This window comes from Orcinus orca, chromosome 13 (genome assembly GCF_937001465.1).
Source record: "Orcinus orca chromosome 13, mOrcOrc1.1, whole genome shotgun sequence".
In the NCBI taxonomy this organism is placed as follows: domain Eukaryota; kingdom Metazoa; phylum Chordata; class Mammalia; order Artiodactyla; family Delphinidae; genus Orcinus; species Orcinus orca.
Window position 1 is genome coordinate 75,884,978 of NC_064571.1, and position 60,948 is coordinate 75,945,925.

At 37.9% G+C, this 60,948-nt stretch overlaps 1 protein-coding gene and 1 long non-coding RNA gene across 2 annotated transcripts; both read right to left on the reverse strand.

The window, feature by feature from the left end:
- Window positions 1-647: 647 nt before the first annotated feature.
- On the reverse strand, window positions 648-6,904 carry TDRD15 (tudor domain containing 15). Its single transcript, XM_049695813.1, is given in 16 exon segments — window positions 648-1,242; window positions 1,244-1,314; window positions 1,316-1,518; window positions 1,521-1,716; window positions 1,718-2,313; window positions 2,316-2,384; window positions 2,387-2,542; window positions 2,545-2,589; window positions 2,592-4,186; window positions 4,412-4,539; window positions 4,542-4,844; window positions 4,846-4,994; window positions 4,997-5,788; window positions 5,791-5,938; window positions 5,940-6,233; window positions 6,236-6,904. Coding segments are annotated over 16 exon segments (6,009 nt in total).
- A 20,267-nt stretch (window positions 6,905-27,171) lies between these two features.
- Window positions 27,172-59,973, reverse strand: LOC117203236 (uncharacterized). The gene is made up of 3 exons (XR_004485927.2): window positions 57,965-59,973; window positions 32,599-32,631; window positions 27,172-30,934 (listed from the first exon to the last, which is right to left on the reverse strand). It is a non-coding gene; the product is annotated as an uncharacterized LOC117203236 (long non-coding RNA).
- Between the last annotated feature and the right edge of the window lie 975 nt (window positions 59,974-60,948).

The window sequence follows — 60,948 nt, forward strand, 5'->3', positions numbered from 1 at the left end:
TCAACTGCATTATCATTATGCTGAGAATCACACTCAAAAAACCTGAAGATATATTTAATCTGATAAGAAACATAATAGAAAACTGATTCTTCAAAATGAGCCCAGGAAGCTCTCTAACAGTAGCAAGATCAACCTGAGATCTATGGACCTTCAGGAGTTTTGTGAAATCCCTGAAATGTGTAAAATGTCATGCATGTGTGCACGCATATGTGGTTCAAACCCTCTACTTTCATTACATTATCAAGGGTCACCATTCAAAAAAGGTAAAAATAGCGAAGCATCATTTTATAATTCAAGTGATCACTTCTAGTTATCCATTTATTCAAATTTTTTAGTAAAATCTTGCAGGATATTTTCAACTTGAATAATTTTAGTAAATAACAAACTTCTAAAGAATCAAAAATCTACAAAAGTTACAGAAAATCTTTTTTTTTAAATGGCTACTTACCTTTCAAATGTTCTGATATATTTTTTTTTTTATTAACGTGCAATGCTTTTTCTGGTGTTCTCAAGTCCATTGTATTATTTTCCTGTACTCCACTTGGTAGTTTTTCAGAAATGTTTTCAATGCAATTGGTGTTATCATTCAAACCATTAGGTAGTTCCCAAAATGAAGCTGCTGCACATGTATCAAATGCAGTGGTACTTCAGGGATTATGTTTTCCACTACCAACCTTCTTCCTCAGTGTTAAATTTCTAGAATGTAATCTTTTACTAATATGGCTTTTCTTTAAGAGGTTCTTACAGACATCTTTCCTCTTTATAGTTTTCTGCCTTTTCAGCTTTTGCTTCTCAGTGCACATACAATTCATACTTTCTCTTTTGTAATAACTTTGATCTAACAATTGGCAAACAGGCTTACTCTTTGATTTATATTGGATTTTAGTAGATCCAGTAGCAGTAACTGCATTGAGATGATCTGAATCTTTAGAATAAATTGCAAGACCAGAGTCAACTAACATATCTGCCAAAGTATTTTTCTCATGAATGATATCTACCTTCAGTTTTGTTTCAAAACTGTATTCCCTAAACTAAAAAACTAAGCCTGGTTTACTCAGGAAATCTTGAAAAAAACTTTTGGCTTCTTCATTCCAATGCTTCCCTTTAGCAGGTAAGATACCATATAAGATGCAAGGATAACTTAGCCTCAGCAAATTCAGAAGTTCCTCAGGAACAACTTTAAGATTTTTTATATCTGAATAAAGTATGTAAACAGAAAATCCATAGTCAATCAATACAAGAAGACTGATCAGAGACTTAAGAAATTTCTACCCTATTCCACTGATCTTCCAATTCATATTTGAACAAACAACTTAGAACCTGGAATTACGTGCTCTTGAGGCACTGTTTCTAAGTCTTCTGGTAGATCAGAAAGCAACATAAAGAGAGATTTCATTATGTCAAAGAAATCTTCTAACTGAACAAAGAAGTCTGATGGATCAGAAACAGCAGTGGCAATACCAGAATATTGCCCACCATTTTGGAGTTCTGACCAAGTAAATGATCTTATTGTACATGTGATACAGGAGTCTTAGATTCGACGTTGAAAATAACTTCTGAAGATCTAAATTTGTTTTCTTCAACATGAACTGTATTTAAATTTAAATATTCCAAAAGTAACAGGCCATCTATCAAAATTTCTACTTCCCAGGCAGAGTCTAAATATTTCAGAAAAAGGATGTTTATTTCCAAATGAGCAACTAAGCACACAATGGACTCAAATGGCAATGTTCCTAAAATGTTCAAACCAAATTCATTTACAAGGCACAGCTTGTCTTGGAATATTTCTGCTTTCATTAATAAACACCTTGGTATTACATAAGGGCACTATTTCATACCTACCATGATCTACTAAAAAAACAAGCACTTTCTTATCAACACACTTTTTTCCTACTTTTGATTGATATCACTTCAAAGTTTTTTTAGATTTTACCAAGCATTCTAAGCCTTTTTCAATATTTTCCATTGATAAAAAAGAGGGGTTTTTTACTCCTTTAGTAATTAATACTGTTAAATCTGATAAAATCTTTTTATTTTTAGATAACTTCACATAAAATATCCCACATTTTGCAACATAAAGTATTTCAGCCTTTTCAAGTTGTCCAGGTTTTAACTCTTCAAAAGGAATATTAACCAGTTGTTGGTAGGATGGTTGAAGGATCATAGAACCTTCATACTCATTTGATGGTCCTTCCTTCCTTTCTTTATCAATAGGGCTCACCTTTTGAGAGACAACCTTAGGGATTTGCAATACTGTTTTCTGTAGTTTTGAACATGCTGTCCATTTCAGGAGTTCATTAATGACACATTTTCATCACAAATTATATTTACTTCCCATTTCTGTTCATGCTTTTTCAAAAACTCACAAGAAACTGTTTTATTACTCTTGAATCAAAATAATCCACAGTTTTGCTGTACCATATTTCATCAGGCTCATTCTACTTTACTCCACTAAGGAAAGAATGAACTCCTAGCTGAGGAATAGTTAAGAATTCCTTCTTAATTTCATAAATTTTTGATGTGTTTACTACTCCAATGTTACGTCAATAAATTCCACTTCAAAAGAATTTCCTAGTAAAATTTTCTTAAAATGGCATTGTCACCAGAGTATTCTGCAACTACAAGATCTCCCACCACAGGTTTGACTGATTTTCTCTCTTTCACTGTATTGGCTCTTCTTGCATTTAGAGCATCCGCTAGGCTCATGATTACATTTTCAGTCTTGGCAAGCTGAATATGGAAACTTGCTGGATTACTTATATTAGAAACATATTCTTTAACTTTGGCATTCAAGTAAATTTTGGGTTGAGGAAGGTCTTTAATCTGTGGTCTAGCATGATTATATGTGTTTTGTGAGGCTGCCTGATTTAATTCTCTGATAAAAGACTGTGATACAACCCTTACTGATTTCTGGTCCACATCACTTTCATCAAGAATATGTGCAGACCCAGGGGCAATTTTTACACCTTTATTTTTAAATCCATCATTCAAAGACTTCTTCACCTTGTTTTTTGACACAAGTTCAACTTTATAACAAACTGATGGTTTCAAACGCTTGCCATATATACTTTTGGGATTCATTAACTGATCTATTTTGCTTTCAGAATATGTTATTAGACTAGTTTTACTTATTGTACTATGGTGATAATTGTTTTCTATTTTGCCTTTCAAGGAAACAGCAAGTTTCTCATTTGTTTTAGGACGCTTTTCCACACATTGTGCTTGGTCACAATGTTTTTCTCCATAAGCATGAATCAACATTTTAATTTTCTGATTTATATGTTGATATCCATCACATAAGTCTACACCAAGCTGGCCATCTGGCTCCTTGGACAATATTATTGCCCTTAATGGTTTTCCCAAAAAATTATCTTCAAACCAGCTATTGATTTCTGCTGGAATATCTACATCTCTAAGATCTGACAAAAAACATTTAATAGCTAGCATAGGTGTAAACAGCAACTCTGATAACTCATCTGAAACATCCCTCAACATACTTTCTTCTACTAATTGCTTATTTCCAAAGTCCACAAAATATACCAGGAAGTCAGATAATGAACCTGTCGGCATCGCTAAAGCTCTATAAGGGAGACCATCCTCTACATACTTAGATATACACAATCTCATTTTACTAAAATCAGATTTGTGGCACTGACTGAGGTTACTAATCTCTGTGATTTTTGTTTCTGTCATCTCTAGGTCTTTATTATTTCTACTAAGTTGGCAATAAAACTTTTTGGGACTATATATGTGAGATATATATATTTCTTCCTCACTTCCAATTTTTATATTGAAGGAAGAATAACTGTAAAGACTAACTGAAGATGGAAATGGCTTTGATACTGTACTATACTGTGCAGAGCAATGATTAAGAAATTCTCTTGCACTAGCAAATGGAGATTGTAAATCCACCAAATTACATAAACAGTTTGGATATATAAGAACTAAGGCATAGATGACACAAGTCAATAACCCTCTAAATGAAGAAATAAAATTCCCAAGGTCTCTGCATGCTTCTCTCGTCCAATTGAATACTTTACAACTAATGGGTTCAACTAAATGGTTAAGACTGCATCTGAAGGCCTGACCTTCTAAAACAAGGAAACATGGTTTAAAAGCAGAAAAATCTTTAATTAAAACTCTTTCCTGGTAACCATAATCAACAAGTACCACATCAAATTCTTTTTTTTTTTTTTTTGCGGTATGCGGGCCTCTCACTGTTGTGGCCTCTCCCGTTGCGGAGCACAGGCTCCGGATGCGCAGGCTCAGCGGCCATGGCTCACGGGCCCAGCAACTCCGCGGCACGTGGGATCTTCCCAGACCGGGGCACGAACCCGTGTCCCCTGCATCGGCAGGCAGACTCCCAACCACTGCGCCACCCGGGAAGCCCCCAACATCAAATTCCTTTCTTGATACTTGAGTCAAAATAGCAGCTCTATACCACTTCCCAACTTTAGAATACTTAGCAACACAAGCAATCTGCCCAATCTGATAAAGATCAGAATGAACACTATAATAATCCTGAAGTTGTTCCAATAATTCAGTAATTTTAAGTCTTCTAACTTACATTGCAGCTGGCATGAGAAGTCACCTGGGCCATAATAGTAAGAACACTTAACTTCAAGGACTGTTCCTGGTTTAAATACATATTCTTTATAAGGCCATGGTGACTCACGTCTCACAGACAAGGTGAAAGGGTTTTTTAAATCTAGGAAGTTAACAGCTGGGGACTTTAACAAAGAAAAGTTACTTCCTTTTAGCTTATCTGAACGGTACTTTTCAGGTTTAGGTCCTTCAAGAAGGGCAGATATAACTTTCTTAATATTTACTTTGTTTTTAGATTTTTAAATTTAACACTGAATATTCACTTACAGATTTTGTACAACATTCTGGTTCTACTTCCCAATATTCTGCATATCCAGCTTGTAACATAAGAGAGACAACATCAGTATTTTCTGAGGCTTCAATATTCTGAATATTTACAGTATACTTCTTTGAAGCAAAATTGCTTTGTTCAAGACAATTTTTTAAAAATAATCAACTGCTACCTTCATCCATAAATCTTCAACGGGAAATATATATGCAAGTGAACAACACATGGCTAAGGCAGGCAACTCACACAACTCTGGAAGCAAAATGTTTACATCAAAAAATGGTATGGAATCAGTATTTCCGTAATCCAAGAAATAAACATTAATTTTATAACCATTAATTTCAGTAATGACAGCTCTATAAAAACGTCTGTCCTTGCTGTATCTAGCACAACAAAATAATCCAGGTTCTGGAATTTTTAGAATCAGTTCATCATTTTCACACAAATCATAAAATTTGTTTATATTTTTCATTATATCTTGAAATTCATTTTGATGTTCATTAGTACATATCCAGAAATTTGATGGGTTTAATACATATGCTACAAAAGCTATGTAGATAGCTTCTATCTCCATTTCTACAGTTTTAATAGGAAAATCTACTTTCAAAGTGTCTTTTTTATTTAGAGAATCTATTGATCATTCAGTATTTGCAATAAAACTCTCAACTGCAAAGCCATTTACATCTGAGGCACTAGTCTCCCTCAACATATTTGAGATTTTTGAATCAGACACTGGACGAAGTACTTGGATGCCTACGGTCTTTAGCAGACACTTAGAAGTAATTGTAGACTCTTGAGTTTGTAATGTTACATAATACAAATGCTCATCCTTACTGAACCAATCAAGGTGTGCATATACTATTTGTCCTAACAAGGCTTGTTTAAATACACTTAGCTGAAATTTTCTTGCATCTCTGGACTGTGTAAATATGTCAGAGAACACGGAAATGAAAATAATGGTACTAAAATAAAATCCTGTTTAAGTTTCTTTACGTGAATTGAGGGTATAGCCTCACTACTGCCATAATCCATAAACCAAATTTTCACTTGATTATTGGGCAAGAAGAATTGCTGAAGAATTGCGCAAGAAGAATTGCTGAAGAATTCCTCTATGCCACTGTCCATTTCTCCTTTTGGCAACACAAAGTACTCCAAAATTATCACATGTGGGACTACCTTCTTGACTGATAATATCATAATGCAAAGTCAAACACACTGTCAAGTTTTCTAACTCGGGAATCCATTTAATTAGTTGGCAATAAAATTTACTTGGGCTCACGGCAGATGATACTTTTACACTTTCAATGCTGCCTACTGACAAAGATGGTTGCAAATTATCCAGAACACGTTGAATATCAAGTAAGTATAAGTATTATTACTTAATGATAATTCAGGTCTTTTATGTTGTAATGAATCTGGCATTTGTTTGGGGAATTCTTTTACCATTTCCACAATAAGACAAAATGAATCTCCATCAGTAAGTCTCCCTAATTGTAATTCAAGAACCTGGGATATAATTTTTGGCACTTCAAGAAGAATCATCTGAAGAGGCAAAATAGCTCGTACACAACCTTTCACTTGTAGTCCTACCAATGACTTGAAGTAATTCAAAGCCTTAGGAGACCATTTTCCCCCAGTTGGTAATATGTTGGCAAAAATGCCAAACATTACCCATGGTGGTAGATCAAATAAGTTGCCACAGGCTGAAGCAACCTGCGTACTGTCAACTCTCAGTTCTTCTCCGCGATCTATGAGGAGCACAGTATACAGATCATTTTTCTTTTCCACAACTCTTCCTCTCTGCCATTCTCCTGATATTCTTTCTTCTACCAAACAAAATTCATCAATGTCCACATTATTTTTTACTTTTGGAATATGCTGTATTTCCCTCTGTAATATGTGGTAGTCAAACCCACATTCACTATTATTTCTGCCTTGAAATTTCACCAGAACGTCCTTGGGAAAACATTCTATATGTGATATTGTCAGATCCACATCTAAAAATGTTGGTAACAGAGATGTAGAATCCATTTTCTAAAAAGCAAATAATAAGTACCTATTAGCTTCTGGACAGACAGCTGTCAAAATTAAATGAAATTAGCCTTATATGTATATAAACACAAATCTTAAAAATAATTCTTTGCCTGCATTTACCAAACTGAACATGTTGGTAAAAGTTATATACACTGGACAAGATGAAGAGAAACAAAATGCATTTAACTGTTCACTGCCTTCCACACTTTCAAAAAATTCCATTGAAACAACCAAAAGAACATAAAAAATAGGGAGAATATATATAATCACTGGAAAACAGAAAAAAGCAATATTTTTCAGAGACTAACAAATTTCTACTAGATAATGGACTGATATGGTATAATAAAAGGAAGCCAAATAAAAACTACTGGAAAAACTCCTCCCCTCCTGTAAGAAAACTACTTTCCCTCATTCAGACCTCTTCCAACAACCCCTAATTCAAGGGGGTGAGTGCTAGAAGCAAGGTTGGATGGTGAACCAACAGGGGACACACTGTTCACACTCCCCACTGTGTCAATTAGCAATATTTGGGACCCTATCAGCATCATTATACAACTCCAGGATTCTTCTCTGAGGGCAACTGGCTGAGTCCCGGACACCAGTAAGGAAAGACAGGCATGGAAAGACCCTGAGGCAGGTTAAGTACATCCAGGCCTTGTCACTGACATGGGTACCCACAAAAAGTATGGAGGGAGGGGGAGAGGAAAAGAAATCTTTAGCACAGAGGCAAAGCTCTCTACTATAACTATGGCTCCAGCTAATTTTCTCTAGATTGCTGGGATCCTAAAAACTGTAATGCAAATATTCAAGAAGTATAAAATAGTCCCCAAATTCAGGTAAGAACCAACACAGTCCAACTCCCTCTAGACTCTGAGTTAATAGTTGACAATTTCTTTCTATGAGGATGAGAGAGAGAAAGTACTAGAGCTAAACAAATGAGGGAACCACTTAAAAGAAACCAAGGAAATGCTCCCCTCAGGAATAAATGTATTGAAGGAAACAGCAAAAAAAATTGTTTTTCAAAAGTCTGATTCCTGTTTTTAAAAAGCCCAAAAGAGAATAATGCATTTTTATATGACTAAGTAGTCATTAAGATGCAACAACCGAAATTAGGAAAAACTACACACACGTAAGATTCAAAACTGCAAAGGGGAAAGCCAACACAAAATAAAAATAAATAGACTACAAGAATATTTTGAGAGAATACCCAAAAACTCAGAAAAGGATAAAAAGATGGAAGAGAAGCATGAAGGACAGGAATATAAAACCTTATCAAAGTATAAATGTTGTTATCTCAGAGATAAAATAACAGAAGCCATTTCTAAGACTTAAGACCCAAGTCCACAAAGTGAAACAGGCCACTGGAAAGCTAGAGAAAAAGGTACGACTTAGGGTTTTCTGGGTACTGAGTATCGTTTTTATTTCCTCCTAGATAATTAATTTGGTGTGATAATCAGCATGGTTTGATCTATACAGATTCCAGACAATACTCACTTGACCCTGGAGTCCTTAAGAATAAAAATCAATGAGCGATATACACTAAAGATTCAGATCAGAATAAGCCGCCATTATTTAAAGTCACAGGTCTCTACTCAATTCCCAGACTTTAGTCAGTTTATAGACCTATAATACCTTACATGAAGGGAAGACCAAATACTGTTAAAAAAGGATCCTGTGCTTGAATGTACTTGAATATACCAAGAACATTCTTCCTGGCATTTACCCAAAGGGTCTTGTGACTATTCACCTGAGTAAACAGGAAAAAGAAAAAAATACATAAGTCTTTCAGGAACAATACACTCTTTAGGTATAAAAAGCAAATGTTGCCAAAAGGACTCCTTTATTAAATGAATAGGGTATTTACCAAATAAGCCAAAGAAAGCCCAAAGGAATACGCGTGGTCAGGTTACTCAAACTACCAGAAGCCTGCTCCTCCACACTGCTATCCCTCCCTCAAACAATATAAATGGCCTCATGGGGAGTTTCACAGAGGAAGGCGGTAAAAAAATCTGAGCCTGATTTGCACATGCTCTGGAAATCTGGAAGTTAGTGGCATTAACTTCCAGAAACAGACTGCTGAAGCACTGCATTCCAGGAAATATTCACAGTTGACAGGACTACCAATACATCTATTTTGCCTGAAAAAGAAACTGCTTCAGTTAAGAACTTATGCATATTAGTAGGCAATAATTAATAATTTCTGCAGGATGATTAGTAATTCTGAAGGAGCAAGACTGGAGGATTTGTTAACAAAACAAGTCTAAAGAAGAGGCATGTGGATTAGCCTCTCAGAATTGGCACATGAAGAAAATCTGTAGGTCTCATGTGATGCACACCAAAGGGCTCACTATGGAAAAGATTCTTAATCAGGTAGACAGAATAACCTATTCTGTGAATGTCAATCAGCTTTCTTCACCTGCCTCTCCAACGCTTGCTCAATAGAATCATGAAGAAGGTTCCCTGGGTCATGGATAAAGCTCCTCCCCTTGTGTATCTGAAGATCAAACTATAACAACTCAGAGAAAATTAGGGGAAAAAAATAAACAGGAAATTTAAAACCAAACCAATTATTTTATACAAGGGACAATTATTTAAAGATATAACTTAAATAAAGACGTTCTAGAGCCAAACTCTATTCAATATTATATTCCTTAAAATATTAACATATTCACAGAAAGTACTTACTCTGTGTACACAAGAGTAGGACATCAGAAAACTTGAGTTTTACTTAAGACTCAATTAATAGTATGAAATGTGGGGAACTGTTTTTGCTTAGAATCAGATTCTAAATCTGTAAAATGAGAGGGTTGAATTAATTTAGGGTTTTTCTAACCTTTTTCTTTTTTTTGCAATAGGAGAAATCCTTCTTAGCCTAACCTAAGGTGCAAAAAGTTAACAGAAAACATCTATAAATTAGATTCACAAGTGGTGTTCTAATAATTTCATAAATTTATACAATTTAATTACAAAGCCAGTAAATAGAATAATGAAACCATTCTGATGAACACAGTCCTATAGCAGCTCCATCAGATAATCTGCCTTAATATTGTGTTAGATAACAGTATTGGGGAAAAAATCAGGCTCAGACATATATAATAGTTCTACAATTATACATGATCAGATACAGATAAGTTCAAATATAGTAGAGCCACAACTTAACAAATTAATCTGATGGCACTAACTAGTGCTCATCGCTGCTTTTAAGTTTAGTATATATTTAAATGTTTTATTTCTTCTTAAAAAAGCATATTTTTAAAAGTTAAATTCAAAATTCACAAACTCATGAATTAAATTTACGTCAAAAATCCACAGCAACACAGTTCCCCTAAGGTTTGCAAAAATACAATCTATAAACACTATTAAAATTGATATGGAAAGCCCTTCCTATACTAAAATTCCCTGATTCTATAGAATACATATTATAGATGATGTCACTCTTACTGTTTTGGGATTTGTTTTCTATGAATTCACATCTAATAAGTCTAGACCAGTGGGGGGGAGGGGGGTGTCCAAGAGAAATATAGTTGAGCCATATAAATAATTTAAAATTTTAAATTTGTAAATTTTCTAAAAGGAATTTGGATTTCTTTCCTTATATTAAGAGCTCCTTATAATGCTTTACATTTTTTAAAAAGTTTCCAGTACATTAGTTTAACTGATCTTTTCAATAAGATTTTCATTTTTCAGATCAAAAAAGTGAAGATAAAGGAAATTTAGGAGTCTGAACTTATGTTTTCTGATTCAGTCCAGTTCTCCATGTACATGACTCCCACTGTTTCACACTGCTCTTTCAACTAACCCATGTAACCATGGACAAGAAATAAAAGGTGAAAGATACAAATCCAAAACCAAAAATACAAACAAAAACAGGTAAAGCACCCTTATGGGAAAGAATGAGCTTATTCTTCCTTTTTCAAAATTTAAGATAATTCTGGTCAAACTCTGACTAGTATTGTGGCAAGGTTACCATGTTCCAAAAGACTGGCTCAAGTTAAGCATCTGTGCCTTGGTTTTCCTCCTCCTATCTCCCCCATACATTCTAAATGGTTTCTAGATTCAGGTCTTTGATATTCTATCCTGAATATCAATATTCAGGATATTGATGCAGGAGAAATAAAACAGCATAGAGAACTTTTTAAATTATGTATTTCAAAATCAGGGCTTCAATTTTTTTAAAAAACATTCTTTATTGAAGTAGTTCCTTAACCAGGGACAATATTGTCCCACAGGGAATATTTGACGATGTCTGGAGATATATTCCCTTGTCATAACTGGGCCTGGGTCAGGGCAGGCGTTCCCACAGGTATATAGTAGGTATATGCCAGATATGTTGCTAAATATCCTACAATGCACAGAAGAACCTCCCACAAAAAAACAATTATCCACACCAAAGTGACAATATTGCAGAGGTTGAGAAAATGCTTAACCAAAAGCAAAAACAAATCCCAAACAGATAAAGAACTATTTTTTTAAAACCATCTAAGAGAATTAGTAGAAAATAATCTAATCTTACATTAAAGCTTTCTTCAAGAGACAAAACCTAGAGGCTACAAAAAAAATTAAAATTTTAGAAAATCACAGACAAAAAAACGAAGGTATAACAAAGTTGACATCAATTAAAAGTCAGTATCATCTACCACATTAAAAAGATTTGCTCAGGCCAAATATCTTCAATCACCCTTGACTCCACTTCTTTGCATCCCACACACAATCCATCAGGAAATCCTATTAGGTTCATCTTCACAGCACAGAAAAATTCTGACACTTTCTTCCATCTCTGCTGCTACAACCCTGGCCCAAACTACCTTCCTGTCATCTGTAATACTGCATTCCTAACCTGTCTTCCTGCTTCTATCCTTAACTCTACCCTACCCCCATTCATGACTATTCTCAACATTGTAACCAGAATGATCTTTTTTAAAATATAAGACCACAACATGCACTACTGGGCTCAAGAAATTCGGTAGCTCCTAAAAACTAAAACCATCACAATGGCTTATTAAGTCCTCTCCTTATGAGATCTAACGGCTATCGCCACCACCAGGACCTCCCATGTTTTCTCTTACCTTATTGCTATTACACTCATCACACTGCAGCTACAGTATCTTGCCAATCCTTGAACTTCTTGCCTCTGGGTTCTGAGCCTCTTGTTCCCAAAGCACAGCTTGCTCCCTCACCTCCTTCAAGTTTTTGGTCAGAAATGTTTCCTTCCAGGTGAAGCATTCCCTGACCACTATTTAAAACAGCAAGCTTCCTCTAATTTAGTTGTCTCTAGCCACCCCCCAACTCCTCTTTCTCTAGCACCAAAAAAAGTTCCATTAAACCAGTGGTTCTCAAATATTTGGCCTCAGGACCCTTTTATACACCTAAAAGTTAACGAGGACCCTGTTATGGACTGAGGTTGTGTGTCCTCTCTCCCCAAATTCATATGTTGAAACTCTATCTCCCAATGTGATGGGATAAGATGATGTTATGAGGATTGAGCCTTCGTGAATGTAATTAGTGTCCTTCACTAATTAGTGATTAGTGATAAGAGTCACAAGAGCTTGCTTCTCTCTGCTCTCTGTGTGAGCATACAATGAAAACACAGGCATCTATAAACTAGGAAGCAGGCTCTCACCAGACATCAGATCTGCTAGCTCCTTGATGCTGGACTTCCCAGCCTGCAGAACTGTGAGAAATAGGTTTCTCTTGTTCATAGGCCATTCAGTTTAAGGTATTTTGTTACAGCAACCCCAGCTAGGACATAACCCAAAGAGCATTTATCTGGCTTCTGTCAACATTCACCACATTAGAAATAACAGAAAATTTTAAAGTATTTAGGAACTTGGGCTTCCCTGGTGGCGCAGTGTTTGAGCATCTGCCTGCTAGTGCAGGGGACATGGGTTTGAGCCCTGGTCTGGGAGGATCCCACCTGTCGCGGAGCAACTGGGCCCGTGAGCCACAACTACTGAGCCTGCGCGTTTGGAGCCTGTGCTCCACAACAAGAGAGGCCACGGCAGTGGGAGGCCCGCGCACCACGATGAAGAGTGGCCCCCGCTTGCCACAACTAGAGAAAGCCCTTGCACAGAAACGAAGATCCAACACAGCCAAAAATAAAAATAAATAAATTAAAAGAAGGCTCAACATTTTAAAAATAAATAAATAAAATATTTAGGAACTCACTTTCAAATAACAATAAACCCATTAAATGTTAATATTTTCATGAAAGATTTTTTTCAGAACCAAAAAAATTTAACGAGTAATATGGCTTTACAATTTTTGAAAATCTCAATGTCTGCTTAATAGAAAGTAGCTGTATTCTCACAGGTGCTTCTGCATTCAGTATGTTGCAATGCATTCAGTATGTTGCAATAGGTTGCTCTGGGTAAAGTATGTGAATAAAAGCTGGCCACACACAGATAATGTATTGGGTTGGCCAAAAAGTTTGTTCGGGTTGTCATCTTACAGGAAAACCCAAACAAACTTTTCGGCCAACTCAAAGAAGGGAGGAACGCTTTAACAGCTTTTTTATATAACTGAGGATAGTCTTTTTTTTGATTTTCACAAAAACTCTATGAGTGGTCATTACTTAAAAATTATTTACAACATGGAATATTAAACCATATAAATAAACTTTTTGTACTGTTACCTTAAACTCCCTTAGTCTATCATGCATTTTGAATGGAATTTTTAAACATGAATGATTTTAAAAGATATTACATTGATTCATTTGAAAATACTGGTTCAGTTATACAGAACTTCCATATACTGACATAGCACATTACCCAACATCTTAAATCAAATTAATATCACCACCAACCTCATTAAAAAACTCAAATACTGGGAAGTCGTCAAAGCTTGCCATGACAGGCACAAGTTTTCCACCTTTCCAATTAGGGCTTTAAAGCCTGAATTTTATCATTGACAAACACCATCAGCTGTTTCCTTAAAGTGTCAAGCTCACTTTACTCATTTTCAAGAAAATGTCTGCAAAATATCCAAATCTGAATGACCAGTTTGTTCCTGAAGTAAAAATGGAACCATACGACTGTACACCACACAATGGAAACTAATCAGCAATAAAAAGGAACAAAGCATCGATACACACCACAACACAGATGGATCTCAAAAGTAATTATTCTGAGTGAAAGAAAGCTAAGGGAATATACACTGTATTCGATTTACCTAAAATTTCTAGAAAATGCAAACTAATCTATAGTGAGGGGGCAGAAGAAACTCTTGGGGGTGATGGATATATTTATTATCTCGATTATAATAGTTTCAGGGGCATATACATTTGTCATATGTCAAATTGTACACTTCACGTGCAGTTTGTTGTACCTCACTTATACTTCAGTAAAGCTGAACACAACCTGAAGTTTATTAATGATGGAAGAGTAAAATAAATTTTACTCACACACACAACCTAAAGTTTATTAATGGTGGAAGAGTAAAATAAATTACGGAGCATCTCATTCTTTGGGTTACTACTGAAAAGCGCTAAATTACATCTGTTTTTATTGGCTCTGATGAACAGGTCTTAGGAATCCTGTTAAGTTGCGGGGGGTGGGGCCTGAGTAAGGTTCAGAAAATAAAAATTATATCCTACATATGTACAGGAATATGTGTCTCTCTGCAAACAGATGAAGGGATGAAGGATAAATCACGAGTTGGAATTGGCAAAACGGGAGGTGGGGATGAACTTTACCTTCTGTTCAGCTGCTATACTGCAAAGGGCTGGCACGTTTTTCCCTAAATTCTAAAAGGTAGAAAGCTATTCTTGAATTGTATTAAAGTATTACATCAATCAAGTGACTCAGCAAAACTCAGTTTCTTCTGAAGAGCACCTCCACACTCTGACTTGATGCCTTTTGACCTCCACAGTAAAAGCGCCTGGGCAACACCATCAGCCATCACTGAGCCGACCCTGGGGGATACACCCTCTCTGAAAATGGCATTTTTCATGTCAACGATACCCGGCACCCACAGGGAGCCGACTAACAAACGCCGATATGAGACAGGGAGGTCGCGGAGCTGACAGGATCCCACAACAGACCGAGGGCTGAGGGCCGGCCGCCTCTCCTGAGGCCAAAGCCACGACGGCTCAAGGAACAAAGGGGCAGAGGGGCTACAGAGCGGACACCATCGAAAACAATACTGCCTACAGCAGGCTGACCATTAAAAAGTAAAGCATGGACTTACAGAGAGCGGCCAGCGCAGGTCACGCAGTTCTGTGCGCAGGTCACGCAGTTCTGTCCGCAGCACCCGGGAGACAGCCACAGCCCAAGATGGCGGCACATTTAAAGCGTGTTCTCGGCCCTCGTTCGCCGCGGGGCGCATGCGCAGGGCGTGAAGGCCGCGGGCACAGCGGGAGGCTCGCAGCTGCGCCTAGTTCCTCCAGCCCGAAGACAATAGCTGCCTGGGTCCCGGACAGGGCGGTTCCCAATCTGAGCTTCTAGCTCCAGGTGAGCATCGTCACAGCCTTGTCTCTCAGGGCCCGGCTAAGTCCTGGGTTAGAGCCTTGTGGAAGGTCTCTGGGCTGGGGGGAGGGGGTGTGTGTGTAAAGGGTGTAGATTGTCGCGTGGATGTGGCACGGGGCGGGACGGTCACCCCACTTCTCTGGTTGTGCGAAGACTGCAGAGCACGCAGACCTCCGCGGTGGCTGCGCAAGAAAGAAGCCCAGGAGCCCCCAGTGAATTTACGGACTGGTGAAAGTAACGGCCATTTATTGAGCACCTGTGAATCAGGTATTTATGTATGTTATTGCGTTTAGTTCTATTTCTCTATTTTGTAGAAACTGGAATTGGATCTATGAAATAGATAGTAGTCATTTATGATGTTAACTTCCTGATCTCAAAGGGTGTTTGAGGATTATGTAAGAAAAAGCCCTTGCTTGTAGAAAATAGATACTGAAGTACTGGGAGTGATTGGGTATGATGTCAGCAGTTTACTTTCAAATTTGGGGGGTTTGCGGGGGAGGGGTATGTTCTTTCTACTCTTGTATCTTTCCTGTATGTTTGAAGTTATTTCAAAAGAAAAAGAAAAATTAATTTAAAAAATTACACTAACCTAAAAAGAGCTGTGTGCTACAGTCACTGTTTTTCTGTATTAGGTAGAAATTTATATTACAAAGTAATTCACAGTTCCTTGAAAAAAAGAACAGCCACGAAGTCATCTAGGTGTGGGTGTTTTGGGGAAGACAAAAATCTGTGACTCCCATATAAATTCTTTCATGCCCACAGGTCTAGTGACGTTTTCTATTCCTCGAATGAATTTTGTCATCTTTTTTTCTCTATAAGTGTATCCATTTCCCCTAGGTTTTCAACTTTATTAATGTATGGTTTTAATAATACAAGCATATTATTTTAAAGTCTGTGCCTGACCATTTCCTCCTTTATTCTGTACTTTGTTCATTTATGTCTTCTCAGTTTTTTCTTGACAAATCTTATTAATTTTTTCGATTGGTTTTTCTTGTTCTAATTGTTGTTCTCTTTTGTATTTCTTTCCTTATTTGTATTCTTTCCTTTTTAAAAACATATTTTAGTTTATCCTACTAATTTTCAACTTCTTCTGTTGAGTGTTGACTGTCTTTATTTTTAACCTCTCCTTTCCTAAAAAGTGCAAGCTATTAATCTTCCTGTACTGCTTTAGATGTATCCTTTAGGTTTTTGTGGCATACTTTCATTATCATTCAGCTTTAAATTTTTCTAATTCCTATTGAGAGTTCTTTTGTAGTCTATGGGTCAAAGACAATTTTTCTTAATTTCCAGATATGTGGAAGCTTTTTGATATTCATCTATAACTTACTTGCATTAATTAACCACATTATGGTCAGAGAACTTGGTCTGTATAATATCAATCACTTAAAATGTCTTCAGATTTCCTTCATACCCTAGTATCTGATCATTTTGTAAACATTAGATCAAGTAGTTAATTGTGTTCAAGTGTTCTATATCCTTACTGATGTTTTTGTCAGCTGTATCAGGTAAAGAAAGTGATTTCTGTCAGCTTCTGCTAAGGCTGCCAATTTTCCCTTTCTATATTTAGAATCCATGTTTATAAAGCATGTAAAGGTTTAAAATTTCTTCCTGGTGATTTTCTCATTTTAACAATTTGTAATCACCTTTTTCAAGTCCAGAAAATTTTTGTCTTGAAGTCTGTTTTTCCTGGTATTGATTTAGCCATGCCAACTTTCATTTAGTTGGTATTTGCCTTGGCTTATCTTTCTCTATGTTTCACCTAGGAACCTCTGTGTCCTTATGTTTTAAGTGTGTTTCTTGTAAACAACATGTAGCTCAGGGTTTGCTTGCTTTTTGTGTGTTTATTTGATGTTTATTTATGCAGCATTAGAAGCATTTTTTTTGGTTCATTGACATTGATTGTGCTTTCTGGTATTTTGTGCTTCATTTCTACTACTTTAAGCTTTTGTTGCGTTTTCTAGGTTTCTCCATTGATGCTTTCTTTGAAGTTGAATTTTTACTGAACGTGTCCTTCCCTGCCTCACCCCCACTCCCACGTGCCATTTTCTTCTCTACTACGTGGGAAGTTACTCACTCTGGTACTATCTTTTGGTGGTCACCCTACAATTTATAACACATTTAATTGAACAAATTCTGAAGTTAATAAATATCTTTACCCTCCTCATGAACAATATAAGGACCTTGGGACATTTTAACTTCAATTATCACCTTACCCTTTCTAACTTATATGATTTTTCCGGAGATCTGCTGGGAGGAGTTTCTGTGAACATCTGATACACCATCTGCTCCCTGTACTTAATTTACTCCTACTCACCCTTCATTTCTCAGCTTAAATGACACCTCCTCTGAGAAGACTTTCCTAGGCTCTGGGTGAGCAGTCATCAAACTGGATTACCATATACTTAGAAATGCCCAAAGATTTCCCAAGGGGGCACAGGCATAATAGCTATAAAGGAGTTAATTTCCAGAGCCTCACCTTTTATGTGCACCCTTTCCTAATATTGAGAACCAAGCCACCCACAAGCCGAAGTAGGTGATTGATTCTCCTTTTCTCCTTCCCTTTCACTATTGCCCTGTTCTCACTTTGTAAAATAAAAGTATGTCTCTAGTACCTGTATTTATTATTATGCTTTCCCCTGGAGTGTAAATTCCTCTCGAAGACCAAACAAATAGGCGGCAGTTCAAAATATTAGTTTAGCATCAGTGAAACTTCCCTGTGTGTCTTTCCCTATATTATTCATATTTCTCTGACAGGCAAAGCATTAAAAATGGAGTATTTTGGTGCATGTTGGTTTGTTAATAGACATAATGTGAGTCAAACCGGTAGGGTTGCCACATTTAGCAAGTAAAAATACAGAAACCCAGTTAAATTTGAATTTCAGATAACAAAAAAATGTTTGAATACAAGATGCCTCAGATATACTAAAACACTGAAAAATTATTAGTTTCTGAAATTCAAATGTAGCTGGGCATTCAGTGTTTTATCTGGCAACCCTAGCAAAGTTAAGAACAGATTTCTTTTTTTTTTTCCCCATTTCTGACGTTTTTAAAAAATACAGTGTTCCGAAGAGAAAGTTCTATTAGATCAAACCCCAAAATGTAGGTAAGGCATTTTAAAGCAGAAGTACTTCATTTCATCCAGGCTACAAACTCACAGCAAGGGTCCTTTCCTTATTTACCAATCTATCTTCGAATTAGAATTCAGAAATAAGATGATCATCATAGAGATGCTTAACTAAAACGTTGATTTGAAATGAAAGTCAGAATTGATCTGAGAGAAAACAAGGTAGATTTGGCTAAATGATTTGAAAATAGAACTCACTTTGGCAATTAGGTTACATGCAGAAACTTTTTAGAAATTGAATTCACCAAATCTTCAACTCCAGGATTTATTGCTACCAGTGTCTTTATGTTAAAAGTTGACTGATCTGTACGCTTAAGACAAGTATACTTTATGTTATACCTCAATGTAAAAAGAGAAAAACAAGCTTTGAAAAAAAATTGTGGAAATTAACTATTTTTTCTGAGTATATCTGCTAAGTCAGTCACATCTAAGTGAAAGAATAACACATGTAATTTGATCATTTTTGATAAGGCCTTTTAATGAAACTTCCCAGAGGCTAAGAAAGATGATTCAAGCCAAGTAGTCTCTAATTTTAGCACTTAAAAAAAAAAAAATGAAGATTGAAGAATCTAGTCAAGTCCTCAATCAATCATTCAGTCATTAGAGACATGGGCGCATTAATGGTATGACAGCAAAAAAGTTGAAGAACCACTGAACTACTAAATTATATTTTCTCACAGCAACCTGGACTTTTTCCCTTACTAACTATAATCTGTAAATACATATTTATTTGTATGACTACTGATGTCTGTTTCTCCTACAACATCAAGTCTCATAGAAATAATACTGAATGTATTGTTTTTCCTCAGTGAATCTTTAAGTGAAAGGTTGAATGAACAAATACATTACTGTGCAGGTGGTATTTGCAGTCCTGGGAGTAGATGAGATTACCTGGAACACGTAAGCAGAGCAGAAAATGGAACTCTAGAAAACAGCAGTGGATTAACAGCTCCTATTAGGGCCACAACTGTGTCATTTGTTGTTGCACCTCTTTCCCTTTTCCTTTCCTCTTTTGTCCTTAATAGGGAGCACAGTGTTTTGGACATAGGAAGCATACAAAAGTAAAAATAACCCAGCTTCACTAAACCAGTCTAAGATCCAGAGTACATAGCTACTATTAAGAGTGTTCTTTTCAGTGAAACAATTACTCTAGAAGACTGTGAACTGGGCAAGTCTCTTAAATTTTTGTGCCTCATTGCCTTCACCATCTTGTAGGAAAAGCAGATATAAAATCTATAAAATATAGTCGTTTCCATCACCCCCTTCATGGAAGCTTCACGTGATCCCTCCTCAGAACACGCCATTTGAACATTAATTTTCTTCTGTTATCATTAAGTTTAGTAAATCATCTCTGAGTATATCATGCATGTCATGCCATGTGCTATACTGTGGGTAAGAATATTTTTCCCCTAGTTTTTCCCATATCCTCCTGTATCCTAAAGTCAGGTCCATTTTTTCTGTGTTTCTGCTACCCACTTTCTAGAACTTCAGCGTTAAATAAATTAACTCTTGACAACTTGTTCAGATAGTCTCCTTTCAGGTTAACTGGGTTTTCTGTCATGCTGGTTTGTTAGGTGCCACCAGGAGGCAGCACAAACTTGTTTGTGATCTCACTCTCGGTGCCTGTACAGCTGCAGTCATTCTGTCGCTTCCTAAGGTAAGATATCTTTTCTACTTAAGATGCAATTAAACCTGACCTCTTTTTTTTTTTTCAAATACACAGTGTTAGTGAGCAGGTACTGTCATATACTTGTGGTAGAAGTGTTAACTGGAGCAATTCAAAAACTACATATCCAAAGCTTTAAAAGTGTTTATATCCTTTGCCCTGGCATTCCCCTTTCCCAGAACCACTCTCCCACCCCTAGTCATGTCTCTTAAAAAAATTATTGTGGCTATGAGCAAAAATCTAGCTGCAGGGACATTCCATACGGCTTTGCTTATAATAATGTGAACTAGAAACAACGTAAAGGTTCAACAATAAGGAATTCAGATCATACAGCGGATTACTTTGTGGCTGTTAAACACGATATTGTTGAAATGTTTTCCCAAAATGGTATATGTATCACAAGCTACGTTACACTAGACAATTTTAAGTACTAAATAGAAGAGCACCATTTGCTCCCATTTCCTTATATCTGCTCTCAGGTCCCAGAAACACGATCCTGGTTCAGCGTGGCATCCTCCTGGGCAACTAGAAGGCTAAGACTTCCCACATAAGCCCACATTCTTCTTCTCCCCAACCTCCTTCGGAGCTCCCTGTCCTGTTCCTTCTCCAAAACCCAGGCTTCATCCTGCCATCACAGCCCTAGCTTCCTTTCCTTTCCACCCGGCCCTTTGCCATTTGCCAGCACAGCTCTCCTTCATTCTGGCATCCAGCTCCATCCTCATAGCCTTCAAGTCCCTTTTCATCATATTTCCTGAAAACTCCAATTCTTTTTCTCCTCCTAAACTCCAGGAGGTGACACTGAATTAAGACTTTAAGGATGAGGAGGAGTTGGCCAGGCGGAGACAGAGGACATGGTGGCATGTCAGGATAATATAGACCAAGGCAAAGAAGAGAAAAATAACATGAAATGCACAGAGAACTCAAATCAGTGATATGTGGTGGTAAATTGAGAAGCGTGTTCAGAGACACAGCCTAAGGGCAGCAGGGACCTGATTACAGAGGACAGAGCATGATGTTTTGTTTGTTTGTTTGTTTTAACATCTTTATTGGGGTAAAAAATTGCTTTACAATGGTGTGTTAGTTTCTGCTTTATAACAAAGTGAATCAGTTATACATATACATATGTTCCCATATCTCTTCCCTCTTGCGTCTCCCTCCCTCCCTCCCACCCTCCCTATCCCACCCCTCCAGGCGGTCACAAAGCACCGAGCTGATCTCCCTGTGCTATGCGGCTGCTTCCCACTAGCTATCTACCTTACGTTTGGTAGTGTATATATGTCCATGCCTCTCTCTCGCTTTGTCACAGCTCACCCTTCCCCCTCCCCATATCCTCAAGTCCGTTCTCTAGTAGGTCTGTGTCTTTATTCCTGTCTTACCCCTACGTTCTTCATGACATTTTTTTTTCTTAAATTCCATATATATGTGTTAGCATACGGTATTTGTCTTTCTCTTTCTGACTTACTTCACTCTGTAGGACAGACTCTAGGTCTATCCACCTCATTACAAATAGCTCAATTTCGTTTCTTTTTATGGCTGAGTAATATTCCATTGTATATATGTGCCACATCTTGAGCTAAGATGACATTACTGTATATGTAGCAAACTCACTTCTAAGACACCATCAATTTTAAGACACACTATTGATTTCATTGATTTTCTGAGGGTGGGTAGGTACCAAAAGGGTTAAAATGCAAAATGACTCTGCAGATCTTACAACTGAATGGAGGAGTTTATTTCCCTTCCCTTTAAATTTGGGCTGGCCTTATGGTTTGATTTGCTTTAGCCAACAGAATTTGTGATCAGAAGAATGAGAAGGAAACGAATCTCTTCTAATTAAGCAATTAGCATAAATTTAAATAATTGCTGATGCTATATCTGTGAAGTAATTGAAGATTCCTCAAAATAAAAGTGGAAACTAAACAAATTTAATGATTATGTAGATTAGAACTGTTGGCAGTGTAAACATAAAAGAAGAGGGGCATAGGTAAGAATGAAATTAAAATCTATTAAAAGAATTATCTTTTTTAATTTTAATTTTTTTTACTTTTTTATACATTTTTAAAGATTACTTTCCATTTACAGTTATTACATAATATTGGCTCAGTTCCCCATGTTGTACAGTACGTGGTTGAGCCTGTCTTACACCCAATAGTTAGTACCTCCCACTCTCACCCCTATATTATCCCTCCCCCCACCCCCCCACACAGGTAACCACTAGTTTGTTCTCTATATCTGTGAGTCTACTTCTGTAATATTCACTAGTTTGTTGTATTTTTTTAGAATCCACATGTGGTATCATTCAGTATTTGTCTTTCTGTCTGACTTATTTCGCTTAGCATAATGCCCTCCAAAGTCCATCCATGTGGCTACAAATAGCAAAATTTCATTCTTTTTTATGTCTGAGTAGTATTCCATTATATACATTACATCTTCTTTATCGGTTACTCTGTTGATGGACACTTCAGTTGCTTCCATACCTTGGTAATTGTAAACAGTGCTGCTGTGAACATTGGGGTGCATGTATCTTTTCGAATTACTAGTGTTTTTGTTTTTTTCAGATATACACCTAAGAATGGAATTGCTGGGTCATATGGTAGTTCTAATTTTAGTTTTTGGAAAAATCTCCCTATTGTTTTTTACAGTGGCTGCACTAATTTACATCCCTACCAATAGTGTAAGAGGGTTTCCTTTCCTCCATTGTCTCACCAACATTTGTTATTGGTGTTCTTTTTGATGATAGCCATTCTGACAGGTCTGAGGAGATAAAGATGCTCGACTAGTGATGCTGAGCATCTTTTCATGTGCTTGTTGGCCATCTCCACTTCCTCTTTGGAAAAATGTCTGTTCAGTTCTTCTACCCATTTTTTGGTTGGGTGGCTTGGTTTGTTTTTTGGTGTTTTTTTTTTTTGATTTTGAGTTGTATGAGCTATTTATATATGTTGGATATTAACCCCTTATTAGTCACATCATTTGCAAATATCTTCTCCCATTCAGTAGGTTGTCTTTTTGTTTTGTTGATGGTTTCCTTAGCTGTGCAAAAACTTTTAAGTTTAATTAGGTCCCATTTGTTTATTTTTGCTTTTATTTCCTTTGCTTTAGGAGACAGATCCAAAAAAGTATTGCTGTGATTTTTATCAGAGTGTTCTATGTTTCCCTCTGGGAGTTTTATAGTATCCAGTCTTACATTTAGGTCTTTAATCCATTTTGAGTGTATTTTTGTATATGATGTTAGAGAATGTTCTAATTTCACTCTTTTACAAGTAGCTGTCCAGTTTTCGCAGCACCACATATTCAAAAGACCGTCTTTTCTCCATTGTATATTCTTGCCTCCTTTGTTGTAGATTAATTGACCATAAGTGTGTGGGTTTATTTCTGGGATTTCTGTTCTGTTCCATTGACCTATGTGTCTGTGCCAGTACCACACTGTTTTGTAGCTTTGTAGTATTGTCTGAAGTCTGTAGATTACCTGGGGTAGTATGATCATTTTAATAATATTAATTCTTCCAGTCCAAGAGCACAGTGCATCTTTGCATCTGTTTGTGTCATCTTCAGTTTCATCAGTGTCTTACAGTTTTCCAAGTATAGGTCTTTTACCTCCTCAAGTAGGTTTAGTCCTAGGTATTTTATTCTTTTTGATGCGATGGTAAATGGGATTATGTCCTTAATTTCTCATTCATTTTTAGTGTATAGAAATGCAACAGATTTCTGTATATTAATTTTATATCCGGCAACTTTACCAAATTCATTGATAGCTGTAGTAGTTTTCTGGTAGCATCTTTAGGATTTTCTATGTATAGTATCATGTCATCTGCAAATAAAATAAAAGATAAATTCCTGTCTTTGAAAAAATGAATATTATGAGCCAACCTCTTGCAGGACTGATCAAGAAAAAAAAAGGAAAGGCAAATATAAAATATTATGGGGAAAAGAGACCTGAACTACAAATAAGGTTGAATGAATGTACTTCTGTCCAGTAGTGAAAATGAATGAACTGAATCTACATATACCTAAAAATCTTGAAAACATAACTTTGAATTAGAATAAGTTTCAAAAGGATATGTACAAAATTGTACATTTGTGTAAATGTTAAACTATCTGTATTCTTTTTGCATGCATACATAGAAAAGAATCTGTAATTTAAATTTTATTTTTTAATTAAAATTTTTATTTTTAATCCTTATTTAGAATTAGAATTCTCATAAGAATTAGAATGCTAATTTATCAACTTTAAGACACTAGTTTTCCCTGGGAGAAAAGAAGCCTAAAGGAATTGGGTGGGGGGTGGGGGATGGGTGCAAAGGGGATTTTAGCTATATCTTTAGTGTTTTATTTCATTTGTGTCCCAGAGAAAATGACAGAGATGGAACTGAAGGCAAAAAAAGAAAAATATTATTATCTTTTAGGTGTTATGGGGAGTACCTGTAGGTGCCTGTTATATTATTTTCTATACTTTTGATATGTTTGAAATGTTTTATAATTTAAAATTATTTTGAGGTTGGATTAAGTCAGTCATGCTCTAAACATCACCCAACAAAGTGTGCTGTATTGTGATCATATTCCTGAATAATCTCACACATGACGTAGCTACCAGATTTACAGACAACAGTCAATACCTATTAGTTCTATCACACAACTTCCTCAAAGGTATTAGACCGAGGATCATGTCAGTGGTTTCTTAGTTACAGTTGTTAACTGATTCCTTGGAGGATGCCAGAGTTAACACTAGTGATCCACTAGATGATTGCAACGTTTTACTAAATAGCTGCTCCTGAATTCAATGTCATGGTTAAATTATTGCCAAGGGTCAGTGCGTGCCCTATGATACTGGCCTTGCAAATGAAGTCAGAGAAATGTCAGTGCTTAGAAAGGAGGATTCAATGTGATAGGAATCCAGCCAGTAATTAATTACACCATGTCCTTCCCCTATGTTAACACTGATCACTTTGAATCATCATTGCTGGTCTGTATGCTTGGCTGGCCATGGGCACGCAATAAATTGTTGACTGACTGATTAGTCTCCAGGAAATGAAATTCTGTGAATAAAGGGATTGCACCTACTTAGCCCCAGTTCCTAATATGGTGGACCTAGCATGAGGTAGCGCCAGCTAATATTTATTGAATGAGTGAACATGCTGCTACTTCCATGAAAATTTCCCAGATCTCTCAGGATCTCTTCCTCTCAAATTTGTACCCTCTCAAAATAATTTAACATCTTTTTTTTTTTTTTTTACAGATACTTGTGTTTATGTCGCATTTTCCACTACTACCTTTTACGTTTCTTAAGATCAAGGACTGTTCCCTTTCTGTAATTTATTACAGAGTGATGACAAATGGAAAGGAAAAAAATGCCTTAAAGCTAAAATTAATACATTTTTACACTTTTCTAAGTTCAGAAGAATTATATTGACCTTAAAGTATGCAACTTTAAAGCACTTAAAATGAATTTTACTTCCATGTATTTAGTTGGTAGCAAAGGAATGGATAATAATATGCTGTGCCGTACTACCTACAGGGCTGGCATGCTTGTTTGCTCAGCTGTTTCTCATCAAACACCAGTGACCATAGAGAGCTGCCAAATATTTTCTAGGTCATTTGTTCTGTTTGTAAATAGAAAGTGTACAATAATTAACAAGAGGTAATCATTTGCAAACTGGATTTATGCAGAATGAAAGAATTTTTTTTTAAAGAGGAGGGACATTAATTCAGGTCTTGAGTGCTTAATGACCCCATTAATTGAGAAATAGGTAATTGGAGAAATTAAACAGAAGAGGTAACAGCCTTGGAGCCATTACTCTATTCTGGACGTACTGCTAATGTTTACCAGGTGATTTTCCTCTGAATTAAAAGCCGAGAGTCAGTCTGCTTTCACACAATAGGTCTTAATCTTGCCAACCATAAGAATCTCTTCGAAAGCTATTGAACAACGCAGGTTCCTCGATTCTCTTCAGCCTTCCTTAACCAGAATCTTAGGGATGGGACTCAGGCGTAGAATTTTTACAAAGCTGACCAGGTGATTCTTTTGATTTTTTGATAAAAAGCTAGCCAGGTTTGGACATCATTGCTTTAGAACAGGGTTTCTCAACCTTGGAACTTTTGATGTTCTGGGGTAGCTAATCACTGTGGAGACTGCCCTGCACATCACAGAATGTTCAGCAGCATCCCTGCCTCTACCCACTAGATACAGTAGCACCTTCCCTTCCCCAAGTTGAAAAAAACAAAATGTCTCCAGACATTGCCAGATTTCTTGAGGGGAGTGGAGGGAGGCGGCGGGGGCGGGGGGGTTGGGAGGGTGGAGGGTGGTATTAAATCACCACCATTTGAGAACCTGTGCTTTAACAGCAATCCTGTTGATAGAACTTTATGCAGTGAGGGAAATGCCCAATACAGTAGCCACGAGTCCCATGCGGCTCTCGAACCCTTGCAGTGTGGCTAGTACAACTGAGGACCTAAATTTTAAATGTTATGTTATTTTAATTAACTTAATTGCAAAATCCAGTTTAACTAATAACATGTAACTAATGGCCATCATACTTGACAGCACAACTTTATAAGATCCAGATCTGACTCTAGACAGTGAAATCTACACAATTCCTCCTGAAGTACTTCTGAGACATGTCATGTAGAAATAATTTACAAGAATAGAAAATCTACCTACCTTCCTGTCTGAATCAGAAAAAATCTTGGGATGGTAGAACTACTGGAAAGTTTACTTGCAGTTTTGCTTTCTGTGTTGCCTAGGAAATATTTTTTGTTACTACCTTTGATACCCAGATTATCAGACTTAGAGCAGTCTGGCTGAGGATAGCCCCTTTCAGTTCCAACCTTGATCTCCTTTTATTGCCAGTCCTTAACATTTTCTTAGGAAAAATTCCCACTTTTGTCTGGTTTTCTCAATTCCTAACAGGTTAAACATAGAGTTACCATATGACCCAGCAATTCTACTCCTAGATATATACCCAAGAGAGGTGAAAACATACGTCCATGCAAACACTTGAACGTGAATGTTCATAGCTGCATTTTTTCCAGTTTTATTGAGATATAATTAACATACTGCATTATATAAGTTTAAGGTACACAGCATAATGGTTTGACTTATATTGTGAAATGATTACCACAATAATTTAGGTAACATCCATCATCTCATATAGATACCAAAAAAAAAAGATAAAGAGAAAAAAATTTGTTTTCCTTGTGATGAGAACTCTTAGGATTTACTCTCTTAACTTCTATACATACCATGTAGCAGCGTTAACTATAGTCATGTTGTACATTACATCCCTAGTACTTACTTATCTTATAACTGGAAGTTTGTACCTTTTGACTCCCTTTATCCAATCCACACACCCCCCACCTCTGGTAACCACAAATCTGATCTCTTTTTCTATGAGTTTGCTTGTTTGTTTGTTTTAGATTCTACATATAAGTTAGATTGTATGATATTTGTCTGCCTTATTTCACTTAGCATGATGCCCTCAAGGTCCATCCATGTTGTCACATTGGTAGGATTTCCTCCTTTTTTATGGCTAAATGATATTCCACTGTATGTATAAATGCCACATCTTCTTCATCTAGTCATCTGTTGATAGACACTTAGATTGTTTCCATGTCTTAGCTATTGTAAATAATGAGGCATAATCTCATTATTCATAATAGCCAAAAAGTAGAAATAATCCAAATGTCAACGACTGATGAATCAATAAAACAAAGAGTGGTGTATTCATACGATGGAATATTTTTTGGCAATAACAAACAATGAAGCCCTGTTAGATGCCACAACAGGAGGAACCTTGAAAACATTATGATAAATGAAAGAAGCCAGTTATGAAATACCATATATTATATGATTCTATTTATATGAAATGTCTATAATAGGCAAATCTATAGAGACAGACAGTAGATTAGTGGTTGCTTAGGCCTGGGAGGGAAATGGGGACATTGGATGGTGATGGCTAATGGATAACAGGATTTCTTTTTGGTGTGATGAAAATATTCTAAAATTAGATTGTGGTGATGGCTGTACAATTATGTGACTGTTCTAAAAACTGTTGAATTGTATGCTTTAATTGGGTGAATTGTATGGTATGCGAGTTATGTCTCAACAGAGCTGTTAAAAACTCTGTCCATTTAACTACATTAGCAGATCTAATGAGAAAAATCTGCATGTTCTATCAATTGGTGCATATTTATATTAGAACTGGAAGTGGCTTTGGATAACGTTACCGTCTTATTCCAAAATAGTCTCTCCACTGGCTACCACCACTCTCATTTCCAAGGTAATTAACGTGACCCTGCATTGTGTCCAAACTCAGGGTAAAATCCTTAAGTATGGCCCTTACTGAACAACAAATCATTCCACTCTTAGAGACCCACCATAAGACAGAGAGTGCATCCGGAGGACACCCGTGGTGTAACCCCAGCCTGCAACTGAAAGGGCCCAGCCTTTGTCATTCCTGAGCTGGTTTGGCCTCTCTAGTCCAGAGGAATAATGGACACATGAATATTGCCAGTGAGAAAAGAGAAAAGGATACGAAGTTTCCAATATGCGTCTAATTTTGTCACGATTCAGGCTGGTCAGACCCTGTCCTGGATGTAAAGCCAGGAATGATAAACAGCTTTGTCAGACAGCTAGAAGACAACATTCACTTTTAGGGCCTTGAGCTCTCCAGGCAGCCCAGATAGAGCCCATTCTCCAATTTTCAGCTCACCCGACTCAGATGACTTTACAGGAAATAGAAACGTTTCTAGGTATTTAGTTATATAGAGAGACCTGATACTGAAAATAACTCCTAGGCTTATGCTGCTTGGGCACGGACTATTCAGGAGACCTCCTGGAAGTATGCAGAAGACGGGGAAGGGAAAATAGCAAATATCAAGTGAGATGAAGTATTGCATAATGTAAACTAAAAAAAATTTTGTCTAAGGCAATTATGCTTTTATTTTCCAGAATAAATAAGGTCACATGAAGTTAAATAGTTTGTCTAAGTGGTTAGGTAGAGATTTGTTAAAAATCATGTAAAGAGAAATAGGCACTCAGATTGGAAGACATGAAAGAACAGGATTTTTTTTTTGGGGGGGGGGGTACACGGGCCTCTCACTGCTGTGGCCTCTCCTGTTGTGGAGCACAGGCTCTGGACATGCAGGCTCAGCGGCCATGGCTCATGGGCCCAGCCGCTCCGCGGCATGTGGGATCCTCCTGGACCGGGGCACGAACCTGTGACCCCTGCATTGGCAGGCGGACTCTCAACCACTGCGCCACCAGGGAAGCCCAAGAACAGGATTTTTAAAGAAAAGCACGTAGGGAGGAATATTAATTCAGTAACTCGGTTGACAAGGCTGTGGACCATAGGTTAAAAAGCAGTAGCACTGGCCTATGTCTAAACATTGACACATTTCTGACCTTTCTTGCGTTCACCAAGGATGCAGATGAATAAATACATACAGCTTTTATGAGAAGAGCTAAGTCCTCTGGCACGGTTCTGGGGAGAGTCTGATTTACTTGGAGGACAAGTGTCATCTTCAAGACAAGATGTATCAAATGTACTCTGAATTTCTTATAACTAGACAGAGTGACAGCCTTCCCTGACCCTTACCATCTGTCTGGATGAGGTGTCCTCCTTCTGTGTTCTGACAGCACCCTGGACCTACCCTTACTATTACACTTGAATTATTTTCTAAGCTTTTTATTTTTTTTATCTGCTTTCCCCACTAGACAAGGAACTTCTCAGAAACTAAAACATTGTTGGCCATTGTGTGGTTTTCAGTTTTCGAGAGCCTCTTATCAGAGTCACTAAGGCAGGCATACTTTCCCACCTCTGGTAGCGTTTCAATTTCAGGAGTTCTGTAAGGCAGCTGGCTCCTTCCCAGATTTGGTGATTCAAAGGTTAACACCATACCAGGACTCTGCCGTAAGACCTTGGGGTAAGTCAGATTGTTGTACAATACTGAGTTTCACTAATGGCTGGGCTCCGAGATGGATGCCTTTCACAGAATTGCTCACTAGAGTGGGTTTAGTGTCATTGCATTGGCTTCAAGTCACATGTTTTTCAGATGGCATTGTCACATGGCCTTTGGACATTAGAAATGCGCTCCCCCCAGTTGGGCACCCACATGAGCTTTATCTGTTATTTCAGCCATGTTTATGTGAGACGTTTAAGAAACAAATTACTCAGTGACAACCATAGGACCTGAAAGAATTCAAGCACCTCCCTATTGCCTCTCTTCATGGGAGGGGTGGGTGGGGGCAGGGTAATATAGCCATTGAAAATTCTGATTTTTCTCCCAGATATGGAATCAGAAATTTTATTTTCTTCCTTGTATGTTTCAGACCATCAAACCTAATCCCAGATCTTGTCTTCTTTTGTTTGTTTGAACTCATTCTCTTTCTCTGAATGGAAATCTCACCAAATCTTTGGGTGATGATCTTTTCATTTACACCACTTAAGTAAAAGTTACAATAGACACAGTTTCTGTTTTCTGGGCTGCCTCTGTCAGTGCAGACACTATGTACGTTTGAATAAAGAACAGTAAATAAAGTCCGTGAGTGCCCCTAAGCAGCATCAGCCTGTGTGAGCCAGTCTTTTATCTCCAGAGTTATAGGAGCTCCTTCTGCCTCTGCTGCTGAGGCTCCTAGGATAAGAGACCAGCAGACAGACATGCAGCATTCTGTATTTCAGGAAATACACATAGATGGACTTTGGAGTGAAGAAATGGTATTTGTGGAAACCTTTGCCCAGAGTTGTACATCTGTGTGCCACGTGGCAGGGATTTCTCTGACTCTGGAACAGAGAACAAAGAGCATTTTAGTTAGTCACGCTGATGAAAACACCAAAGAAGCAGAACTCACAGGTGTGTGAGTAACAATAATGTACTGCCAGTCCCCACCCCTCCTGGAGGACCACCTGTCGTGTCTTCAGCTCCTCAAGTAGAGATTTCTTGAAGCATTCCAGCTCCAAATCTGTTTTTTTTTTTTCTTTATATCTATTTTTGGATGAGTTGGGTCTTCGTTGCTGCACCCGGGCTTTCCCTAGTTGCAGCGAGTGGGGGTCTACTCTTCGTTGCGGTGCGCAGGCCTCTCATCGCACTGGCTTCTCTCGTTGCGGAGCACGGGCTCTAGACACGCGGGCTTCAGTAGTTGTGGCACACGGGTTCAGTAGTTGTGGCTCACGGGCTCTAGAGCACAGGCTCAGAAGTTGTGGTGCACTGGCTCAGTTGCTCCGCAGCATGTGGGATCTTCCCGGACCAGGGCTTGAACCCGTGTCCCCTGCATTGGCAGGCGGATTCTTACCCACTGCGCCACCAGGGAAGTCCCAAATCTGGGGTTTTAAAACAGTAAAACTATTATAATATCAAAACCATCACCCAGGCCCTAGTGATCCATTTTTAATGATGACGAGCTTAGCGCTTTCATGGAATCATAAAACCTCAAGGAAGCCAAAAACCTGGAAGTCAGTGTTTCCCACCTCGGTGGGGCTGAGGGGGTGCCTAAGATCCAGTGTCACAAAGCCTCTCGGAGGCCCAACAAGCCCCACAACACCTGGAGTGCGTCTTTAAAACACATGACTTATAAATATAATAAATTTTCTTGGTAGAAAGATTTTAAATTATATAAAATCATTAAGGCATTTTCATAATCCCACAACAGCACATTTTGTTCACCATGCTCTTTTGTGATTAAAGATATAATTGACACATTAAATCTTACAGAATAAAACAGAGAAATGTGGATTTCTACTTTTGATGTTTAAATCCTGGATTTTGCCACTTATTTCATAAAACATCAAAGCATGCTTGGACAGGGACCTTCTTCAAGATAGGCCGTATATTACAATAGGCTGTAAAAAATTGCAAAATCAAGCCAGCTCCATGAGAGTGTGCACAGCATGACATTCTCTGAAGATCCTGGCGAGGCCGAGAAAATCCTGCACTCCTAATTGCCTAAATCCTACTTTCGTCACTTGCTGGGCACAGTCCGTAATCAGTGGAAGGATTCTGGAGGTGTGTGATATTACCCCTGAGTTCTTATCACAGACGCTAAAATTCAGACAATTAAATTTGAGAGAAAGCAATCTCGAGGAGTTGAAAACAGAGTGATTGAGGTTTGTGGATTAGTGCTGATCTTGGACTGATTAGAGCTGCCAGCAGAAGCCTCCAGCTGCCCTGAAGAGGTAAAGAGGCAGATCTTTGGAGGGCAGTTTCTAATCTTATGTGAAGTGATCTGGGTTTAGAAGGGAGTTCTGCCAAGAATGAGGATCAGCTAAGCGCTAAGCTAAGTTCTCTTGGCCTTAACGCCATGTATTTATTGAGACGCCTGCTTTGGAGGGATCTTTAGTTGTTCTGTAAACTCTGCAGACCCAGTGGACCATCTGAAGGCAGGTCTACTTGCAAATAAGCACCCCCTGGGTATGAGATAAATGGGTATATACCCTTGCCTTTTTTTTACCTTGCTTTTCATTGCATTCTTCAATTTCCAGCTCTGAAATGTAACAGAGAAAAAAAAAATCAGCACCTGTCCTGGCTTCAGTTTTGTTATCTGAACAATTACAGGGTCGGTTGGATGGGCTCATCACTGAGTACCCTCCCCGGTTCTGCATTCTCTGGTCTGTGGTTCTAAAAACTAAATGTCCTAGGCAGGAGCAGTGTGATCTCTACTCGGGTCAACAGTGCTGGCCTTTTGAAAAAGCTGGGCTGTTTACTAAAGCAGTGCTTCAGTGACTGCCCCTCTAAACCCAGTTCTTCGCTTGTCAATTAAAGTGTAGGAAGTGGGACTTCCCTGGTGGCGCAGTGGTTGAGAATCTGCCTGCCGATGCAGGGGACACGGGTTCGAGCCCTGGTCTGGGAAGATCCCACATGCTGCGGAGCAACTCGGCCCGTGAGCCACAACTACTGAGCCTGCACGTCTGGAGCCTGTGCTCCACAACAAGGGAGGCCGCGATAGGGAGAGGCCCGTGCACCGCGATGAAGAGTGGCCCCCGCTTGCCGCAACTAGAGAAAGCCCTCGCACAGAAACGAAGACCCAACACAGCAAAAATAAATAAATAAATAAATAAAATAAATAAAGTGTAGGAAGTAAGGGCCACCAGCAAGGGGGCTTCAAAGAATAGGAAAGGAAAGAAAGAGGATGTGGGTGAGAGGCAGTACTTTTGCTTTTTAAAAAAATAATAATTTCTTATTTTTATCTTTTTGAGTTTCAAATGCACATTACTTATTAACTGATTACCACTTTTGTTTGCATATGGTGCATTACCTTAATTTTTTAGGAAGCATTTTGTTAAATGACTTCTACAATAGTTTTTCCTTAATTTCAACATTCTCCTGAAAGGGTCTTTAAGGTACTTGGAATGCATGCTACCTTTCAGAAAGCTTCATTACTTAGCTCTCTAACAACTGTGAGGTGGGAAGTTTCAATTCTTTCTTTTGAATAAAGAGGAAACTAAAACGCATAGATATTAAGCACATCAGGGAAGCAGAATTAGTCTTGCTTATAGGGTCATTAAAAGGTGTACAATTTACAATTCTGTCGGAGAGGGAAGGGAGTTTCAGCCATGAGTAAAATCACATGGATGTCTAAATACCCTGCAGACTGCTGCTCTAAGGTGGATAGATGACTGCGGCAGCATCTAGACAAATACCCAGATAATTTTATTTTCCCCACTAGGTATCTTTCTTCTAGGCTAACTGTCTTCAGCCAGCTGCCTTGTCCCTTCTTTATGCTTCAGCACTGACGACCCATAAAGGTTGAAAATTGAAGCTGTCCCCTTGCATCTCAGGCCAAAATTGCAACTCCTTCAGATCTCCCTGGAGAGCAAAGTGAAATCAAATCAACAGTGTTATAGAAAGCTAACTGCCCAGGATGTAGCTCAGGACCCCAGGTGAGTTAGGTCATCTCTGACCTCTCCCCCGAGGCCTTGGTTAACTCTGAGGGTATGAAATGGAACTGAGTGAGGCCTTCTCCAGAGATCAAAGATGAGGGGGTCAAGAAAAAAAGACCCATTCCCAAAAACCGGAGAACAACTTTCTTGAGTAGTACAAATCCATTCAGTAGAATCTTTGTTATTAGAATCAGAGAATGGAAGAAACTCTGTGAAGTCATCCAATTTGTCCCCTGCTTTCAAATAATTAACAAGCATTCATCGAATTACTCCCTGCACCCTCAGGCATCTACCGGGATGGAATCCAACCCATAGCACTTTTCAAGACGGGAATTATCTCAAAGTATCCTTTGGTAATCTTTGCCAATGTCTCACCAGCGTCAGCCACCCAGTTAATATCTAACCTAAATCACTCCTGCTACTTATTTAAGCCTTTTTTTTTTTTTTTGGATACCTTAGGAGATGTGAGAAAACAGCAAGTATCCTTTCCTGGAAACTTCTCAATGCTGTGATTCAGAGTGAACAGAGCATGCAAGGGAGAATCTCAAAGAACGTAGACTGTTTAATTTTCCCAATAAGAAAAGAGTCAGGAGTAAAGTTATGTATTTGACTTTCCCATTTATTAGCTCTGTGGTCTTGGACAAGTAATGTAACACCCTTAAGCTTCAATTTCTTCTTTCGTAATAAAAATATAACACTTAAACCGAAGATTATTATAATGGTTTAAAGGAGTAATATATGCAAAAAAAAAATTTGTCAACTGTGAAGTGTAATACAGATACAGTAAAATTTTTCATTGTTATGAGGATTAAGTCAGAAGAATAATGGTAAAATAAGTGTTGGGAGGATGTAGAGAAATTGGAACCCTCGTTCATTGCTCATTGGAATGTAAAACAGTGCAGTACTGTGGAAAGTGGTAGAGTGGTTCCTCAAAACACACACACACACACACACACACACACACACACACACAGAAATACTATATGATCCTACTACTACTACTGGGTATCTACCCCAAAAATTTGAGAAGGATTCAAACAGATATTTTTATACAAGCATTCATAGCAGCACTATTCACAATAGTCAAAATGAAGAAACAACCCAAATGTCCATCCATGGATGAATGAACAGGCAAAATGTGGTATATACATACAATGGAATATCATTCAGTCTAAAAAAGAAATGAAGTTCTGACACACACTACAACATGGAAGAACCTTGACAACGTGATGCTAAGTGAAATAAGCCAGACACAAAAGAACAAAGATTGTATGATCAATTCCAGTTATATAAGGATAGTCAGACTCATAGACACAGAAAGTCAAATGGTTATTGCCAGGGGTTAGGGAGGAGGGGAGAAGAGGAAGTTATGGTTTAATGGGTACGGAGTTTCAGTTTGGGATGATGAAAAATTTCTGGAGATGGATGGTGGTGATAGTTGCACAGTAGTGTGAGTGTGCTTAATGCCACAGAGCTGTACACTTAAAAATGGTTAAAATGGTGAAGTTTATGTCATGTATATTTTATCACAATGTAAAAAAGAAGATAATGGTCACTACATGGTCCCCACTTGGCAAAGGATATGGGGGATATGAATACAAAAGAAAACATATGGAAGTTACCATTTTGTTAGAAAAACTGGACAATACATAAAACAGTCCAGACTAATAGGCACCACTCTGTGATTCGAAGCTTCTCAAGAGGTGCAAGGAGGCAGTAGTGAGCACACTGGATCGGAGTGACTAGAGAAGGCTGGCTCCGTGGATATGTGGACCTCGACTGGACATAGGCCTTTGAATGAGTACAGTCAAAACTTTATTTCCAGGCTTAGGAAGCATCTTCCCAGCAACTAGCCCTCTTGTCTGCACCTCAGGAAGCAGCCATTTTCCTCCCATTCCAATTTGAACGCCAGGAATCCGGTGCAATAACTGATTCGTTGGCATTTTTTTTTTTTTTTTCCGGTACGCGGGCCTCTCACTGTTGTGGCCTCTCCCATTGCAGAGCACAGGCTCCGGACGCGCAGGCTCAGCGGCCATGGCTCACGGGCCCAGCCGCTCCGCATCATGTGGGATCTTCCCAGACCGGGGCACGAACCACCGCATCAGCAGGTGGACTCTCAACTACTGCGCCACCAGGGAAGCCCTCGCTGGCATTTTATATTGTGTAGCACCTTCATTCCAAGAGACTGCCCAGAGAACTAGAGACAGGCATTCAGCATTATTTTTTTTAATTGAATGATAGTTGATTTACAATATTGTGTTAGTTTCAGGTGTACAGCAAAGTGATTCAAAGTTATGTATTTTTTCAGGTTATTTTCCATTATAGGTTATTATAAGATATTGAATATAGTTCCCTGTGCTATATAGCAAATCCTTATTGCTTATCTGTTTTATGTATAGCAGTTTCTATCTGTTAATTCCCTACTCCTAAGTTGTCCATCACTCATCCCTTTCCCCTTTGATAACCATAAGTTTTCTATGTCTGTAAGTCTGTTTATTTTGTATGTAGATTCACTTTTGTATTAATTTTTAGAGTCCACATATAAGCAATATATATGTATATGTCTTTCTGTGACTTACTTATTATGATAATCTCTAAGCCCATCCATGTTGCTGCAAATGGCAATATTTCATTCCTTTTATGGCTGAGTAATATTCCATTGTATATGTATATATCATATCTTCTTAAAACAATCATCTGTTGATGGGCACTTATGTTGTTTCCATGTCTTGGCTATTGTAAATAGTACTGCTATGAACGTTGGGGTACATGTATCTTTTCGAAGTAGAGTTTTCATCTTTTCCAGATATATGCCCAGGAGTGGGATTGCTGGATCACACGGTAGCTCTATTTTTAGTTTTTTAAGGAAGCTCCATACTGTTCTCCGTAGTAGCTGCACCATCTTATAGTTCCTCCAACAGTGTAGGAGGGTTTCCTTTTCTCCACACCTTCTCCAGAATTTATTATTTGTAGACTTTTTGATGATGGCCGTTCTGACCAGTGTAAGGTGATACCTCATTGTGGTTTTGATTTGCATTTCTCTAATAATTAGTGATGTTGGGCATCTTTTCATGTGGCTGTTGGCCATCTGTATGTCTTCTTTGGAGAAATGTCTATTTAGGACTTATATGCCCACTTTTTGATTGGGTTGTTTGTTTTTTGATATTGAGTTATATGAGCTGTTTGTATGTTTTGTATATTAACCCCTCATTGGTTGCATTGTTTGCAAGCATTTTCTCCCATTCCATAGAATGTATTTTCATTTTGTCGGTAGTTTCCTTTGCTGTGAGAAAGCTCGTAAGTTTGCTTAGGTCCCACTTGTTTGTTTTTGTTTTTGTTTCTTTTGCCTTGAGAGACTGATCTAAGAAAATATTGGTATGATTTATGTCCGAGAATGTTTTGCCTATATGTTTTCTTCTAGGAGTTTTATGATGTAATGTCTTATATTTAGGTCTTTAAACCATTTTGAGTTTATTTTTGTGTATGGTGTGAGGGAGTGTTCTAATTTCATTGATTTACATGTAGCTTTCCAGCTTTCTCAGCACCACTTGTTGAAGAGACTGTCTTTTCTATATTGTATATTCTTGCTGCCTTTGTTGAAGATTAACTGACCTTAGGTGTGTGGGTTTATTTCTGGGCTCTCTGTTCTGTTGCATTGATCTATATGTCTGTTTTTGTGCCAGTACCATGCTGTTTTGATTACTATAGCTTTAAGTGTTTTGATTACTATAGCTTTTAGTGTTGCCAGTACCATGCTGTTTTGATTACTATAGCTTTTAGTGTTGTCTTAAATGCCTATTTGAAACTGGAAACTGAGAGGCATGTCATAGAGTAACCAAAAGGCTGAGTATTGATTGATACATTATCTGGGTTAAGCTAAGGGAATCAGGAGTTAATCATTAATGTCATCAGATACCTACAGTTTAATGCCAGTACAGAGGTACTACGTTGTTGCTCTAAGTACAGTCTTTGCAGTCTACCAGAAAAAAAAATTTTGCTCTGGTTTGGTGATAGCAGAAATAGGTGATTGTAGTGGATTTTACAGAGAATGGGGGCATCAGGCTGAGTAATGTAATGGAAAGAGCAAGACTTTGGTGTCAGACAGACCTGGATTCAGATCCCAGTTCTGCCACTTAGCACCTTGTGAATTTGAAAAGTTATTTCACTTTTCTTAGTTTCTCATATGGAGCATAATAATACCTACATCACTAGGTTTAAGATAAGATTATGGCAATTTTTATAATGTCCCTTAAACATAAAGGGCACTCTAATAATGAGAAGAAAATCAGAAAAGTTTTCAGTAGAGATACCTGTGATTGCTTCTAGATTATAATAAAAATAGCTAACTTTCACGGTACTAATATTTTCCCCAGGAATATTCTAATAACTTTACATTTTGAACTCTTAACCCTCGGGAAAATCCTATCAGATAGGTAGCATAGTTATCCTCACTTTACATTTGAGGAAGCTGGAGCACAGAGAGGTTAAGATACTTGCCAAATGTCACAAAGCCAATAAAAGTTGGCACCGAAGTCCATGTTCTGAACTGTGATGATATAGACCAGAGGTGATATTAGATAGCCTCCTAATGAATGAATTCACTGTGCATAAAAATATGTAACTTTGGTTTTAATAATAAGATGATTAGGAAAAAACAAAATAACATGCATCTTTAAATCTCTGTAGCAAATCATATAATGGTTATTTTATGGTCATATTAAGTTTCTTTTCAGCAGCTAATTCCAAAGATACAGATAATCAAGAAACATAAATCACCATGTCATATTAATAAGATATGTCTTTCTCACATACAGACACTAAAACATTTAAAGACAGAAGTGTGCCAGTTTTTATTGCTTAAGTTCTCATATTTGTGATAATTTTAGAATTCAAAAGTTTTAATATAGATAAGTTCAATGTGTACATTTTTCCAATTAGTATTAAAAAAAAGAAATAGATTATCTCTAAGGATTCAGGTTCCTTTTTATTCACAGTAAGACTAAAATTCTAAAAGATTTACATGGGTAAAGTTGTACATCAAGAATACCAAACATATTGTAGAGGAATGTGGGCTTGCCTTGGTTGCTTACTCACTTACTTGATATAAGTTAGAAAAATTATGGCCCAGAAAACTCCAGAAAAATGGAAAGATGTTTCCCAGAAAAATGGAAAGATGTTTCACTTTTAAGTAATTGAGTAGACCAGTAACCGTAGAGGAAGTTAGAACTATAGTAAAAAACGTATTTCTCAAAAGGACACTAGGCCCCAATGACTCATGATACATAAGTTGTTCAAGACCAAAGAAAAAGCTGAAAAGCTTGTCAATTTGTATCTGGTATAAACTCAGTGCCAAAAGTGGACAAAGATAGGGCTTCCCTGGTGGCGCAGTGGTTGAGAGTCCGCCTGCCAATGCAGGGGACACGGGTTCGTACCCCGGTCCGGGGGGCAGCTAGGCCCATGAGCCATGGCCACTGAGCCTGCACGTCCGGAGCCTGTGCTCCGCAACGGGAGAGGCCACAACAGTGAGAGGCCCACATACCACAAAAAAAAAAGTGGACAAAGATAGGAGAAAAAAAGAAAACTATAAGCCAATCAAGAATTTGGAGAGTTTTAATGTATCAATTGTAATTTATTACATTTTGAGATTTAAGGATAAGATTTCTATGATACCCTTGATAGATGTCAAAAATGTTTTAGTAAAATTTAACACCCATTCCTGATTAAAACAAGAAAGTCTCTTGGTAAAATAGGAATGGAAGGAAACTTCCCTAACTGGACACGGCATATCTAGTAGAAACCTAAATCTCCTTAGCTTGGGCAAATACCAAAGAAGCTTATTTCTCACTTATGTAATAGTCCAAGGTGAGTGTTTCTGGTTAGCAAGCCCTACACACAGTCTTTCAGGTACTCAGAATCCTTGCATCTCGTGGCCCCATCTCCTAGAACCTCATCCTCTATATCCAGCCTTGAAAAGGAGGATGGAGGAGTACACGTGTGAGTTTCTCATGGGCCTGGCATATGTACTGTTCACATTACCCTGGGGAGAACTTAGTCCCATGGCTGTACCCAAGTGTGAGGGAGGCAGAGAAATGGATTCTAGCTGTGCGCTCAAAGGGAAAACTAGAGTGTGGTTTCTGTGGACAGTTAGTGCTCTCTGCCCCAGTCAGCTTCTCTGGCTACCTGTATCTACATACCCTTCTTCACACTCATCTCTTCCCCAAGAGAGATGACCCCAAATCTTATGCAGTTACTGCATTCATCTCAAAGTTTAAGAACTCTGACTGCTGCGCAGTCCAGTCCATCAAATACTTCAAATCAATTATGTAGTTCTTTATGGTTTGGTGACCTATGAACTAAAAAATGTTAACTGCTCCTGCACACCCACACACCAGCACAAGTTAGTGGAGCAGAAAAGGACAACAGCAATAAAAAGTTCCACTTGGAAAGGGGAGAATAGGATACAAACCAAATCTCAGACCAAACACAAAATTAAAATCCTGTTGGATCTGTATCTAAACATGAAATATCTAATCACAAAAGACTGAACTATGAAATATTAAAAGGTGCTGTATAGTAAAAATAGGTTTTAATTATGGATTAGGAAGACCTCTTGAGCATAACACAACATCCAGAAATCTTAAAGTAAAAAATGGACAGATTTGACCTCATAAAAATGTAAAATTTCTGTATCTCAGAAGGTACCTTAAACAAAATTAAAAGGTTTATGTAACAAATATTTATAACATAGCTAAAAGTTGCTTAATATCTCTAATAATCAATAAGAAAAAGGCAAACAACCCAAAGTAAAAATGGAGGCTTTTGCCTTCCAGATGGGAAACTAATTGCACACAGCAATGTTCTCTCCTTCCCCAATCCCATCTATCCTTCTACTCTAAGCCTTGGATTTCTTTTTTGAGTATGGGAATATATACCTTGTTCTGTAAATTCAAAGAGAAAATTTTGGCTAATGAAAATTATGAGAAATTCCTGAGAGTAAAAGAACAAAGGATAAGTTTGAAGAGGGTAATCGCAGCCTGGAATTTGTGCTGGATCCCTTTGGAAAGTACTACCACAGAACATGGGAGAATCACCAGGAATTCCTCCTGCCTACAGGTGGAAGAAGCCAGGAGTAGAAAAGAGTGCTTCAATGCAAATGACAGGAAAATGAGTTGGGGTACCCACAGTGTGTCGTGTGCATCCCACCCTCCTCTCCATCCATTCGGATCTGTCTTTGGACAGGAGCCATGCTGAAGGAGAGGCAGGGCTTGACAATGCCCAGAGATAATGACTGAGCCCAGAATACCAGCCTCTAAGATATTCCATCCAGAGTACATCCCACCTTTTCCCCATTCTCACTGAAAACAGTGGGGAGCACAAACCTCAGTAGCTATTTCTCCACCTCCCCCAAGGCTGGCTGAAAGACTACAAGTATAAAGGATCCAGCAGGGGATCCAAACTACAAAGATAAGCCCACAGTCAAAAATCACCAACATCTGGCATGCAGCCGCCGTGAAAAATAGGTAACAACCCAACAGAATTACAACTATGCAAAAGTTAATAGAGCGATAAGAAAAGGACTTTAAAACAAGTGTGATTAGTGTCTTCAGATATAGGATGATGTCGCAATAATGAATCAGGAACTGTCTGTTATAAAACAAACCAAAGACAAACCTTGGAAGTAAAAAATATAATTATTGAAAGTAAAAATGCAGTAGATAGAAGAATAGGCATAGCTAAAAAAGAAATTAGATATCTGGAAGACAGCCTAGGGATGAAGTACAAGGCGAGAAAAAGATAAAAACTTAAGACGTGGAAGAAAGTTCTGCAAGTCGTAGGATCTCCCCAATAGAGAATAATGAGAACAGAAGAGAGGTAAAATCTGAAGAAATAATAGGATGGAATTTCTTATAGTTGAAGAAACGTATAAATCCTCAGATTGCAATGGTCCACCAACTACAGAGTAGGATAAACACACAACAAAAATAAAAGGCAATGTACAAAAGTAATCAAAGTTCAGAACTTTCATTAGTCAATATAGTCAATATGCTAAAAGCTGTAAGGATAAAGACAAACTGCTGCAGCCTCCAGAGAGGTTGAGAAGAAGACTGTTCAAAGTAATTCTGATCAGATTTGGCATTAGATGTGTCATCAACAATATTGGATGAAAAAAGACATTGGATGGTATTTTTAGTTTGGTAAAGGAAAAGAAGTTCAAATCTAAATTTCTGTGTTCAGCCATGATATCATTGAAATGTGAGAATGAAATAAGATTCTTTCAAATAGCCAAGAATTCAAATTTTAACAACCCAGCAGATTCTCTCTGAAAGCTGAAAGAACTACTAGAGAATATACCCCCCAAAAGAGTCAATCCGGAACTTAACAATGAACTGCAATAGTTAGCAAAAAAATAAAGCCATTCTATAGATATGATTATAAAATTATTTTTAAAAAACAATACTGTGCCAAGATTTCAGATTATGTCAACATGGGATGTGGGAATATGGAGGCAAGGGTGCTGATGAAGAATTTAGGAAAATAAAAGCATTCTAAGATTCATCAAAAGGAACCAGTGGGTAGGGACTAACTTCAGACACTATTAGAAAAATATAAATCTAACCACTTACGATAAAAGTTTAAGTGTAACTACTAGAAAGATAAAAATAGAATATGTATGATTTTCAAGCTAGTAAATGAAAAGAGGAACAAAGAGAATTCCACTAATCCATGAAAAGGCTGGGAAGAAGAAACGCAAGCATGAGAAAAAGGACGGTAAATTGAAAACACAAAATAAGGCGGCAGGAATAGGTCTAAGTGTATCAAATGTAACAGTAAATATGAATTGCATATGTTTGTTTCATAAAAGGTAAAATAGTTTGGATTTTTAAGAATCCAGCTATGTGCAGGTTACTAGAGAAAGCCAAAACTGTGATAACTCAAAGTTTGAAAACATATCCCTAGCAAGTACTAACAGAAAGGTGGCAAAGCACCATCAGTGCCAGACAAGATAGAATTGAAAGTCAAAAACGTTAAAAGTTTCATAAAGGACATTTCACATGGTTAAATAATTCACCAAGAAGCAATAATAATCATAAACTTAAATGCCCCTAACATCATTTGGAAATACAAGAAAAATTGATAAAATCACAGATGGAAATTAGAAAATCCACATCATAGAGGTATGTTAAAGTATCCCACTATGATGGACTATGAATAAAAATATAGAATATTTAAATAATGTAATTAATAAGTTCATGCTAATATATATGAATAGAATTCACATCCAATAGAGAATATGCAACTTGTTCATTTACTCAGTTAACATTTACAAAAATTGGTCCTATAGAATGTCACAAAGAAATTACAGTTAGGGAAAAAAATGAAATATAGAGATATATAGACCACTTAACCAACCCCAGTATATTAAAATTTTTTTTAATTTTTTAAAAAGTTAATCCAGGCATCTAGATATTTTGTCACTTCTAAATAATTTATTGGTTAAAGAGAATGTCAAAATTGTAGTTTAAAATTATTTATAAATTCATGAAAATGAAAGCACTCCATATCAGAACTTATATGTTTTTTCATGACTTCAAAAGTATTACACACTAACCTAAGAAGCTAGGAAATAAACAACCCAAACAAGCCCATAGGAAGAAGAAATAAAAATAATTAAAGCAGAAACGGATGAAATAGCAAATAGTTAAGTCCACTTCCTCTTCCTCCTACCTCATTTCTCCTGTCTCCTGTAGCAGAATTCTTCAAAATACTTGCATATTCTCACTGTCTCCAGTTGTTCGCCATTTAAAAAAAAAAAAAAAAGAAGAAGAAGAAAAAAAAAAAGAAACCTAATCAGGCTTCTGTCTTCAGCACTTCACCAAAACATATCTTGTAAAGACCACCATGTGTATATTTCAACTTTAATTTTATTTGAACCATCAGTGGATTGATCATGTAACTTATTTTACAGTCTTGGACACTTAGTAAAAGAGAGTAAGAGAGTGTTGTTAATTATTACAGCTGAAAATAGGCATAAATTGGGTCATGTGGTCACCCCACCAATCAGCAACATTTAGCCATAGATCAGTGCCTGGCATAGAGTGCATAATACATATATATTGAATGGATGGAGTTTATCAGCCCCACAGAATTTCCCCATTTTTTATTTTTGTTGTTAACTGAATAAAATAAAACCTTTGGCAAGATTGACCAAGGAACAAAAAGAGATCACAAAACAACATGAGGAATGAATGAAAGGTCATAGACACAAATATGTGAAAGATAAAAGAAAATTATGAGAATACTATAACAACTTTGTACTAATCCACCTGAAAACATAGATGAAATGGATACATTTCCTACAATACAAATGATTAAAGTTGACCTAAGATGGAGTAGAAAATCTGAATAAATGAATCAATGTTAAAAAGAAAATTGGGGCTTCCCTGGTTGTGCAGTGGTTAAGAATCTGCCTGCCAATGCAGGGAACACCGGTTCGAGCCCTGGTCCGGGAAGATCCCACATGCTGCAGAGCAACTAAGCCTGTGCGCCACAACTACTGAGCCTGTACTCTAGAGCCCACAAGCCACAACTACTGAGCCCACGTGCCACAGCTACTGAAGCCTGCGTGCCTAGAACCTGTGCTCCACAACAAGAGAAACCACCGCAATGAGAAGCCCGCGCACCGCAGCGAAGAGTAGCCCCTGCTTGCCGCAACTAGAGAAAGCCCACGCGCAGCAACGAAGACCCAATGCAGCCAAAAATAAAAATAAATAATTTTTTTTAAAGTTGGAAAAAGCATTTCTCAGCTGTGCTGTGGAGAAATAAGAAAGTAGTCTGGATACCTGCTTGGGCTTGTATAACAGGGCAGGAAGAAACCACTTAGGGGAAAGTGGATTTCAGGGCTGAAAGTCAGAGTTCTGTGCTCCAGCAACCCCATCTGTGTCCAGATGTGTAAACTCATTTTTTGAAGGAAACCGATAGATTTCATTGTAGATGCATTACTTTTCACCATAGTTCCATTCCTACTCAGAACTACTGAGTCTTCTCCTACTTTGTGGGAAGATTGGACAAAATTATGAAAGAAACCAAGGAGTTAAGCTACGAGTTAGAAGAAAATATATCCTCCCTCCAGCTAGCTACATATTGCAGGGTCCAGGCAAGCACGTAGCCTTCTGGCCTAGATTTTTTTTTTTGCCCATCATATGAGAAGGATACCATTAGCCCGTTTATCTTGTAGATTTGTTTTTGAAGGTGAAAAGAGAATGAACATCTGGTAATGAATAAAGAGGGACGTAAGTGGGAGATTTAGCATTATTTTGAAGGGTATGTGTGGAACAAAAATGAAAAAACATGAAGACACTTCAGTTATGATGCGTTTACAACACTTTTCCATCTCCAGGCCAGCAACCCACTTGTGTCCCGCCATCCTAAATATGCCCTGAGCATGTCTTCTTGTACTTAGGTCCTACACAGAGTGAGTGTGGTAGCATCTCCAGCAATTTGTTCAACGTATGCTCAATAAAGTATTCTGAAATAAAAGGAAAAGGTTAAGGATAACCTTTAATCATAAAGAAAATACTGAGCTCTGTTCATTATTCTCTGAGGAAGATGTCCTCATTTTAGAAAGATTTTCTTTAAAACGACAAAGTGAATAAAAATGTTGGTGTTGAAAAGAATGACTATAGAGAAAGCAGCTCTCTAGGGTAACACCATTGAGAAGAGTCTAGGAGAGTTTAGAATTTGATATATATTTTCATAAAACTTGGCAATGACTGATTTTATTCCAGTATTTCAAATGGTTTTGGAAAAAGAAATAATAAAGTAATTAAGATTGTAAAAAAGTTAATTTTAGTGATAAATCCCCAACATAAAAGCAAGGTGCTGTACAAAAAGTCTTTGAAATAAAAGAAGGTGGAGAGAAGGTAATTCTAATGAAGTTTTATCTCGAGGGGCATATATCATCAAACCCCTCCAGCATAAATGCTATTTTATCATATTCTTATGTCTTACTCATTTGTGTGTATTAAGAGTATTTTATTCTAAGATTACGTATTTGGCTGAACAAACTTCTTGGTGTCTGTAGATGTTAGGTTTTAGTGAAATATTTGTATATAAATGTTTTCAACAAATTACCACATCAGTGACAATTTCTGGAACATGAAGAGCTGAATTAGCAAATTCATTTGAAGAGAAGAAAAATATTTCATTGCTCTTGAGCTCCTAAGTGTTGAATTTTACTTTTTCTGAGGTGATATAAAAATGTATTTCTAATAGTGAAAATATAGGAACATACGAAAGAATAAAGACTAGTTTATACTGAGTTAGAGAAGATGAGGCTTGGAAGGTAATTTGAAGCCATATGGTTTAGGGTCTTGAAAAGTTTGGCTTGGGTGGGACCTCAGAGATCATCTGGTGTTTAATTAACCTGTTAATCTTATTTTCAGAGAAATTAGGTCCCAAGAATCCCTCCAATTTCTTTTTTTTTTTCTTATTTATTTTATTTTTGACTGCATTGGGTCTTCATTGCTGTGCATGGGCTTTTCTCTAGTTGCGGAGAGCGGGGACTACTCTTCATTGTGCGCGGGCTTCTCGTTACAGTGGCTTCTCTTGTTGCAGAGCACGGGCTCTAGGCGCACAGGCTTCAGTAGTTGTGGCGTGTGGGCTTCAGTAGTTGTGGCATGTGGGTTCAGTAGTTGTGGCTCATGGACTCTAGAGCGCAGGCTCCGTAGTTGTGGTACACAGGCTCAGTTGCTTCGCGGCATGTGGGATCTTCCTGGACCAGGGCTCAAACCCGTGTCCTCTGCATTGGCAGGCGGATTCTTAACCACTGCACCACCAGGGAAGCCCTCAAATTTCTTTTTTTAATTAAAGTAATTAATCTTCAATGTTTTGTTAGATTCAGGTATATAGCAAAGTGATTCAGTTGTGTGTGTGTGCGTGTGTGTGTGTATTCTTTTTCAAGTTATTTTCCATTATAGGTTACTATTGATACATGATACTGAATATAGTTCCCTGTTCTATGCAGTAGGTCCTTGTTGTTTTTCTATTTTGTATACAGTAGTGTGTATCTGTTAATCCCAAACTCCAAATTTATTCCTCCTCCCCCCTTTCCCCTTTGGTAACAAGGAGTTTTCTATGTCTGTGAGTCTATTTCTGTTTTATAAATAAGTTCATTTGTATAATTTTTAGATTCCATATAAAAGTGATATCATATGATGTTTATCTTTCTCTGTCTGTCTTATTTCACTTGGTATGATAATCTCTAGGTCCATTCATGTTGTTGCAGATGGCATTATTTCATTCTTTTTTATGGCTGAGTAATATTCCATTGTGTGTGTGTGTGTGTGTGTGTGTGTGTGTGTAGCACATCTTTATCCATTCTTCTGTTGACGGACATTTAGGTTGTTTCCATGTCTTGGCTATTGTACATAGTGCTGCTATGATGATGGCCATTATGACCGATGTGAGGTGCTACCTCATTGTAGTTTTGATCTGCATTTCTCTAATAATTAGTGATGTTGAGCATCTTTTCATGTGCCTGTTCGCCATCTGTATGTCCTCTTTGGAGACATGTCTATTTAGGGCTTCTGTCCATTTTTTGATTGGGTTGTTTGCTTTTTTTTGATATTGAGCTGTATAAGCTGTTTGTGTATTTTGGAAATTAAGCCCTTGTTGGTGGCATCATTTGCAAATATTTTCTCCCATTCCATAGGTTGTCTTTTCATTTTGTTAATGGTTTCCTTTGCTGTGCAAAAGCTTTAAAGTTTAAATAGGTCCTATTTGTTTATTTTTGCTTTTGTTTCCATTACTCTAAGAGGCAGATACAGGAAAATATTGCTGCAATTTGTGTCAAAGAGTGTTCTGCCTACATTTTCCTAGGAGTTTTGTAGTATTCGGGCTTACATTTAGGTATTTAATCCATTTTGAGTTTATTTTTGTATGTGGTATTAGAAATTTTTCTAATTTCTTTCTTTTACAGGTAACTGTCCAGTTTTCCCAGCATGACTTATTGGACAGACTGTCTTTTCTCCATTGTATATTCTAGCCTCCTTTGTCATAAATTAATTGACCATAAGTGTGTGGGTTTATTTCTGGGCTTTCTATCTTGATCATGGATCTGTGTGAACTGGTTTTGTGCTGGTACCACACTGGTTTGATTACAGTAGCTTTATAGTATAGTCTGAAGCCAGAAGGCATGATTCCTCCAGCTCCATTCTTCTTTCTCAAGATTGTTTTGGTTTTTTGAGGTCTTTTGTGTTTCCATACAGATTTTAGAATTTTTTTTCTAGTTCTGTGAGAAACGTCATTGGTAAATTGATAGGGATTGCACTGAATCTGTAGATTGCCTTGGGCAGTATGGTCATTTTAACAGTATTGATTGTTCCAATCCAAGAACACAGTATATCTTTCCAGCTATTTGTGTCAACTTTGATTTCCTTCATCAGCATCTTATAGTCTTCAGAGTACAAGTCTTTTGCCTCCTTAGGTAGGTTTATTCCTAGGTATCATATTCTTTTTTATGTGATGGTAAACGGGATTATTTCCTTAATTTCTCTTTCTGATACTTCATTGTTAGTGTATAAAACTGCAACAGATTTCTTTATATTAATTATGTATCCTGCTACTTTACCAAGTTCACTGATGAGCTCTAGTAGTTTTCTGATGGCATCTTTAGGATTTTCTATGTGTAATGATATGTCATCAGCAAATAGTAACAGTTTTACTTCTTCCTTTCCAATTTGGATTCCTTTTTTTTTTTTTATTCTCTGACTGCTGTGGCTAGTACTTCCAAAACCATGCTGAATAAAAGTGGTGAGAGTGGGCATCCTTGTCTTGTTCCTGATCTTAGAGGGAATGCTTTCAGCTTTTCACTGTTGAGTATGATGTTAGCTGTGGGTTTGTCATTTATGGCCTTCATTATATTGAGGTATGTTCCCTCTATGCCCAGTTTCTGGAGATTTTTTTATCATAAATGGATGTTGAAATTTATCAAAAGCTTTTTCTGCATCTATTGAGATGATCATATGGTTTTTATTCTTCAGTTTGTTAACGTGGTCTATCACATTGATTGATTTGTGGATATTGAAAAATATCCCTAGGACAAATCTCACTAGGTCATGGTATATGATCCTTTTACTGTATTGTTAAAGCTGGCTTACTAGTATTTTGTTGAGGATTTTTGCATCTATGTTCATGGATATTGTGATATTGACCTGTAATTTTCTTTTTTGTGTGTGTTATTTTTGTCTGGTTTTGGTATCAGGATGATGGTGACCTCATTGACTTCAGAAGTGTGCCTTCCCCTGCATTTTTGGAGTAGTTTGAGAAGGATAGGTGTTAACTCCCTCCAGTTTCCTATGAACTTTTCCCAGGCACACAAACTAGCATTCATAATGAGGGGTTTGGCGGATAGACAGTGGGTAACCATTGGAGATTTTGAGTTGAATCAAAAGAATAGCACAATCATAATTGTTTTGGTGAGGTCTCTTATAGTGATTCAGTATCAATCAGGCCGAGGACACCCTTAAGGACAGTCTTAAGAGATCCGTAGGAGTCTCTTGTAATGTGTTGGATCTGAGGTAATAAAAGTCAAGACAAAAGTGATGTCTAAGGAAATGGGGGTGAAAAGGTACAGAAGTGGAAATATGGCTTGGAGTCTCTTGATTTACACTGCAGTATCATTGCCTCTGCTACTGACTGTGGCTTTACTTCCCTCATGTTTCATCATCTGAAAAATGGAGTTGAATTAGATGATCACTAATCACTCTGACGTCTGTGACTGAAAAGAACATCTGGAAGTAGAAGGTGAAGACTAGAGACACAGTGCAGATCATATGCCTGATCCAGCTAGTGCAATCTAATTCTCTCTCTTAAGAGTCAGAGAGATTGGGAATTTGTAGTTGAGTTGTATTAGTGGTAGAATGTTAAACAAAAAGTCTATACATTCTTGCCATTGAGATCCCCAAATTCCTAAGGACTATTTAAGTTTGCTCTGTATTCTTCCAGAAAGTTCTCCTTTGTAACTTAAACTAGCCTAACTCGATTGCTTATGCTTTCAAACAGAAAATTTTAACTAAACATTGCTTGATAGACTAGACAGTAGAAATTTTCTGGCTGTCTTTGATGAGCATGTTCCATCAGGGAAATGTTGACCACTGTGCATCTCTCTCTCTCTGTCTCTCTCTCTCTCTCTCTCTCTCTCTCTGTCTGTCTCTCTCTGTCTCTCTCTCTCTCTCTCTCTCACACACACACACACACACACACACACACACACACACACACACACCAGAAAGTCTATAATTAGGTTACCAAACTTTTTCTGTGTGTGTGCAGTACGCGGGCCTCTCACCGCTGCGGCCCCTCCTGTCACGGAGCACAGGCTCCGGACGCGCAGGCTCAGCAGCCACAGCCCACGGGCCCAGGAGCCCCGCGGCATGCGGGACCCTCCCAGACCGGGGCACGAACCCGCGGCCCCCGCATCGGCAGGCAGACCCTCAACCACTGCACCACCAGGGAAGACCAGTTGCCAGACTTTTGACTCACTTGTCAGCAAAGCACATTTATCCAGAATAGTGAAAATGTCAGGCAACAAGAAAAGGCAACAAAAGCAAAAATTAAAAAGTGGGACTGCATCAAACTAAAAAGCTTCTTCACAGCAAAGGAAACAGTCAACAAAATGAAAAGGCAACCTATGAAATGAGAGAAAATATTTTCAAATCATATATCCGATAAAGGGTTAATATACAAAATATTTAAATAACTCATACAACTTAAAAACAAAAACAAATGATCTGATTTTAAAATGGGCAGAGGAACTGAATAGACGTTTCTCCAAAGAAGTTATACAAATGGTCAACAGATACATGAAAAGGTGCTCAACATCTGTAATCAACAGTGAACTGCAAATCAAAACCACAATAAATCATCTCACAATTGTTAGAATGGCTATCCTATCCTCATAAAGATAAGAGTTAAGGTTGGTAAGGATATGTAGAAACGGGAATCCTTGTGCACTCTTGATGGGAATGTAAATTGTGCAGCCACTATGGAAAACAGTATGGGGATTCTTCAAAAATTAAAAATAGAACTACCATGTGATCCAACAATCCTACTTCTGGGTATATATCCAAAGAAAATGAAAATAGGATATCCAAGAGATATCTGCACCCCCATGTTCTTTGCAGCATTATTCACAATAGCAAATATATGGAAACAGCCTAAGTGTTCATCAGCAGATGAATGGATAAAGAAAGTGTGGGATATATATATGAACTGGAATATTATCCCGCCATGAAAAAGGGAAATCCTGCCTTTTGTAGCAACATGAATGGAACTTGAGGGCATAATACTAAGTGAAATAAGTTAGAGAAAGACAGATACTGCATGGTATCACAAATGGAATCTTAAAAGAAAGTCAAATTCATAGAAAAAGAAAGTAGAAAAGGGGTTACCAGGGGCTGCGGGGGGGGGGATAAGTAGACATTGGTACAAGGGTACAAACTTTCAGCTATAAAATGAATAAGGATCTAATTAATGTACAACATGGTGACTGTAGTTGACAACACTATACTGTATAATTAAAATTTGCTAAGAGAGTAGAATTTAAATGTTCTCACCAGATATAGATAGATAGATAGATAGATAGATTGATTGATTTTAACATATCAAAATATGTGAGGTGATGGATGTGTTAATTAACTATGTGGAAATCCTTTTACAATGTATACCTGTATCAGATCATCATGTTGTACACTTTAAATATCTTACAATTTTATTTGTCAGTTATGACTCAAGAAAATTGGGGGAGAAAAAAAAAAAGACCAGGTTCAGATACTGGCTTGGCCACTTCCCAGTTGTGTAAACTTGATATTTTATCTATCTTAGTGGAAGCTACCCATCCAAGACAGCCTTCAGCATTATGATGATACCCACTGCCTCAGGCTGATACTACTACTTTCCTTACTGGGAAAGCAAGAGGGAAAGGATGATTTGCGGCGGGGTGGGGGGGGGGGGGTGGGGGGGGGTGGGCTCCTAGCTTCAGCTTTCCTTCAGCTGTATTTTTATTTTTTGTGTGTGTTTTGAGGCCCCTATTTTGTGGGGCTCTAAGTACGCTAAGTTTCTCACCCAGTAGGCAGACTTCAGCCAAAATTTACAGTGTATTAGGGACACATAACTAAATTCCAAAGCAATTTCAGCTCCCCTGATCTCACCTATGAGTTCAGAAACCCCTTAGAATAAGGTAGACAATAAAACAGGGTAAAACTAGAGTCTTCCTCTCTGCAGCTGTCTCCTAAATGTTGTTTTTCATATCTTTGCTTTCCAAGGCACCATTACCCATCTGTACCAGTACCCAGCAACCTTCTGTTTCCCCAAGAATCTTCATGTAGAGTGTATATGTTGATAAGGAAGCATCAAAGCCAATATTTTACCAGTTTTAGAAACTATCCCCATTTTCAACCATTAGCTCAAAAAAGGAAGTAATGAGAGCAAGACCTAGTAAGACAGAGCTATCAAGGATTTTAAAGGCTTGGTGGTTGTTTAAAGGTTGGTAGGTATATGGGGATTGTTAATGAGAGAATAAATTGATGCAGCATCCTTGGAGTAGGGGGCAATTTCATAATATCTACCATCACTTAGTAGCTGTGTGATGCTGAGTTTTCTTTTCCTCCCTGGAAAAGTGGAGATACTAATGCCTACCTCCTAGTTTTGTTTCAAAGAGTAAATGTGACACAATGCCTAGCATATAGTTAGTACTTAATAAATATTACCTCCTGTTTTAATCATCTTGGGCTGCCATAAAAAAATACCATAGACTGGGTGGTTTAAACAAATTTATTTCTCACAGTTCTGGAGCCTGGAAAGCCCCAGATAAAGGTGCCAGCAAGGTAGCTTCATTATAAAGCCTCTTCTCCTGGCTTGTAGGCAGCCAGCATCTTACTGTGTGCTCACATGACCTCTTCTTTGTGTGTCCAGGGGAAGGAGGTGCTCTTTGGTATCTCTTCTTATAAGGTCACTAATCCCATCATGGGGGCCCCACCCTCCTGACCTCATCTAAGGCTAATTACCTTCAAAAAGCCTCACCTCCAAATACCATTGAATTGGGGTGTTAGGGCTCCAACTTATGAATTTGGAGAGACCCAAACATTCAGTCCACAGACCCTCCACATACCTAGGCACAATTTTGAGGAAGGAAAATATACTTAACTCAGACTGTGGTTTCTGTTGAAACAGATATTAAGAAATCTATTCCAGGATTTCATGCTTAAGCTGAAATTTCATTTTTAACTTGGAGAACATATTTCAGGGTTTTCTTTTTAAGCCCTGAGGCAGGAGCAGGATCATCCTACCAAGTACAGAGCAGGTTTTCTATCCCTCTTCAAGGTATGGAAAGGAACCCTTTCCTCACTGATTTATTTCAGAGACAGTAAAGAGTTCAGTAAGGGGAAGGGGTGATGGGGATACAAAGCCAAGTGAGCTTTGGCCACAGAGTAGTTCCTGCAGTGCATAACTAAATGTCTTGGCTTTCTTGGCAAACTATCCAAGAGGTGGAAATACACCACGATTCTTTTACACATCTGCCTTCATTCTGGTCTGAATTCAGTCACCTTTGGTAATCATGAGAATTTTCTATTAGAATGACTTGCTTTAATACCCAAATTCTAACTTTAAACCTTGTTATGATGAGCAAAAGAAGCCAGACACAAAAGAATACCAACTGTGTTTCCATTAAAATGAAGTTCTAAAATAGACAAACTAATCTATGACGATAGAAATCAGCACTGTGTTGCATCAGGTAGGGCAGGAATTGAGTGGGAAGGGTCACCAGGGAACTTTCTAGAGTAATGGAAATATTCTATAGCCTGATAAAGGTGAGGGCTTATGCATTTGTCAAAACTCACCAAACTGTGCATTTAAGGTCTGTTCATTTCACTGTAAATAACACCTGTTATAAAAAATGACTGTATGCATTTATACTATTTCATATCAAAAGAAACAAAATTATGAAAAATATGTGTGTTTTTCCTTGGAAAGATCTGTCAGAAATCTAGATTCATGTCTATATATAGTCATAAGTAGCAAGCACAGGAGTATGAATAGGATAGAAGCCATATGCTCCTCAGGAATTCTTCCTAGATTTCTGTAGCCATCCTTAAAGCAGCAGTTCTCACTGGGAAGAGAAGAACAGTAGGAAATAACACCTCCTGATGGTTGTATTGGAACAACCAGGCTGAGTTTTCTAATACAGATGTGGGCTGCCTCCCTGCTTCATCCCAAATATTCCCTCAGGATGCTTCCCCACCTTAAGAACCATCCCAGAATGAGCCACTATGATTTCGGAGAGCGTTGTAACCCTCAGGTATGTTCAATGCAAGCTCTTGATTCCCTAAGGTAAGATGGGTTTACCAACCTCTGCCTCACTTTATTACTGTCATCTATTAACTTCCCAGATACTCCCCTTCGTTAACTGGCAAATACAGGACCTGGATCTTTCTTTCTACCCCAGTTACTGTCATAATTCTGGGTGACACCAAGGTCATGTAGATGAGCCATCCAGAAATGTACACTCGGACTTTCTTAATTCCAGTGGCTTTCACATCCACTCGGCTTTAGCCAAGTCACAGCTAGAATCTTATCATCACCTGGAACTGCACCACATCCAAAATTCTGCTCTGCACTATCCCTCTATGAGTCTTAACGTCTTATCCTCTTACTTCTCCTGTGCCTTCACTCCCACTGTACCTACTTTCAACTTCAGAGAGACCTCCAGGTCTTTGACCCCATAATTTTTTCCCCAGTCTGTGAGGACTCTCTAAGGCTTCCTTGCCAACGTAAACTGTTATAACATGATTGGTTGTCTTAGTTATTTTTTTAACCAGTATCTTTGATGTGTTTTTGTTAGCATACCTTCACCACAACAGCACCTGGACAGTAAATCTCCAGCCCAAGATCAGTACAACATTACTGCTTACTATTATCTTTATTCCTGTACACACATGACTAGAGAAATCCTACAAATCAACCTGACAGCCATTTTTGTAATTTAGCCTCAGTTGGTCCCTTAACACCTATTAACTCTTTCATCTGCCCTTGGTCAGACTGCTCTCCAAGCTCCTGAACAGTTGTCCCAGACCTTTGCCATTCTCCCTCAGATCATTCCCCCAGGAGATCACCTGAGCACCTATGTCATGGAGAAATTGAAATCATCAAGCATACTCTCTATCAGTGTCTTGCTTTTATTCAGCAGTTTTAATGTAAATTCTAGCCGATATTCTCATTCAAGTCATATCTCAAAGTCTAAGAAAACAAGGTCAACCTTAAGTCCACCCCCTTCTGACTTCTTTGACACTCTCTGTGTCAGTCATCTCCTTCTTTTTCCAAATAAACTCTTCCCACTTGCTCCTTCTCTTCAGCCTGTAAACATGCTCATATCAGGCCCATAATAAATACAAGCCCTCTGGACTGCATGACTCATTCTAACTACTGTTTATCATCACCATCTTATTAAGAGTGTGCTTTCTTAGTATAACAGTGGTTCTAATTGATAAGTCTTACAGTTATGTTTAATCCCAGTTTCACTGGACTTTAGAGAAATTATAATTGATCATCCTAAAAGAAATACTCCAACATCATATGAACTAATGAACAAGGTTAGCAAGGTTTGCAGGATATGAAGTCAACATGCAAAAGTCAATTATCTTAATACCCTAGCAATGAACAATCCAAAAATGAAACTTAGAAAAAACAATTCCAATTATAATAGCATTAAAAGAATAAAATATTCAGGAATAAATGTAACAAAAGTGTAATATTTGTACACCTAAAATCATTGAGAGAAGGAAGACCTACATAAATGGAAAGACATCCCATATTTAAGAACCAGAAGACAATATTGTTAAGATAGCAAAACTTTCCAAATTGATCTAAAGATTCAGTGCAATTTATTTCAAAATCCCAGGTGGGTTCTTTGCACAAAATGACAAGCTAATTCTAAAATTCATATGGAAATGCAAGAGAACTGGAATAACCAAAACAATCTTGAAAAAGAAGAATGGATTTGGAGGACTCACACTTCCCAATTTGAAAACTTACTACAAAGCTACTGTAATCAAGACAGTGTCATATGGGCATAAAAGTAGACATATGGATCGATTGAGAACAGAATTGAAAGTCCAGAAATAAACTCCCACGTTTATGGTCAAAGGATTTGTGACGAGGATGCCAAAAGATTCAATGAGGAAAGAATAGTCTTTTCAACAAATGGTGCTGGTATAACGGCATATCCAAATGTAAAAAATGAAGTTGGATCTTTAGGTTTCAGCCCTACACGTAAAACACTCACAAACTTACCCAAAAAAAGTGGGGGAAAGAACCCTAACAATCAGTGACTTTTCTCGGACTCATGAAGCTGAGGTAGCAGGGCAAACAACCACCCCAAAATCTGGACAGACAGTAGAGTCAGAGAGTCACTGAGGTCTGCTTACCTGGAGTGGAAATCACTAGAGCCCTACATTGATAGGAACAGTTTTGCGATAATTTTGACAAATTGCTGGAGCTGAGTGTGGACTAGTATGAGAGTGAGAGAGTCTTGGAGTCTGTGACCCTAGGGGTCACTCACGCTTTCATGGGCTTTACCTCCAGGAAACCCACCAGGTCCTCACAGTGAAGAACCAAGAAAGATAACCTCAAGGCTCTGACAGGTGGTGGAGAAGTTTTCTTCTTTTGAAATAAATCTAGAGTGTTTTCCATAACAAAGCCCTACTCTCCAGGGGAAAGATTTTTCCAGAGCCTTATTTAGCTTGGGAGAAGTACACCGCCCTGCCTCCAGCCCCTAACAGGGTGGGGGTCTATGAAACACTTGTGAAGGTCGCATACCAGGGACCCAAGCACACTAAAACACTGAGATTTAACTATAAAACTATAGAATGCTTTCCCGCCCAGACACCTCACCACCACACAAACAGGGCTCTAATATAGCAGTGGATTACAGCTGAAACGGCTGCAAAATACAGACTCTACCTAAGGAGGACTCATTAGGGTATCCCCTGGACAGGAGGGGAGACAGAAACAAAGGCACTAGAGAGATTTGAAGCCTCTGGCACCTACAGCTACAGCAAACATTAAACACAGCCCAGCTCATAGTAGACCTGCTTGGCTTCATTTATTTTAGTCATTCATAAATGTGCTAACTTACATAAACTCTTTTACTGGACTTCTGATTGGTTATATAACCAAAGATGACTAACCTCTCTAATACTTTTCATATTATATAAATGTTAGTATTATTGTATCATTTTATTTCTGCCTATTTTATTGCTCCAATTTCAATTGAAGTCTTTTAAGGACAAAGACCGTGTTTTACTTTTCTGTACCTTCCATGAATAGCTTACCTCAGCGATGCGTGAGTGAGTGAGTGAATGAAAGAATGAATGAACCAGCTTAAGACTGTCGTTAGATTGACAAGGGAGCCCTTGAAGGAGGTACAGCATTTCTGGCTGTTATTGTTCTGATAGAACTTTCTTGGTCCTGGACATCCTCCTCCAGAGAAAGAGTGTGTACAGTGGAGAATGGTTTAGAATCAGGAAGTCTGGTTTCTAGTCCTGAATATACCACTAGGTAGCTGTGTGGCCTTGAAGAGCTCGGTGCTCTGGGCTTTTTACATTTCTGTAAAATAAACATTCCTTTCAGATCTATCATTCCAAGATTCTTAAAACCACTGGCCCTTATTAAAATGAGGAAAAAACCTACCAAAATAAATTGAGAATTTAGCAAATGAATATTTCTTTTTTTTATCCTATTAATACCTAGGACTTAATGCATGCCTGCTATATTCAGGTGCTGTTTTAAGTGCATCACCTGTATTAACTTATTTATTCCTATGAAATAAAACTACTTCACTTCACTTTCACATATGAGGTATAGAAAGGTTGTGTAACTTACATAGCTTGTGGCAGAACCAATTTCAGATCGAAGCAGTCTGGCTCCCATAGCTGGGCTCTTGATCTTAATGTTTCTCCCAGGCACCAGGTTAGTACCAGCCTTCCCTTCTGCCCTCAGAACCACTGGCTTCTTCTGTGGTCATATACTTCATTTGAAAGATTAAACTCTAAACTCAATGCAAAGTGATAATTCAGAAAGATGTTGTGAGAGAACAGAATTCCCAGGAGAGCAAAGAGATATTTGCTAATGACTTCATTTGGGACAAGGGATTTTGTTTTATTTGATATTACGGATCCTGTATTGAGAAATCAATGTGTGGATAAGCTTTTGACCTGACTTTTGAACAGAATATCGTTCTTTCCCCCAAACGTTATCAATCATGAGGTTGAAAGGTGAGTCTTGTCATTGCAACATCACCTATTTTTCTCCTACTGAGAGGGTTCCACTTGATTTAATATTAGGAAAGGTTTCTTTCGCATGAACTGGATTTAGGAAGCCACCCTGACGCTGCTTTCTCCCGCTCCTTAGCTCACGAGTATATCAGCTATAAGAAACATTGAGATGGTTAGACAGCCTTTTAAAGCTGGATCAGGAAGAATAAGTAAACAAGGGAACTTTCCATCATATGAAATGTGTACTTTGAGTCCAACAAAGTATACAGAGTAGCAAGTAAGATAAAGATGATTCTAGAACTAACAAAGATGTGATCAACATTCAGTGCTGCTGGGCCTTCTTCCTGCAATTCCAGCCACGTTTTCCTCACATTCTTTTTTCCCATTCCTACCTTCCCTTTTCTCCTCTCAACTCTTTTCTCCCCCATCCTTTCCTTTCCAGATACCCCCAGGACTGTTATTCTCACATTTCCTACTCCTAGGACATTGAGGAAACGAGTTTTATATGAGAACATGGGAAAAATCCTGATTATCCACCTATGTGTAGCATATGTTCACACTTTGATTTTTTCATCCATATTCATTCATTCATTCAACAGACGATTATTTAGTGAATGTTCAGTCTTAACAGTTCTTATGCCTCCCCCTACACATATGTATATAACTTAGGACAGATGTTATGTTTGTGTTTCCCTGAGGACATTGGATTTTAGCTGGAAAGCCCCAAAGTAGCAGAAAATTGGGGCATATTCTTGATAGTTTACCATTTATCATGGGTTCGGGGTCTGGTAGAAGCTAAGCCTACAAATTACAGCCTGAGGAAAACCAGCTGTTTGGGAAAACCAGCAGAAACAAAGACTTTCCTATCTGGTGCTTTTATTGGCCTTTCTGGAATTTTCTCTTTGAACTCTGGGGAAAGCTCAAGCACAGGTAGGAAACAAACAGTGTCCCTTTCTCATCCCCTCCTACCTGTTCACTGAGAAAAAGCCCTACAAGCTTGGGAAACTTTTCCGGTGCAACCCATTGGCACATAGAGTATCATAGATATGATACTACCCATGAAATATAATCATACCTTTTACAAGGTATGATTATAAAGCATTATAAAAGGTTTTGGCACAAAAATGCCCAGAATACAGTGTCAAAACCAGAACATGACTTTTGACCAACCTGTTTACCATTGAGCACCTCTGGGGCAGCCAGCATGATGTTAGGTACATTCCTGGTCCTTTGGGCACTTCCAAGTTGGGGAGGCTAGACAGGCACAAATCAGATCATGAATACAGCATGATAAAGCGGAAATAGCCCTCGATTTGGAATCTTAAGACTGGCTGTGGCTCTAAATTCCACCACTTGTTAGCTGTGAAACACAGTGAAACCTATTTAAGAAATGTTTGTCAATTATGTATGAATAGAAAATATTTTTATGGTTTTTAGTGAAGAGTGCAAAGCAGAACAGGGTTCTTTGTCAGGTTTAATATAATCCCATGAGGTAGCCAGTGGTTTGCAAACAACAAGTTGGCACCCATTGGTGGATCATAAAATCTGTTTAATGTGTAGTGACCAGTTTTCTTCTTTTTTTCTTTTTTTTTTTTTAATGAAATAGAACAGAATAGAACAAATCAGAGTATATCACTTGTAGTAAGGGTACGTTTTGGGTAACTTTTGTCTCGTGTGTGTGTGCATGTACTGTGTTAGAATGGGAAGGTAATTTCTTACTATAGGTCACTTTCAGAAAGTTTGAAAAATGCTGAGGAGACTGCATGCCCTCTCCACTCGAATGTTTGTAAAATTATTTGGACTCAGCCTTGTTTCTTCTTTAATAATTCAATAGTTAGATTCTTAACTCACTCAAGCCAGTATTTCTTTTTTTTTCCCCTAAAGCTTCTCTGTGTTTTATTTTAAATGTTAATATTCCATTGTATTTTATTTTATTTTTTTTAACATCTTTATTGGAGTATAATTATACTCCAATAAAGCCAGTATTTCTTGACTTCTACACCTGCTCAGCCCCATGGGGCGGTGCCTACAGACATCTTACTCTCCAGGACCTAATCAGGAAAGGAGAATGACCAAAAGTAACTAGAGAATATTGAGAATATTCAAATGTCACACCAGGTAATAATTACTCTTCAGTAACAGAATGTCACAGGATGGGGGTGGAACTGAGATTTTCGGTAAGATTTCTGGTAAGTCCACTTAGAGCAAACTCTAGAGACAGGGACTTACGGGGGGGCACCATGCAAATAGGGTCGACATCTTGGCCAGTCTCCTGTGCCCATGAGCTCCTGCCTGCCTGGCGGACGCCAGCTCCCAGCTCTCAACAAGCAAAGCCTGGCTTTCTCTCCCCTTGCATCATCTTCCCTCTGCCCTAACCCTGGCCAGTCACTATGCACAGCAACTATAGGCCAGGAAAGGCAAGAGACAGGCAGCAGAACAACCTGTAATCTGAGACTTGCCACATTTGTATTCTTGAGCTACTGCGCTTGAAGTGAACCTTTGCCACCAGGGCGTTCTCACAGAAACTTGATCTCTGCACTGATGAGCTATCAGTGATACATCCTGCCCTGCACGACTTGGTGTGGTTCCACT